Genomic DNA, 61073 nt, shown 5'->3' on the forward strand with positions numbered 1-61073 from the left:
TTGTATTGTTTTTTATATTCATCTTTTGTTATTTGACCTAGTTTCTGAGTTTTTTATGATTCTTTTTTGAGTTTCAGGTTGTTGAAGTTCTCCTAGTTAAGCCAGGGTGGTCTGTTAATATACTTCCTATTTTCCCTACACACTGGGATAGTTTGCTCTTATGCATTTGATAAAGTCTCTTTAAAAAACTGCTAACTCTCCTGAACTTTTTTCCCTGAGACTTGTGTCCCACGGGATCTTACTTACCAATTTGCTGAAGACTGCCTTCTTGAAATCCATTGTCTTTATTCTGCTGTCTTCCCTCCTACCATTCCTTAGAATCATGAACTTATAATTTCATGATCACTTTCACCCAAGCTGCTTTCCACCTTCAAATTCTCAACCAATTCCTCATTTGTCAGAATCAAATCTAGAACAGCCTCTCTCCTAATCGCTTTCTTCACCTTCTGTAGCAAAGCTGCTCCTGACCCCAGGCACTACCCCTGCATAGCCATAGTTTTTCCCTATTCTCTGACAGCTCAGCTCAATTTTCCTTGCCCTCTCAGAGCCCCTCCCCCATCCTCACTACCCCCTGCTATCTAATCTGCTTCCCTGGCTCCTCAGGGAGTCTGATGACAGGAGACAAGGTAGCAGCATCCAAAAATGAGAGTAACTGGTATAACCTGACAGTTCCATCGGTTTTTCCTTAGAGAGACAGAGTAAGTTATAACGAATAAAGAATAATTCTGGATTTACAGTTCAATTTTAAAAACCAGCTTATGTCTGAGCTTGAGATAAAAGTTTGGTGTTTGCAAAGCAGAGGAATTTTACTGCTGCTATAAATGGAAATCTGAACAGTCACTAGGGGGTCTCCAGTACATCAGCCTTTGGTACTGAATTAGGTATGTCCAGCCCCTCATTTCAGTTAGAAAGGGGAAGGACAGCAGGACATTTCGCTGGACATGCACTTGGCTTTCAATGTTCTCTCGTCTAACAGAAGAGGCCAAGCCTATTTGGGCAGGAGGAGGACAAAAGGCTTTGGCCTCAAGTTGGTTTAGCCAAAGCCACCTCCTGATTGAGAAAGAACACAAACCCACATGCTGAAGAGGAGAGAATGGGGAATTAGTTTGTACACAACATTCTCAATTAGGCTAACTCAGAGATCCCCTCATTCCACCCACTCCCTCAGGGTGTGGGCATGAGAAAGTGTAAAAGCAGCTGCCACGCACCTTGCTGGGCATTGTACGCAGTGGCGTTTCTGGTCATACTAGAGGGCAGCCAGCCTGCCAGGCTCGCACGCTGTGTTTTAGTCCCTTTGTGTTTGACATCCTCCCCATTCCAGATCACATCATCCTCCCATTGTAGCTGTGTCACCATGAGGAAGTGCTCATCAGCCAGCAAGTCATCCTTCTCAGCCATCACTCCCAAGTTCTGCAGAGGGAACAATGGCATTAGACCCTAGTTAACTTTGATTTTGCTGCTTAAACTATAGAAGAAAGAGTAGAGATTCCTTACCATCTCCATTGTGAATCTTTCCCCCTCCCACTCACACCTCTTCCACTGGCTGGTCCCCTGCCTTATTCACCACCCCAGCCCTGTTCCCTTACCTTATAATAAATAATAATAATATAGAGAGATATACCTATCTCATAGAACTGGAAGGGACCCTGAAAGGTCATCGAGTCCAGCCCCCTGCATCCACTAGCAGGACCCAGTACTGATTTTGCCCCAGATCCCTCAGTGGCCCCCTCAAGGGCTGAACTCACAACCCTGGGTTTAGCAGGCCAATGCTCAAACCACTGAGCTATCCCTCCCCCACTTCTCCTATTATGCTCCACCACCACCACACAACCACACCCTCACAGCATCCTCCCTTACACATGCTTCCTCTCACCTTCTCCACAGAATGACCTGAAGTCTCTTTTTCTCTCGCATGCTCTTTTAGTTTGAAACCATAGTCAAATCCACTGCCATCCTCAGGGATCCCCAGCATATCATACCAGAGCTGGGCTGGCCCATAACGCCATTCAGACACCTTGGGCTTGGTATCTGTCACTTTGTCTATGTCTCCAGTAGACTGGGAAAACTTGGACTCCACAGGTGCCATCATAGTGATCTGCAGCACAGCAGGAAAAAGGAACCTGTCAGTCACCGCTTTCAGAGCTGGCAACAGGAGCTTTTGCTTTCAAATTCTGTCTCATTCTCAGTGGAGAGGAGCATTTCCCAGAAATCGCAGAAATGCATATTCAAACTTAATAGCTGCATTAGCAAATGCTGGAACTAGCAGTCCAGCGATACAAGGACTCTCCACTGCTACAATAAAATGGTGAAAGAGTCCCCTAATTCCTTATCATACAAGGGCTCTTAACCTTCTAGGGAATGGTCTCTGGAGCCCCTGCTTAATATCCAAGGAGCAGCTTCTGCACAGTGGGAAGGGCAGCCTAACCTCCCCTCACTAGTATTGTCATGGCAGGGTGACTACCTGTTACTAGCTAGAGGACGTCCTAAATCTCAGATGTCCCACCTCATCATCTGAGAGGCACTGCTCAGGAGGAGGAGGAGGAGCAAATTCATATTCCCAGGGAGACTTCTCTTCCATTCCTGCCTCGGTTGCAGTTTCACCCTCCTGGATCTGCACTTCTTGCATTAGCTCCCGATGTTTCTTTTTACGTTTCCTCCGGGCACTACGCCAAACAGAAGGAACATTCTTCCCAGGGCCAAAGAGACGGAGAAAACGCAGCACCTACAACAAGAAGAAAGAAAGACGGTCACAAGGACAAACGACAGGTCCCTGATGACATAGGCACAAGCATTTCATACACATGAGCAGCAAGGATGAGGAAGCACTCCAAGCCCAAGAGACTTTTCCACCAAGGCCAGGCCAGGAGCAAGAAATAACTGGAGAAGTGTAACCACCTAACCATTAGAGGGGCAGAGACACAATAGTATAGAAATATCTGAAGTGTGTAAAAACCAAGGAGAAAGCTGATGTATAATATTACACACAAATAATATTACAAGAATGTTAAAGTTTCAAAGCTGAACACTCAAAAGTTCAGGAATGATAGAATTAATGTTTCAGAGTAGCAGCCGTGTTAGTCTGTATCCGCAAAAAGAACAGGAGTACTTGTGGCACCTTAGAGACTAACAAATTTATTTCAGCATGAGCTTTCGTGAGCTACAGCTCACTTCTTCGGATGCATAGAATGGAACACACAGACAGAAGATATTTATACATACAGAGAACATGAAAAAGGTGGAGGTATGCATACCAACAGGAAGAGTCTAATCAATTGAGATGAGCTATCATCAGCAGGAGAAAAAAACCTTTTGAAGTGATAATTAAGATGACCCATAGAAGGTGTGAGGAGAACTTAACATAGGGAAATAGATTCAATTAGTGTAATGACCCAACCATTCCCAGTTTAAGCCTGAGTTAATTGTATCTAATTTGCATATTAATTCGAGTTCAGCAGTCTCTCTTTGGAGTCTGTTTTTGAAGGTTTTTTTGTGCAAAATTGCCACCTTCAAGTCTGTCACTGAATGGTTAGAGAGGTTGAAGTGTTCTCCCACTGGTTTTTGAATGTTATGATTCCTGATGTCAGATTTGTGTCCATTTATTCTTTTGCGTAGAGACTGTCCGGTTTGGCCAATGTACATGGCAGAGGGGCACTGCTGGCACATGATGGCATATATCACGTTGGTAGATGTGCAGGTGAACGAGCCCCTGATGGCGTGGCTGATGTGATTAGGTCCTATGATGGTGTCACTTGAATAGATATGTGGACAGAGCTGGCATGGGGCTTTGTTGCAAGGATAGGTTCCTGGGTCAGTGTTTATGTTGTATGGTGTGCAGTTGCTGGTGAGTATTTGCTTCAGGTTGGGAGGCTGTCTATAAGCGAGGACTGGCCTGTCTCCCAAGATCTGTGAGAGTGAGGGATCATCTTTAAGGATAGGTTGTAGATCTTTGATGATGCGCTGGAGAGGTTTTATTTGGGGGCTTTAGGTGATGGCTAGTGGCGTTCTGGTATTTTCTTTGTTGGGCCTGTCCTGTAGTAGGTGGCTTCTGGGTACTCTTCTGGCTCTGTCAATCTGTTTTTTTCACTTCAGCAGGTGGGTATTATAGTTTTAAGAATGCTTGATAGAGATCTTGTAGGTCTTTATCTCTGTCTGAGGGATTGGAGCAGATACGGTTGTATCTTAGAGCTTGGCTGTAGACAATGGATCGTGTGGTGTGTCCTGGATGGAAACTGGAGGCATGTAGGTAAGTATAGCGGTCAGTGGGTTTCCGGTATAGGGTGGTGTTTATGTGACCATCGCTTATTAGCACAGTAGTGTCTAGGAAATGGACCGCTTGTGTGGATTGGTCTAGGCTGAGGTTGATGGTGGGATGGAAATTGTTAAAGTCACGGTGGAATTCCTTGAAGGCTTCTTTTCCATGAGTCCAGATGATGAAGATGTCATCAATGTAGCGCAAGTAGAGTAGGGGCGTTAGGGAACGAGAGCTAAGGAAGCATTGTTCTAAGTCAGCCATAAAGATGTTGGCATACTGTGGGGCCATGCGGGTACCCATAGCAGTGCTGCTGACTTCAAGGTATACATTGTCCCCAAATGTGAAATAGTTGTGGGTGAGGACAAAGTCAAAGTTCAGCCACCAGGTTAGCCATGATATTATCGGGGACACTATTCCTGATGGCTTGTAGTCCATCTTTGTGTGGAATGTTGTCTCCTTTCGCTGAAGCATCAGAGATGGCCACAGCTGGAAGTGGGACATTGGACACTGTGGGACGGTGCTCTGAGGTAGCACCGAACATTCTCTCTCTCACCTGTGCTCGTGATATAGAGGGCTTGATATGTACAGGTTAGACTAGATGATCTGATGGTCTCTTCTGACCTTAAATTTTATGACTCTGACATCTTTAAGATAGGGTTAGAATTGTAATTTCAATTTTTTTATATGAAATTTTAGATTTAAACATCTGAAAACATGAAATGTACCAATTTTCAAATGCTATGGCCATGAAATTGACCATAACGGACCGTGAATTTGGTAAGGCCCTACCTATGAGGGAAGATTGAAAACATTGGGTTTGTTTAGTCTGGAAAAGAAAAGACAGAGGGGACATGATAACAGTTTTCACGTACATAGTAGGTTGTTACAAGAAAGAGAAAAACTGTTTTTTAACCTCTGAGGATAGGACAAGAAACGATGATGTTAAATTGCAGCAAGGGTAGTTTAAGTTGGACATTAGGAAAAACTTCTTAACTGTCAGGGTGGTTAAGCACTGGAATAAATTGCCTAGGGAGGTTGTGGAATCTTCATCATTGGAGATTTTTAAGAGCAGGTTAGACAAACACCTGTCAGGGATGGTCTAGACAATACTTAGTCCTGCCATGAGTGCAGGGGATTGAACTAGATGGACTCTCAAGGTCCATTCCAGTCCTACAATTCCATGATTAGCTGACGACAGCAGTATGCTGCTATCTTCTGTAAACCAGACAAGACTAGAGGCAGACAACCCTTGAAAAATGGGTTACATATGGAGGAATAGCAACAGACAACATACCTAAACATACATTTAGCAGGTTCTTTCTGAGAGGCAAGGTGGTTAACTGGTTATGACCTGAGCCTGCCATATCTGAAACATGAGTTCTATTTCTAGCCCTGACAGACATTTCAGTTACTCCTTCAGTAAAATATGGGTGCTTGCTTGCCTCCCAGGGTAAGGATACAAGGCCTTGCTCAGTAATATCGCTTGTGAAATGGACAGAATTATCACCACCATTATTATTAATCATGTTTATTATGGTAGTGCCTAGAGCCCAACCAAGAACAGGGCTTCATTATGCTAGGTCCTGTACAAATATAATAGTAGACGATCTCTGCCCTGAAGAGCTTACAGTCTAAATAGACTAGTCAATAGGAGAGTTGAGATTCATAGTCTTTTGGCTTCCAAGCCAGTTCACTTTTCCCAGGCCACAAATGGTTTTTTGATGGAGCCATACAGCAGAGCCCTGCAGTGTGACTGGAATCCCACAGGACCTACAACACATGCTGCCATAATAGCAGGAGCAGGTAAAACATACCTTGTTGGGGGCAGGAGGGAAGAAGACAGAGACTGTGGTAATTAGGTGGAAAACTTAAATTTAAGTGAGGGATAGAGATTTCATGTCTAACAGACAAAGTATTTTTACATAGTTTAAACAAGATTTGTTCTATTCTTTTAGCAATAAAAATTGTGTCTGAATTCTGTTTGTATATATAAAATATAGTAACCAACTGTGGGTTGGTTGCAGGGCTGGCCTTACTATGAGGCAAACTGAGGCGGCCGCCTCAGGTGCCAGATTGGGGCGGGTAACGGCACTAGGACCCAGAGTATAGAACAGCGGTCGGCAACCTTTCAGAAGTGGTGTGCCAAGTCTTCATTTATTCACTCTAATTTAAGGTTTCGCGTGCCAGCAATACATTTACGGTTTGTAGAAGGTCTCTTTTTATAAGTCTATAATATATAACTAAACTATTTTGTATGTAAAGTAAATAAGGTTTTTAAAACGTTTAAGAAGCTTAATTTAAAATTAAATTAAAATGCAGAGCCCCCCAGACCGGTGGCCAGGACCCGGGCAGTGTGAGTGCCGCTGAAAATCAGCTCTTGTGCCACCTTCAGCACTTGTGCCATAGGTTGCCTACCCCGATGTAGAACATTGTGTCTGGTGCTAGTGCATATGTAGTCTCTCTGCTCTAGATGCATAGAGATGGAGGAGTGCTGTGCTGGAGGAAGGAGAGCACAAGAGACGTAACAGCTCAGTGCTAATGTGGACACGAGGACAAACGGATATAAATTGTCAGTCAGGAAATTTAGGCTTGAAATTAGACGAAGGTTTCTAACTATAAGGGGAGTGCAATACTGGAACAGCCTACCGAGGGAAACAGTGGGGGCGAAGGACCTCCATGACTTTAAGATTAAGCTAGATAAGTTTATGGAGGAGATGGTATGATAGGATACCGGGCTTAGTCAATAGGTTAATTAAGTGCCACACTGGTAAATAGTACATGGGTCAATGATATGATATTCTTAACCTTTTTCCAGAGGGTATGGCTGGAGAGTCTTGCCCGCATGCTCGGGGTTCAGCTGACCGCCATATTTGGGGTCGGGAAGGAATTTTCCTCCAGGGTAGATTGGCTGTGGCCCTGGAGGTTTTTCGCCTTCCTCCGAAGCATGGGGCAGGGGTCGCTTGCTAAAGGAGTGGGGGGATAGGCTTATGTAGCCTGCATCTTGCAGGAGGTCAGACTAGATGATCATATTGTTCCCTTCTGATCTTGAATTCTATGATTAAGAGACGTAACAGGGCAGGCAGGAGAAACGGAGAGAGGGAAGGACAGAAAGCAACAGTAGCTGCAGGGATTGAGAGAGAGGAGGAGGAGCCTCTTATGTACCTCTCTAGCACCCCCAGGAGCCTGGACTGAATAACACCAGCTTCTCAGGGAGCTTCCTGTTTCCTGCTGCTTTCCTGAACCCACTTGAGGAGAACGAGAAGTACCAGGTGCCAGTTAGGCCCTTAAGACGCTGATATCTTCCCACACTCAGGCCCTGCTACCAGCCTGCTTATTTGTCCCCTTCAATTGAGTGTTGAGAGCTGCTATAGTTGGCACAGAACAGCAGTCATGAGTGAAAGAAGAAAATGCCCCTCTGGGGCAGCATTCAGAAAAAGAAAGCAAGCAAAGGACGCTTTTCTAGCTAAACAGGAAGGCACTCTCCTGAAATACATAGACACAAATGTTCACGGTGAGCCTTCCGGCCCCAGTGAGGATGAGAGTGGTGAGGAGATGCCTGATCTTCCAGTTAGTCAGAGTGAAGGTGATCTGGCAGCTACTGCAGCATCCGTATCTCCATCTCAAATGGATGTAACCATGCACATTCCTGAAGAAAAGTGTAGATCAGAGAAGAGTGTGGTGGAGACGCAAGAAACAGCTGCCACTGAGTTTAGTTCCTTAAGAGTAAATGATCCAGGACTGTGGACCCACTTAAGCAGTAGCCTGAGGGATTTCCTTGTACTGCATGGGCCACAGCAAGTGAAAAACTCCATGTTACCTATGACATTCCCCAAAGACAATGAAAATAGAAGTTTCCATCCAACACTTTACTGGCATGAAAAACCCAATGGTGACAAAGTGGAGAGGCCATGGCTTATGTACTCAAAAACCCAGAATGCTGCATACTGTTTTTGTTGCAAACTCTTCGAGTCTAATGTTCCAGCCACATTGGGTTCTACAGGAACAAAGGACTGGAAAAATCTGGCTAGAAATCTGGCATGCCATGAGAAGGCAGCAAATCACCAGACAGCATTCCATAGGTTGAAAGAGCTTGAGACTAGACTAAGGTTAAAGGCCACCATAGATGATCAGCGTCAAGAGAAGATTGCATCAGAGTCTCTTTACTGGCAAAATGTTCTGAAAAGGCTCATTGCCATTGTGAGAGGGCTTGCTACCCAAAAAAAATCTAGCACTGCATGGCACTTCAGATCAGTTGTATGTGCCAAACAATGGAAACTTCCTTAAAATTGTGGAGCCGATGGCTGAGTTTGATGCTGTACTCCAGGAGCATCTAAGAAGAGTCACCACCCAAGAAATGTACATACACCACTACCTTGGAAAAACAATTCAAAATGAGATCATACAGTTACTGGCAACAAAAGTCACACAGAAGATTGTGGCAGATCTGAAGTCAGCAAGATATTACTCTAGAGACTAACAAATTTATAAATAAATTTATTAATAATAAATTTTAGTCTCCAAGGTGCCACAAGTACTCCTGTTCTTTTTGCAGATACAGACTAACACAACTGCTACTCTGAAACAAGATATTACTCTGTTATTCTGGACTGCACACCTGACATCAGCCAAACGAAACAAATGACTTTGATGGTGCATTTTGTAACAGAACCTAGTGAAAATGTCCCTGCAAAGGTGACTGTCAGAGAGCATTTTCTAGAATTTATTGACACTGATGATACTACAGGAGCTGGTATGACAAATGTGCTTCTTAAAAAGCTGGAAGATACGGGAATTGCGATAGCTCACATGAGAGGTCAGGGCTACGATAATGGTGCCAACATGAGAAGGACAGAGGAGTGCAGACACGGATCTGAGAGTTAAACCCTCGACCTTTTTTTGTCCCATGCAATTCTCATTGATTGAACTTGGTGGTCAGTGATGCAGCATCAGCTTCTAGTGACGCTGCTGAATTTTTTAACGTAATTCAAAGCATCTATGTATTTTTCTCTGCATCAACTCATCAATGGCAAATTTTGAAGCAACATCTGGGAACATCCTCTCTGACACTGAAACCACTGAGTGCCACACGATGGGAAAGTCGAGTGGAGGCGATAAAGCCTATCAAATACCAAATTGGGAAGATAGATGATGCCATAGTTGCCATTATGGAGGATAATTCTATGACAGGAACTGTTCGTGAGAGAACAGTGGCAGAGGGAAATGGAATCACCAGAAACATACATAACTTCAAATTTCTGTGTGGCTTAGTGTTGTGGCATGACATACTGTTTGAAATAAATGTTGTAAGCAAGAGACTCCAAGGCGTTGACCTTGATATAACTGGAGCAATGGAACAACTGGACAAAACAAAGTCATACTTACAGTCTTACCGGTCAGATGAGGGATTTCAAAACGTTCTGCAGAGGAACTTCACCCTAAAGCTATTTTCCCACCCATTCAAGAATACAAGAGTCACTGAAGAAGACGACATTTTGATTACGAGGCACGGGATAATCCCATAAGAGACCCCAAACAATTCAAAGTCGAATTATTTAACCAGGTACTAGATTGTGCAATACAGTCAGCTGAAGACCGTTTCATGCAGCTCAAGGAACACAGCAGTATATTTGGGATGTTGTACGATATTCCAAAACTCCTCACTATACCTGAAGAAGACCTACACCAGCAATGCAGGGCACTAGAGACAGTGTTGACACATGATGACATGCGCGATATTGATGCGAGTGATTTAGGTGATGAACTGAAAGCCCTTTCAAGATACATTTCAACAGGATCAACTCCAAAGGCTGTTCTGGAATATATGTGCACAAAGAAGATGACCACCCTCTTTCCAAATGCTTTTGTTGCTCTGTGCATACTTCTAACGCTTCCTGTGACAGTTGCCAGTGGAGAACACAGCTTCTCCAAGCTGAAGTTAATAAAAACACATCTACACTTCACAATGACACAGGAGAGGCTGGTCGGCCTTGCAACCATCTCAATAGAGCACAAGCTGGCCCAGACTGTGGACTTTCAGGAAGCAGTTCAAATCTTTGCAACCAAGAAGGCACAGAAAGCACCACTTTGATTATTCAAACAGATAAAAATGCCAGTGTTTACTATGCGGACAAGAAAAGTTACACTTGCTGTTCAGGCGTTTGAAAGTTAAGTGTTATATAAAATTTTTGAACAAGGTATTTTAAGTTGTTAGTTCTCCTTTATTGGGATAGGTAGCAGTACCACAAGAGGAGAAGAACAGAAAGAAGGCGGAATTGAGACCTTTCAAAGTTTCGGCCCAAGCGAGGGGGCATGGAGGTGTCATTTGAGCTCCCCGCCTCAGGTGCCAAAATTTTGCGGGCTGGCCCTGGTTGGTTGGTTGGTTTTGTTAGGAGCCTGGTGCAATCTGTCTCTCTTGCGAGATCTAAGGTGGAAGCGGGATAAAAATGCAGGAAAGATTGCGGGAGTAGATGGGAGTGGGACTGGATGGGAGCAGTATAAAAAAAAAATAGTCCTGCGCAGGGCTCTACCATACAGGATTTGAAATAAGCCTCTAACAAATTCTACTGTACATGCACGAATAATCATTTTCTGTGATTTATAACTAATCTGGATGGATTTTCACAAGGAAAAAATAAAACATTTAACCTCAGAGTCTATCCCCCTGCCAAATTTCAAGTTCCTGCTGCAAACCCCTAAGGTGCTAGTGCTCTTCAAAATATGGTTGAAAAACTTGGTTAACATTAAAGGAATAATACACCTGCCAATCTTGTTCTCCAAAATAGCTACATCATTTTTATTAAAACTCCAGAAAAATTCAACTTGTGGCAGAGACCAAGAATGGAAAGTTTCAACATGAACTCTAGATGTTTGGCAAAGTTATAAACTGGAAACAGGAGTAGTAAAAGGCAGAGTTAGGCAACTTTAATAACTGTTGTCATTAACAGCTCCACCTATAATAAAGGGGATATAAGTAGGAGTAACTGGAACAAGATTAAAAAAAAAAATAGCATTTCAGTTGCGGAAAGTCTTCCTGACAGTGAGATGTATCAGGCTGGAAAACAGTCTCCTGAGAACAGTGGTGGAATCCCAGTCTCTTGCCACATTTAAAACTAGATTGAACAGTTATTTGTATTGTGTTTGCACCTACTCAGGTCAGGGCCCCACTGTGCTAAGTACCATAGAAACACACAAAGACAGTCCCTGCTCCAAGGCACTTACAAGATATTAGCAAATTTACAATAGGGATCAACCCTACAACAACTCTTGGGAGATGACCTAATTGTTTCATCTAGTTTTTTTTAATCACTATTATTAGTAAACATTTACACTGGAAAAGCATCCAGCAGCCCCACTCGGGATCAAGACGTCCTTGTGCTGGGTGCTGGACAAACACATACAAAGACATGCTCCCTTGCCTTTAGGAATTTACAGTCTAAGAAGCTGTGGACCTACAAACAGTTTGCTACTTAAAATTACCTCCATCTTCATCTCATCCTAGCCATTACTATCAGCTGATTTCTTATAGGAGTCACAGACGCACTAGGTCTTGAGGAGGCATTTTAATCAATCAGTTCAGGGAGAAAGTTCCCTGAGTTAGGGAACAAGGAGCAGAGGCATTTGTGAGAGAAGCTGACAAACAAATGGATGAGGCTGTGACTAACTTCAGTGATTCACCTGTAATCTGGAGAAGGGTACTCTCTCCCCATTCATAAAGTGCTCTGAAATCTGTGCACCAAAGCTCTATATAGAAGGGTAAAACATATATGTCAGAACCTGATTTACACAAAAAATTATTTCTAAGAGACTCCTCCTGAGAGCAGAAGAAGCACTATCCAGCTTCCCATGGAAAGCAGTCACTGATAGCAGCCAGTACACAGACACAGAGAAATCGGAGATGGAGATGACAATCACCTAGCCCCTCTCACTCTACCAAGCACATATTTACTAGGATGGCTTTTTTCCCCCCAGTCTTGAGTGTTCCAAGTGACGGACTTTCCATCATTTCCCCTTGGACATTGTCCCCAATACATACAATACCTTGCCGGGCCGGAATTCCGGGAACAGCTCAGTAACACTCGGCAGCTGTTTGGTGGCATCTCGCTGCATTATTCCTGCAAGAGGCAGCGTCAGTTTCCCTTCCTTGGATTCTGCCTGCCTTGCATCTTGGGGTCCCATCTCTGACTCAGAATCAGAAGAGCTGCTGAAATCTGCCTTCTCAGAGGTAGCAGAGGACGGAGCAATGATGGAGGGCAGAATGATACCATCTCCATCTTCAGATACTACAATAGAGCAAGTACCTTATGAACAAGTTTCCTTTCTTGGTCCCCAGTACAATCCCCATTCCACAAGCATTGTTTCCTGATCTTAAATTATGCTTAATGTAAGTCTCCATGTTTTATAGTTATTGATTCCTGATCCAGTTTAGCCTTTCAGTGCATCCCTAGATCACCCCTGCAACTCACAGTCACCGCTGAGGGAAGGCAAAACAGAGAAGCAGCTGAACTTCACAGGTTGGTTTGATTATGAATATTAACTTTACTGTTGAAAGTGTTATAACATCTTTTACTCTATATTTTATATAAGAGCCAGTTACCCCTAAGCAGCGCTACTTCATTGCATAATTGGTCACGACTCATCTTCAGATCCAGTCTGCAGGATGGATCTTTGACAAGATCCCAAACATGCTACAGTATAAAGCCACTGGATAGAAATGCTTGAATCTTTGATGTCTCTCATCCTGTCATCCCAAAACTCCCAGATTCTTTCCAAAAGTTTCAGACAGAAGCTGAGAGTCCTTACTCACCAGGGGCAGTTGCATCTTTTTCATCGTCTCTCTTTACTGGAGGTGGAGGCGGCGGCGGCATCAGCTTGGAATCAATATCTTCACAGTCAGCATCATAATCATCCTCATCTTCATCTAACCAGTCAAAAGGAGACAATCGCCTTCAGAACATAAGAATGGCCATACTGGATCAGACCAGTGGTCCATTCAGCCCAGTATCCTGTCTCTGGCAGTGGCCAGTGACAGATGTTTCAGAGGGAATGAACAGAACAGGGCAATCATCAAGTAATTCATTCCCTGTCGCTCAGTCCCAGCTTCTGGCATTTGGCATTTAGGGACATCCAGTGCCTGAGGTTGCATCCCTTACCATTTTGGCTTCAGAGTTGTTGATGGACCTATCCTCCATTAACTTATTTATCTTTATTATAAAAAAAAAAATCCATTTCAAGGATACTCAGACACGCCTTCCCCAATACCACAACTAGGGTATCTCAACTCCACCCCAAGCCACAGGAAGGACCCTGTCTCAGCATTAACTTATTACAAATACCTTTCCAGTTTCTCAAATAGATCACCCAAAGCTGCCCCAACTGTGGCTTCCCTACACTCAACCAATTACAAAATCAGGGCTTGAAATGGGGATGAGTAGGGGAGCAGGAAAACTGACAAAACAAGAAAATTCAGGGCAGAAACCCTAGATTACTGCAACATTCCTAATTTCCTGCTCCTGACTGACAGGAGAGGAGATGGAAAGTTCCTTTAGGAGACAGGCAGCAGATTCATCAATTGCACTAGCAATAACACAGGGAAAAAAACTGCAGATGTTTGGAATTCTGTATCCTACAGGCAGGGACCTCCTATACTAGTCCCCATTGGAGAAGCATAAAAGCCAGTCTTACCCCTCCTTATAACCTGTGAAAGTGAAAGTCATGGGAGAACTTGGATGAAGATGCCTCCTCAGCTGCAGAGGCCATTAAACATAATGCTAGGGAAGGGAGATGGGAAGAAACAGAGGAAGGCTATCATAGGTTGAGATAATCCTCCAAGGGAATGCGCCTTAGGCCCCCCCCCTCCCCGACTGACTTCCTCCCAGGAGAAAGGTCTGAGACCAGAAATCATGTAACAGCCTGTGGTCAACCCTGTCCTTAGATCAAACGTCAACCAACAACTCAGTTTACAGGAACACCTGTGAGAAGGAGGTAGGATATTGCAGGAGACCCTGGGTCAGGGAAAACAATCTGGTTTATCTATAGAAATTATGATCAGCTGTTTTGCTTTGGAAAAAATAAACCCAGCCCTAAAGAAAGGGACTGAAATTTCATCATTCTCGTGTACATTATTTGATGTCCGGGCCATTTATTTGCCCCACTGGCTTACTTCGCGAAGCAGACAAAGAACATGGCAGGATAACAATGATTAGAGAAAGATCACTCAACAACAGCAGCAAAAGCCAATCCGCCACACAGACACATACCATTAACTTAATCACTTTGTCTATGTGTACTCCTACCACCCCCAATTACCTTGTCTTCGAATTGGCTGAAGGGTGCCCATTGCCTGCCTGTATCTGCGGCTCTCATCTTCAGCCACCTCATTAATATCAGAGTAATCAACAGCATCCTCTGTGCTCTTAACCCAGCCTGAGGAGGAGGAAAGACTTGTCATAAAACAAAATCATATCCCAGCATGTACTCACCACATCTTACCTCATCCCATGGTAGTCTATCCTGACTTCTTCAGCCGCCTACCCCCTCCTTCCTGCTATAACTTCTTTCCACCCCCATCTATACTCTATTTTACTGGAGGAGCAAATGCAATCCCTACATTAAGGTTACCTAACGTTTTCTATTCTAAAACAGTCTGGTCTTTCTTCCCTTCCCCTGCCCCCCAAGAGCTCCAACACCTTCATGGCTTGCAGCAAGACTTTGAAATTTGGGAGATGGATCATTGGGGTCAGGGAAGTGCCATTTGCCAGCCTCATGAAAATCTATTCAAATTTGGCAGAGTTATAAGTTGAGACAGTCCCTTTGACCCAGAGCTATGTGCACCACCTGGGAACCAGACCATGAGTCCTAAATGATTTTTTTCTACTGATGAACGTTCGTAATTCTGTACTTTCACAACTGTATCAAGCAAAGCACCATATCCCATTTAGGAGTTACAGAAGCTGGGAATATAACTCTACGACTGCCAAGCTGCCTCCCAGAAAAAACTTATATCTTTGTCCTTTGCTATGCTGTCTGTAAAATAGATCTACGCATTTATAAATAACTCACTGTTTCATTGTGTTATGTACACTCCTGCTGGCAGCTAATGTAATTAGTATTGCAGTCAAGGAGTCTACGCTGTAGTCTGAGTGATGATTCACACCCTGCTGATAATGCATGATGGGGTGTTGCTACAGTTGCGAATAAATTTGTTTTCACATTTTTTCAAAAAAAGAGAAAATTAAATTAAGAACTCTTAAAAGAATGTTAGTAAGGTTGCAAAAGTCAAGCTCATGAAAGTTAAGAAATGCCAGAACTAAGGTTGCCCTCAAACCTCGATGTTGCCCTCTTCTGTGTATGCAAGATACAGTCTTTAATTATATGATCACTTTTTCCACAAGATTCCTGACTCATTTATCATGCAGGATGGAGGTATCCTGAACCACTTAAAGGAGGGGAAAGTGATCAGGAACAGTCAGCATGGATTCACCAAGGGCAAGTCATGCCTGACTAACCTAATTGCCTTCTATGACGAGATAACCGGCTCTGTGGATGAGGGGAAAGCAGTGGATGTACTATTTCTGGATTTTAGCAAAGCTTTTGATACAGTCTCCCACAGTATTCTTGCCAGCAAGTTAAAGAAGTCTGGGCTGGATGAATGGACGGTAAGGTGGATAGAAAACTGGCTAGATGGTCGGGCTCAACGGGTAGTGATCAATGGTTCCATGTCTAGATGGCAGCCGGTATCAAGTGGAGTGCCCCAAGGGTCGGTGCTGGGGCCGGTTTTGTTCAATATCTTCATTAACGATCTGGAGGATGGTGTGGACTGCACCCTTAGCAAGTTTGCAGATGACACTAAACTGGGAGAAGTGGTTGATACGCTGGAGGGTAGGGATAGGATACAGAGGGACCTAGACAAATTAGAGGATTGGGCCAAAAGAAATAGGATGAGGTTCAACAAGGACAAGTGCAGAGTCCTGCACTTAGGACGGAAGAATCCCATGCACTGCTACAGACTAGGGACCGAATGGCTGGGTAGCAGTTCTGCAGAAAAGGACCTAGGGGTTACGGTGGACGAAAAGCTGAATATGAGTCAACAGTGTGCCCTTGTTGCCAAGAAGGCTAATGGCATTTTGGGTTGTATAAGTAGGGGCATTTCCAGCAGATCAAGGGATGTGATCATTCCCCTCTACTCAGCACTGGTGAGGCCTCATTTGGAGTACTGTGTCCAGTTTTGGGCCCCACACTACAAGAAGGATGTGAATAAATTGGAGAGAGTCCAGCGGAGGGCAACAAAAATGATTAGGGGGCTGGAGCACATGACTTATGAGGAGAGGCTGAGGGAACTGGGATTGTTTAGTCTGCAGAAGAGAAGAATGAGGGGGGATTTGATAGCTGCTTTCAACTACCTGAAAGGGGGTTCCAAAGAGGATGGATCTAGACTGTTCTCAGTGGTAGAAGATGACAGAACAAGGAGTAATGGTCTCAAGTTGCAGAGGGGGAGGTTTAGGTTGGATATTTGGAAAAACTTTTTCACTAGTAGGGTGGTGAAGCACTGGAATGGGTTACCTAGGGAGGTAGTGGAATCTCCTTCCTTAGAGGTTTTTAAGGTCAGGCTTGACAAAGCCCTGGCTGGGATGATTTAGTTGGGTTTGGTCCTGCTTTGAGCAGGGGGTTGGACTAGATGACCTCCTGAGGTCCCTTCCAACCCTGAGATTCTATGATTCTATGATTCGGGGCACAAATCAGAGCTGTGTAGTGAATTATGCTGTGTCAGTAGGACACCATCTTCACTTGCTCTTGAAGTTGAAAGGGGTATATAGAATAAGGTAGATGACTTTAGGAAGAGAAAGGATGATCTCCACCCAAAATTGTGAAGTACTAACATATTACAGTGATGAGCAATACAGAAAAGCCCATGGTGAATTTCATAATTCTATATTCAGTGCAGCATTTGGATAGCGTGCAATAAATAAGCCCCAGAGCTACGTATTGAATGACAGAAAGCAATACTGAACAACTGCCTCATTCACTGAGCTTTGTTCCATCCTGGGAAAAAAGTGGAACATGTACAGAAAAGAAAAACAAATATCTGATCATGTAATTAAAAGTCATCAAAATGTTCATGTACAAGAGACAAACTTAAGACTGAACAGGCATCCTTAATTCTGGCATTCAAACTTTCAAACACTTGACTTTGCAACCTTCATATTCTTTTAACATAAGTTTTTTGTATTAAACAAAATTAAATCCCACAAACAGTGAGCGTGGAACTTTACAGATAGGTATAAAGGTAGGGATCCCTGGCCCAATAAGTAGACAATCTATAAACAACATAAACATGTATAAGGGCAGCAGAAAGCAACTGGGCAGTGAGATTTACCCAAGTTTACAAAGCTAGGGCAATACATTAACCTTGAACTACAGTAAATTGTGTAATGATAAGATGAGGTTTGTACAAAGATTACTGGCACGGTAGACTCTGGCCCTCATGCTGGAACTATTTCTTTTCTTATTAAAGTTACTGATGCTTTGAGCATCACTCAGTGAGAAAAAGACATTTCAAGCACTTTCAGGACCAGTGCTATTTCTGTCCTTTGTTTATTTATTTGTATTACAGTAGATTGCAGTACATAATGTTGTTTAGACACATTGGTCCCAGGATACTAGAGAGACAAGGTGGGTGAGGTAATATATTTTATTGGACCAACTTCTATTGATGAGAGAGACAAGCTTTCAAGCTTACACAAAGCTCTTCTTCAGGTCTGGGGAACTAACTCAGGTACATCTACACTACAGCACTTAGGTCTCGCACTTATGGTGGAGAGGCTCTAAGCTAGTGCTTCTCAACTGATTACAACGCAGCCCACAATGTGTTACCTGGGCTGCGTGGCAGGGCGGCAGCAGCAGCCCTAACCCTCATTGCACAGGGAGGGCAGCTGCCTGCCCGACTCAGACTGCAGAGCCGAGTGGCTGCCCCGACGCCCGCCATACGGGGTGGGCCGGCAGCCTGGACCCCAACCCTACTGAGGCAGTCCAGATACCCCTGCACTGGGCAGCTGGGAACCCAAGACCCTGGGCACACAGGCAGCCTTTAGCACACAGCTAAGCTGGGCCACAGCTCTGTGCTAAATGGGCCGCATATGGCCGTGGGCTGAGAACCACTACTCTAAGCTGATGGGAGAGAGCTCTCCCATCGGCTTAATAACACCTGCCTCAGCAAGAGGCAGTAGCTATGGGCTAGTCTACACTGGCTATGTTAAAGCACTGCCGCAGCAGCGTTTTAACGTGGCTTGTGTAGTTGCAGAATAGTGCTTGGAGAGAGCTCTAAAAAAAACCCACCTCCATGAGGGGCACAGTTACCAGTGCTGGTACACTGTCTATACTGGCACATTACAGCGCTGAAAATTGTAGTGCTCGGAGGGTGTTTTTTCACACCTCTGAGCGAGAAAGTTGCAGCGCTGTAAAGTGCCAGTGTAGACCATATGCTCTCCCGCTGACATAGCACTATCTACACTGGTGCTTAGATTGGTATAACTTACGTCGCTCCGAGGTGACACCTCTGAGCGAGGTAAGTCATACTTGCTAAACACAAGGTTTGAACAGACTGTTTAGCGTAAGTAGTTAACACATATTTCAAGGTACCATTCAAGGTGAAGTGGCCCATTAATACCCTTCCAGTCCTAGGAAGGAACAGGTGGATAGCAGCTGGGGGAATTGTTAGTGGGTTACAGATTATTGTAATAAGCCATAAATCCAGTATCTGTATTCAGTCCATGATTTTTAGTGTCTAGCAGAGTAGTGAATTTAAGCGCCCTGATTCATCTTTTGAAAGTGTTGTACAGGTTTCCTTTGAGGATGAGGATCGACATGTCAGAACTAGAGTAATAAATTTGTGAAAATCAGTAACCCACTCCCATTGACATAGTAGTGTCTTCACTAAAATGCTACAGCAGCTCTAGCACTGTATGTGAAGACAAGCCCTGAGTTAGTTTCCCAGACCAAAAGAGTTCTGTGTAAACTCGAAAGCTTTTCTCTCACACCAACAGAAGCTGGTGCAATAAAATATGTTACCTCACCCACCTTGTCTCTCCAGTACATTATAGTGGCACCTAGAAACTTAAATCAAGGATCACAGCCCCATTGTGCTATATGCTGTGCAAAACAAGTAATGAAGGCAATAGATAATTCCAAGATGCAACAGGGAAATGGAGAAAAAAACTGAGCAGAAAGACAAGGTTACAATAAATTGGAACTTTAAGTAGCACATATTAGTTAAAAAACATAGAGGCCTCCATGCTGGCTTGGTTTTTTTAAAGACTGAACAAGAGACAATAATGAATCACTAAACAGGCACCTAACTACTCATTTAATCCCATATTTAACCACTTTATGCAAACAACTGATGCAAATGCACAAATGTGCACCACAGTTATCTCCTATAGTACAATTGTTAGGCTTAAGAATTAATACGTTAGTAATGGAAGTAGGACAGTTCAGGCCTCATAGTTACTGCCTCCGCCTTCCTGCAGACTGGCAGATATCAAAAAGTGACCAGTCTCAACGATGCAATTACGGTTTTCACTTCAGTAAGAGGAGACAGAAATGCACCTTAAAGAAACCCGCCTTCGATTTTACAAAACCTGGCTGTGCTGCAGGCTAACCAACCCAGCGCGGGCCGCGTGCTCGGGCTCACCCTCCTCATCCAGCTGGGCTCCGTCGGGCTCAGCAGCCTCCTCCTCGCTGGCGGTGATCTCGGTGATCAGGTTGCCCAGCCCCAAGGCGCCCAACCCGGCTAAATGCTTCTTGGATTCCTGGGAGAGCGGGAAACAGGCGCGGCCGTTAGCGGCCCCGCGGGGGTGATACCAGGGCGACGTTCCCGCCGCCGCCGCCGCGCGAGGGGCCCGGCCAGGGCGGCCAGCCCGAGCCCGCCCGCCTCACCTTGTCCAGGACGCTCTCCCCCTCCAGCTGCCCCGCCTCGTTAATGTTCCCGAAGAGGAACCCGGCCAGGGAGAAGGGCCCGGCGCGGCCCCCCTCCGCCTCCTCCTCGCTCTCCGAGTCCGACATCGCGCCGGCCCGGAACGCGACCCGGAACCGGAACCGGAACCGGAACCGGAACCGGAACGCGAGCGAGCGCCGCCGGGTCACGCCCCGGAACGCACCATCGAGAACGCGCGAGCGGCGAGAGCGTCGCCTCGGAGCGGAAGGGCGGGGCCGGCGCTGCCGGGGACAGATTCCGCCCGGCCAGGGACGGACGCTCTGCGAGCGACCCGCCGGCGGCCGCCCCGGCGCTCTCCCGCGACCAGGGGCGCAGCATCGCTAGCGCTAAGCTACGTGGCCGCCCCTAGTCAGGCAGCTGGAGTTGCGCAGCGTAGGTCGATTTACCACGGGAGTATAGACGTAGCCCTGGTTAGGTCGAGTTTATAATGAATGTGTCTGCACAAGCAACCTCGTTCCGTCGCCCTAAAGGGCTCTTAAACTCGACTTCTGTACTCCTCCCCGGCGACGGGAGTAGCGCTAAAATTGACCTTGGTGGGTCGAATCTGGGGTAGTGCGGACGCAAATCAACGTTATTGGCCTCCGGGAGCTATCCCAGAGTGCGCCAGTGTGACCACGCTGGCCAGTGCTTTCAACTCTGATGCACTCGCCAGGGACACAGGAAAAGCCCTGGGGAACTTTTGAATTTAATTTCCTGTTTGGTCAGCATGGGGAGCTCAGCAGCACAGGTGACCATGCAGTCCCCCCAGAATCACCAACGAGCTCCACCTGGAGCGAACGAGAGACACTGGATCTGATTGCTGTATGGGGAGAAGACTCTATGCAGGCAGAAGCAGCAAAGAATCCTGTGGCATCTTATAGATTAACAGACATTTGATCAGAGTTCTGTGCAGGCAGAACTCTGATCAAAAAGAAGTGCTAATATATATGCCAAAATTGCACAGGGCACAATGGACAGAGGCTACAACAGGGACACACAGCAGTTCCGTGTGAAAATCAAGGAGCTCAGGCAAGCCTACCAAAAGTCACAGGAGGCAAATGGTCACTCCAGGTCAGAGCTCCATACATGCCATTTCTGTGATCAGCTGCATGGCATTCGGGGGGGCCTACCACTACCTCACCACTGTCCGTGGACACCTGCAACAGGGGAGTCTCACGTAACGTGGAGGAGGAGGAGCATGTGCAGCAGGCAAGCAGTGAATCCGTTCTCCCCAGCAGCCAGGACCTTTTCATCACCCTGGCGCCAATACCCTCCCAAGGCTGGATCCCTGACCCTGAAGGTGGAGAAGGCACCTCTGGTGAGTGCACATTTGTAACTGCAGTACAGGGTTTAAAAGCAATAGTGTTAAGAACATAAGAACATAAGAAAGGCCGTACCGGGTCAGACCAAAGGTCCATCTAGCCCAGTATCTGTCTACCGACAGTGGCCAATGCCAGGTGCCCCTGAGGGAGTGAACCTAACAGGCAATGATCAAGTGAGCTCTCTCCTGCCATCCATCTCCATCCTCTGACGAACAGAGGCTAGGGACACCATTCTTACCCATCCTGGCTAATAGCCATTTATGGACTTAGCCACCATGAATTTATCCAGTCCCCTTTTAAACATTGTTATAGTCCTAGCCTTCACAACCTCCTCAGGTAAGGAGTTCCACAAGTTGACTGTGCGCTGCGTGAAGAAGAACTTCCTTTTATTTGTTTTAAACCTGCTGCCTATTAATTTCATTTGGTGACCCCTAGTTCTTGTATTATGGGAATAAGTAAATAACTTTTCCTTATCCACTTTCTCAACATCACTCATGATTTTATATACCTCTATCATGTCCCCCCTTAGTCTTCTCTTTTCCAAACTGAAGAGTCCTAGCCTCTTTAATCTTTCCTCATATGGGACCCTCTCTAAACCCCTAATCATTTTAGTTGCTCTTTTCTGAACCTTTTCTAGTGCTAGAATATCTTTTTTGAAGTGAGGAGACCACATCTGTACACAGTATTCGAGATGTGGGCGTACCATGGATTTATATAAGGGCAATAATATATTCTCAGTCTTATTCTCTATCCCCTTTTTAATGATTCCTAACATCCTGTTTGCTTTTTTGACCGCCTCTGCACACTGCGTGGACATCTTCAGAGAACTATCCACGATAACTCCAAGATCTTTTTCCTGACTCGTTGTAGCTAAATTAGCCCCCATCATGTTGTATGTATAGTTGGGGTTATTTTTTCCAATGTGCATTACTTTACATTTATCCACATTACATTTCATTTGCCATTTTGTTGCCCAATCACTTAGTTTTGTGAGATCTTTTTGAAGTTCTTCACAATCTGCTTTGGTCTTAACTATCTTGAGTAGTTTAGTATCATCTGCAAACTTTGCCACCTCACTGTTTACCCCTTTCTCCAGATCATTTATGAATAAATTTAATAGGATTGGTCCTAGGACTGACCCTTGGGGAACACCACTAGTTACCCCTCTCCATTCTGAGAATTTACCATTAATTCCTACCCTTTGTTCCCTGTCCTTTAACCAGGGCACATGTTTGATTTGCCCTGAAGACTTGGGATGCATTCATGGCCAGTATAGCTACTGGAAAAGTCTGTTAATGTGTCTGGGGATGGAGCGGGAATCCTCCAAGGACATCTCCATTAAGCTCTCCTGGAGGTACTCTGAAAGCCTTTGCAGAAGGTTTCTGGGGAGGGCTCCACAGTAGGACACTTTACCACACCAAGCCGGTAGCTAGTAGTCTGGAATCATTGCAGCACAAAGCATGGCAACAAATGGTCCTGAGTTTTGGTCGCATTCAAGCAACATTCGATCTGTATCTTTCTGTGTTAGCCTCAGGAGAGTATTATTATTCATGGTCACCAGTTGAAATAGGGGAATTTTTGTAAGGGAACAGTAAAAGGACCCCATTCATGCTGGGCTGTTTGTGCTTGGCTAAAAGGGATCATCCCTGAGAATAGCCACATGGCAGGGGGAGGGGTGAAGGGATCATCCCAAATAGCCACGTGGAGAGGTGGGGGGGGAGGTGTGTGCTGCACATCCACCCGAAAACCGCAGCCCCTCCTTTTAAATGGCAAACCCAACCGGCATTGCTTGCTATGGGAAAGGAGGGTGCTGCAGTTTAAAAACATTCCCACATGTTATGAAGGTGTTAGAAGCCAAACCCATGTACCCTTTGGCTTACCATGGCTGCCTGGAAACCTAATTCTGTTGTCCAGCCAAGTGTGATGTGTCACCATACCAGCAGGCGCCCGATATAAAAGGCAAAATGCGACCTTGTACCTAAAGCACGTGTTGTCTGCTGTGAATTGCTTGATTCACTGTGAAAGAGTCTTCCTTTTGTTCTCAGAAATGTATCATCTTAAATTTTACTCTCCCTTATTATCACCCCCGCAGGTGCAAATGTTTCTATGCTCCCCCTATCATCTCCATCCCTGAGGTTATCACAGATTAGAAGGCGGAAAAAAACGCACTCGCGATTACATGTTTTCTGAGCTCATGCAGTCCTCCCGCACTGATAGGGCACAGCTGAACGCATGAAGGCATTCAGTGGCAGAGTCCAGGAAAGCATTAAGTGAGCGTGATGAGAAGAGGCAGGATGCAATGCTGAGGCTAATGGGGGAGCAAACGGACATGCTCAGGCATCTGATGGAGCTACAGGAAAGCCAACAAGAGCACAGACCGCCGCTGCATCCACTGTACAGCCGCCTGTCCTCCTCCCCAAGTTCCATATCCTCCTCACCCAGACACCCAAGAATGCGGGGAGTGGGGAGGAAGAGACTCCAGGCACCCAGCCACTGCACTCCAGAGGATGGCCCAAGCAACAGAAGGCTGTTGTTCAAACAGTTTTGATTTGTAGTGTGGCTACAATAAGCAATATGGCCTTGTCCTTCCCTTCTCCCCCACACGAGCTACCTTAGTTATCTCCCTTTTTTTTTTAATTAATAAAGAAAGAATGGTTTCAAAACAATAGTGACTTTATTTCTTTGCCAGCTGTGATCGAAGCAGGGAGGGTGGTTGGCTTACAGGGAATTAAAATCAACAAAGGGGGCAGGTTTGCATCATGATGAAACACACACAACTGTCACACTGTAGCCTGGCCAGTGATTAAACTGATTTTCAAAGCCTCTCTGATACGCAGCTCGCCTACCTGTGCTCTTCTAATCGCCCTGGTGTCTGTCTGTTCAAAATTGGCAGCCAGGTGATTTGCCTCAGCCTCCCACCCCGCCATAAACGTCTCCCCCTTACTCTCACAGATATTATGGAGCACACAGCAAGCAGTAATAACAATGGGAATAGTGGTTGCGCTGATGTCTAACCTAGTCAGCAAACAGTGCCAGCAAGCTTTTAAACATCCAAAGGCACATTCTACCACCATTCTGCACTTTCTCAGCCTGTAGTTGAACTGCTCCTTACTACTGTCTAGGCTGCCTGTGTATGGCTTCATGAGCCATGGGAGCAAGGGATAGGCTGGCATTTCAACATCCCCAACAGTAATTTTCTGGTCTGGGAAGTAAGTCCCTTCTTGCAGCTGCTCAAACAGCCCCGAGTTCCTAAAGATGCAAGTGTCATGCACCTTTCCCGGCCATCCCACACTGATGTCAGTGAAACGTCCCTTGTGATCCACCAGTGCTTGAAGCACCGTTGAGAAGTACCCCTTGCGGTTTATGTACTGGTTGGCAAGGTGGTCTGGTGCCAAGATAAGGCTATGCGTTCCATCTATTGCCCCACCACAGTTAGGGAAACCCATTGCAGCAAAGCCATCCACTATGACCTGCACATTTCCCAGAATCACTACCCTTGATAGCAAGAACATCAGTGATTGCATTGGCTACTTGAATCACAGCAGTCCCCACAGTAGATTTGCCCACTCCAAATTGATTCCCTACTGACTGGTAGCAGTCAGGCATTGCAAGCTTCCACAGGGCTATCGCCACTCGTTTCTCAACTGTCAGGGCAGCTCTCATCTTGGTATTCCTGCACTTCAGGGTGGGGGAAAGCAACTCACAGAGTTCCAGGAAAGCTTCGCAGCCACTGAGAATCATCCCATACCTGCAACACTGTGCGGTCCCACCAGTCTGTGCTTGTTTGCAGGGTCCAGAATCGGCGTTCCACTGTATCAACCAGCCCCACTGCTGACATGATGTCCCAATTGCCACATCCTGTGCTATCAGGAACGTCTGTGTCCATGTCCTCCTCACAATCATCCTCTTGCTACCGTCTCTTAGCCAGGTTCTGCACATACTGCAGTATAATGTGCAAGGTGTTTACAATGCTTGCAACAGCAGTGGTGAGCTGAGCAGGCTCCATGTTTGCCGTGCTATGGCAGCTGCATGGGTAACTGTCACGGAGTATGGGGGAGGCGGGGCCCTGCACCCCTCTTCCTGGGATTCACAGTGACTCGCAGCCAGCCAGTAAAATGGAAGGTTTATTGGACAGTAGGAACACAGTCTACAGCAGAGCTTGTAGGCACAACCAGGACCCCTCAATCAAGTCCTTCTGGGGGTTCAGGGCACTTAGATCCCAGCTTGGGGTTCCCTGCGCTGCACCACCCAGCCCAAAACTGAAACCAAAAATCCCTGCAGCAGCTCCCTCCCCCAGCCCCTCTCTCTCCGCTCTTTGTTCAGCCTCCCAGGCAGGTGTGAATTCTCCCAACCCCCATTCTGGCTCAGGTTACAGTGCAGGTAGATTTCTTCTCATCACAAATTTAACTCCCCTGACCCTGCTCCCTGCTCTGTCACATCTCTCCCCGCTTCGAGACTGAACTGAGCGGGGTCACTCTGACCAGTGACCCGGGGAAGTTCGGGGCCCCCTCTCCGGGACAATGCATCTGCTATCAGGTTGGTGCTTCCCTTCACATGGACCACGTCCATATCATAATCCTGCAGGAGCAGGCTCCACCTCAGGAGCTTGGTGTTGACTCCTTTCATCTGGTGCAGCCAGGTCAGGGGAGAGTGGTCAGGGTACACGGTGAAGTGTCACCCAAAGAGATATGGCTCTAATTTCTTGAGGGCCCACACCATGGCCAGACATTCCTTCTCGATGGCCACGTAGTTCTGCTCCCGGGGTAGCAATTTCTTGCTCAGGTACACGATGGGGTGTCTCTCCCCCTTTTCATCCTCCTGCATTAACACCGCACCCCAGTCCCGTGTCTGAGGCGTCGGTGAACACTATAAAGGGCTTGTTAAAGCCTGGGCTTGCCAGAACTGGGCCACTGACCAGAGCCTCCTTCAGCGCCCGGAGAGCCTCCTGGCACTGCTCGGTCCAGACCAACTTGTCTGGCTTCCTCTTCCTGCACAGGAAGGGCAGTGGCTGGGGGTGGCTATGGCGATAAAGTGGGGCACAAACCGCCATCCCAATAAAGGCTTGTACCTGCTTTTTGATTTGGGGAGCGGGCCAGTCTCTGATCACCTCCACCTTGGCTGGTTCCGGCTTTAGGCAGCCGCTCCCCACCCGATGGCCCAGGTAAGATACTTCAGCCATCCCCACCTTGCACTTCTCAGCCTTTACGGTTAACCCAGCCACCCGGAGTCGGTCCAGCACTTGTTTAACCTGGGACACGTGGTCCTCCCAGGTCTCCCCCCATTAACACCTCCGTGGGCAAATGCAGGTGTACCCCCACGTCCTTGGGGCCCTCCTTAGCCCCCCCCCACTTCAGGTGTACCCTTGCCACGGGCACCTTGAATGGGGTCCCACCCACACCCATCAGGGTCAGGTAGGTGTCGGGCACCATCCGATCTGAGACCACCACCTTGGGCCGGGCTAGCGTCACCTCTGCGCCTGTGTCCCAGTACCCACTGACCTTCCTCCCGTCTACCTAATTATCTTGCGACACAAGCTACAACAGTGCTATGTGAACAACTGTTCTCACTTTAAGGTGACACTGTAATTAAGAAGTGGGCAACATTATCTTCCATAAATGTAAACGAATTTGTTTGTCTTAGCGAGTGGCTGAACAAGAAGTAGGACTGAGTGGACTTTTAGGCTTTAAAGTTTTACATTGTTTTGTTTTTGAGTGCAGTTATGTAACAAAAAAAATCTAAATTTGTAAGTTGCACTTTCATGATAAAGAGATTGCACTACAGTACTAGTATGAGGTAAATTGAAAAATACTATTTCTTTTGTTTATTTTTACAGTGCAAATATTAGTAATAAAAAATAATATTAAGTGAGCACTGTACACTTTGTAGTGTTGTAATTTCAATCAATATATTTGAAAATGTAGAAAAGAATCCAAAATTATTTAATAGATTTCAATTGGTAGGCTATTGTTTAACAGTGTGATTAATAACAATTTTTTAATTGTGATTTTTTTTAGTTAATCATGAGTTAACTGCGATTAATCCACAGCCCTAATTGCAATATAGCAGTGCTGTGCGTTCGCAATATCAAGCATTCAAAGTTAGAAAATGCAGAGGGTTGCTTATACAACCTTAATTCGGCACCCTTACATGTATGCATTGTGATAGTGTTTAATTATATATTATTTCACAGGACTCCTGCCTCATTTAGTGCACACCTAGTGAGCAGTAGTCAACATTTTGTTTTATCCTCATTGTTCAAGATGTAGCACACACACACCCCTCACCATATTTCATGCTCTGAAGTAGTTAGTTTCCTTCTGAGCTTTTCTGTGGCATTTATACTACTAGTAGCTGGTTCTTTCACCACCTCTTAAAAGTATTTTACAAAGGAGATCAGCATCTGCATGCTTCATAATCAGAAACTGACTACACTACCATTTTTGTCAGTCAAGGATGTGGGGGGAAAAAAAAATCCCTGACCAATGTAAGTTTCTGGTATGGACAGTGCTGTCGGCAGGAAATGCTTTCCTGTCCATGTAGCTAACCCCGCTCATTGGAGGTGGTTTAATTATGTCAGAAGGACAGCTCTTTCCTGCTGGCAAAGATCAGCTACACAGAGGACATTTATAGCAGCACAGCTGTAGCAGAACATCTGTCCAGCTATAAGGTCCATAGTGTAGTGTGAAAGATCCAGGCCAGTTGGGAACAGCAGAATAGAAGGGAGATATACTGGCCACTGGATAATCAGTTTTCTGTTCCCTGAGTGACCAAAGCAGGGGCTGCTCCAGGCTAATGAGAACACCCGACTCCAATTAACCTGCTAAGAGTCAAGCGAGGCAGTTAAGCACCTGACTCTAATTAAGGCCCCTCCAATGCTATAAAAGGGCTCACTCCAGTCAGGCCAGAGGAGAGGATGTGTGTGCATGCAACTGGGAGCAAGAGGCGTGCAAGAAGCTGAGAGTGAGTAGGCAAACTGCTGGAGGACTGAGAAGTACAAGCGTTATCAGACATCAGAAGGAAGGTCTGGTGGTGAGGACAAAGGTGTTGGGAGGCGGCCATGGGGAAGTAGCCCAGGGAGTTGTAGCTGTCACGCAACTGTACCAGGAGGCACTCTAGACAGCTGCACTCCACAGGGCCCTGGGCTGGAACCCAGAGTAGAGGGTGGGCCCGGGTTCCCCCCAAACCTCCCAACTCTTGATCAAACACAGGAGGAATTGACCTGGACTATGGCTTCTACCAGAGGAGAAGGGCCGTTTCCTGACCCAATGGGTGAATCTGTGAGGCGAGCAAATCTGCCAATAAGCACAGGACCCACCAAGGTAGAGGAGGAACTTTGTCACAGTAGACACAGCCTCGTTAACTTATCTTCATCTGTGGAGTGGAAGGATAGTATTATCCCCATTTTACAGATTGGAAACTAAAGCATAGCAGATATCCTGTATTAGGAACCTAAAATTATCATGAACATCATAACTAGCACCCAATTTTGCACAGTACTTTAGCAAAGCTACCAGTGACTTCAGTTATAGCTGTAAGTTCAGCATTTCTGCAAATCAGAGCTCAAAGTATCCTCTCATAGCATTCAGGAAGTAATTAGTGACCCCCTGTGAAAAGTTTGGTTTAAATGATTTGCCTAACATTAGGAACTCTACATTATAGCAGAGGCAGGAATATAAATCAGTTTTCCAAGCTGGTATTCAACTGCCTTAACTAGAAGGCCATCCATTCTCTTCCTGTGATCCCCTATCCCAGTACTACAAATAATATATATCTTCCATCTTCTGTAACAGATGAAGCAGCATCCTACAGGCAACATCCTCCTTTGATACATAATCCCAATTCATCCCCACAGTAGGTCGAGCTCGTGCACTGAATGGATTAGGGGTCATGTGGGAAAAAAAATGTGATTATGTAACTCAAGACTATCAGTGCAGATGCACAAGGTGGCCAAATTAAAGTTTTCACCATCCCCATTTCCCTCACCAGCTTCCAGTCTTTGCACACACATTTGGGCTCTCTATTGCCCAATCAGTCCCAGCCTCCCGTTTCCTCTCCTGCCATGGCCCAGTCACTCTCAAGTTTCCTCCTACTCCCCCAACTCCTTATCTCAACCTAGTCTTTCCCCCCATCCCCGCCTCCCCTTCCTCTTCTAGTTTGGCTTGGTGACAGGAGGTGCAGGTGTTTCCTGTATTCTCACTGCTCTCAATTCCAGTGTCCACCCCTTTCAAAAGCAGTTGTAAGACTTTCCCTGTAAAGGCTGCTCCTCTTCAAGACTGCAGGCATGGGCTGACGTGCAATCTGATCACAATTAGCAGCTGTGAAGGGATACAGCATGTCCAGCAAGGGCAGAACCTTCAGAGATTTTAGCTGCAAAAAATAAATTCTGTACTGAGGATGTGCGAACTGCAATTTTTCAAAGGCTTATAACTTGGCCAAACAAGTAGATTTTCACAGGAATGGCAAAAGGCACATCCCTGACACAAAGTTCACCCCTTGCCAAATTTCAAATCTCTGGTCCAAAGCATGGGGACACTGGTCATCAGAATATTTTAACATAAGCAAAACCACCTTCCCCGCCACCCTTCCCCCACCTCATTCTCAAAACAGCTGAACAGTTTGGGCTGAAATTTTCCAAAAAAATTCAACCTGGGGCAGACACCTGGCATACAAAATTTCACACAAAATAGTTACAGTTTGGCAAGACTATAATCAACTGAAAAAGTCTTAATGCGAAGTGTCAGCCCATATAGGTCGTGCTACCAGCCCCACTTATAATAGTTACTAACATGTAGAAAGATGGTTTTAATGGGAATTATCTTGCATCTTTATAGTAAAAAGAGACATCAGATTCACACAGTTTACAATTACTAAAACTGGACTGAACAATTAAACTTCTTAATTTGTTCAAAATTTGCTTTGCTGTATTTCAAGTCTCCAGATTTCCACAGAAGAGATTAAGAACAATTGTAATATGAAAATGGAATGAGTGAATAAAAACAGCAAGAGATCAAGAAAGCTTTATTACAATTTAATTCTGCATAATTTAAAAATCATTTTAAATCGTTAGTTGCAATACAAATTCCTTTTAAGTATAAAATCAAGTTGCCAGTGTATGTTTCAGTACCACACTTCAATCAGATCATCTTAGGCTCCTCTCATGCAAAGGAGTCCTCCTCACCCTCCCACTTTAACTGGCTCAGAGAACTCCTTTGCTTAGAGAGAGGTCCATTTGCTTGTTCAGATTTACCCAGGTAGCACCAAGAATTCTACAGGTCACAAATTTGGCACTCAAAAGCAGAGCATTGGTTTAAATTCCATATAAATAGCTACCGTTGTGTACTGAACAGAGCATTTGAGTGCTAAAAGTATACATCTAAAAAAGACTGCCTCAGAGCATCCTTTGGACAGAGCACTCCTGAACTGTTCAAATCAATTGGGGGTGGGGTAGGGGGGAAATGTGAACTCTCTCAAAGACAAAAAATGTAAATGATTAGTCTGCTACAAGGATATAAAAACTGAATAGCACAGGAGAGACTGAATTGTCATATGTCAGCTGCATTCCCAGCCACTCAAATATAAAACTTTTATATGGCTGGTTTCAACTGCTCATCTCAATTCTGGAATGTTCTGATCTTATTTGGAAATAGACAAATCCAACCATATGATCAGGGAACTAAGTCAAGTCTCCACTTGTGTGACAATGAACAAAATTGAGGCAAAAAAAAGGAACCAGAACTCTGCACTAGAGTTACAATAAAATAGGTTAAGAATTATAGAAATTTGCAACATCTCAAGCTTAGAGTGACCATTTACAGATTTTGTTAACACATTATCTATCAATGATTGTAATAATGAAAAAAGTTCAAGATATCTGCACACTCCTGAAATTCATTCCTGCAGAGATCAGGCCCTGGAGTAAGGATACCTACTCCTCTTGGCAGAAAATACACAGGAATATCAGATGTTGAAATCAGTCTGTTAATGAGGTACTATGAAGACAGTCAAGAGCTCTCCAAGTTGTTCTAGTCCATGGCACTTTGTGAAGAACAAAAACGAAAATGGTATGTAGAAGGAAACATCTCCAGGCTTCTACAAACATCATGGCATATGGTTATTTGGTCATTCCCAGTAAACTACATTGTTTCATTAGCTAGTCAGACTGATGGCTTGGGTCAACTGTTGCTTGTAATTTAGCCTTTTAGAGTGGTATTTGCTAAATTAATATGCCATCAGTTATAATGGAATTGTAGTTAATGTAAGTTATCAGTACATCAGGCAGAGAGAAAGGCACATCCTCTTCTTTGAGGGGAATTAGGGCAGAGATAGGAACATATCCACCTCATACTTCAATACCACCTAACACAAGGCTAATTTAATATTTCTCTGAATCCTAATAGCCTTACAGTTGCCAACTTGCCGGCATCTTGCCGCAATGAGAAGAGAGAGCTCATTCCATATAGTGCAGGCATAACACACATTTTTGTATAGGTGAGATATCTGTACGAAACTGAGATCTGAACCACTAACACAGGCTGCTCCCAAATACAGTCAGTGGCACCCAAGCAAGGAATGGGATTATTAATTTCAGTACACAAAACCCAGTCCCAGCATCCTTGCATTAATACAAAATATCTTATACAACACATCAATTTCAGATCTGCAAGTTGCAGGGGCTAGTCTTTAATGGAGGTTTCATACTGCTGCTTTTTTGCTCATCCTAGGTGTTGAGAGTATACATAGACTTCTGAAGATAAAAGCCAGTGACTATTCACAAAGGGGTAGGAACAGTTACTGAAGTGTTTAAATAGAGCTTCAGCTAAAGTACTTTATTATAATGTGTGACCAGCTAGTGTGGAGAGCAGAATTATTTTTAAAATGCTCTAGCCCAGGTAACCGTATCTACCATAGCTGGCCAACCATTAAAAAACAGTTTAACTGGAACCATAGTTAAACATGGTTCGTGGCTTCATGTAATAGGACATACACAATTCCAAGACATGATCTGCCATGAACTCTCATGCAATGATGCAGGGGCTAATTATGGTAGGGGGAGAGAGAACTAATTCCTCAAGAGCAACAGCCTCTTTCCAACTCTCTGGAATTCTCCTAAAAGGTAGGGGGATGTGCATGTCATACTAGGAAATCCGCTTTGAGAATGTCATCCCAATTACCTCAAGCAGTATGAAGAGAGAACAGTAACTCCACTGTCAGAATTTAAAATACCTTTTTAGAGGGGGAAGAGAATCTCTAATGCAGTTAAGACAACTATGGCAGACCTGCATTTTGTTACCATCTCACCTCTCTGTTCCTAAATAACCAGAGAATCATTTATTTGAGTTACTGTTATCCAGAATTCCACATATCAGGAGGTGCCAACTTCTGATCTTAATATTAATGAAACCATTTCAGGAGTTCCTTATGTCTGAACCACTGGACTAACGAGTGGTTTTCATTAACTTTCATACTTTATAGTAAAAAATGTGATTACTTGTAAGTCTCTCAATACTGAAAGCATTTTCAAATTTACACAAATGGTTTTCAAATTTCATGTTGTCAAATTAAGGCAATAATTAGAAAGCCAGACTCTTTTCTGGTAGACCAAGTTGATGAGTCAGTAAGGGCCAGAAGCAGCAGGAACTACATTTAAAGCAAAATTATCAATATCTCTCTCTTTCAGCAAGGCCAATAACTGAAGTTTGTCTAGCAAAGGAAAAGTTTGGCTCTGAAGAAGTCCCCTCCTCCTTCATTGAAAAGAATGGAAGCCAACTGAACTCTGGAGATGTTGGAGACTCTGGAACTTTAGAAGATGGATAGATATCTGATCACTCTCTCACTAGTCTGGAATGAACTGGTTTGTCTCAGTTTCCCTGAAGCAGTTACCAAACTGCAAGAATATACTTTGCATGAACCATTTCTGTTTAGAGCTGTTAGTGCAAGATGCAAATCTTCGATTAAAAAAAAGGAGCCCACCAAGATCCCTGTCAGTCTTTATTTCACTTCAAATATCCATCATCTTCGGCAACTACAACAGGACACACTTTTTTGTGTTTTTCTTTGTCACTGGGTATAAAACTGCACGCACAGCTTCAGCAAACACCTCTCGAACCCCCTCCTGGTTCAGAGCTGAGCATTCCAAATATTTTACTGCTCCAATCTGTTTGGCCAGTGAAGTTCCCTGTTGTGGGGTAGTGGGAGCCAAGCTTTGCTCCTTCAGCTTTTTAACTGTTTCCACATCACTTCGTAAGTCCCTTTTGGTGCCAACTAAAAGGATTGGAACATTAGGACAGTGGTGAGAGACTTCAGGGTGCCATTTGTGCCGAACATTTGCATAAGAGGAGGGACTTCCAATGGAAAAACAGATGACAAATACATTGGTTTGAGGGTATGAGAGGGTACGCAGACGGTCATATTCCTCCTGGCCTGCAGTGTCCCAGAGATTTAGACTAACTGTCCGGCCATCCACAGTCATCTGGGCACTATAGTTGTCAAACACAGTGGGTATGTACTCCTCTGGAAAGGCATTGGTGGTGTAGCTGATGAGAAGACAGGTCTTTCCCACTGCACCGTCTCCAACAACTACGCACTTTATTGTCTGCATTCTTTACCCAGAAATGGAGAATCCTGCCAAAAACAAGAGACAAAAGTCAGAAAGAGCTGACTCATTTATAGGAATTTTAAAACACCAAGCGCAGAAGGTTTCTCTAATACCATGCCTACAACATTTCTAATAACTCATTTTTGGTAGTAGACACAGCATGCTCGATGCTAAACACACACAGGAAAGGCAGTCACCACTAGGAAAGTTTACACTCTAGAACAGTGGTTCTCAGACTTATTTGATCATGCCCCGCTTCTTTGTGTCTGTAGTAGTTTATGTCCATCTTTCCCCCCCAGTAGATATCAATTAAAAAAAAACATGCAACTCTCACTAACTATTACAAACAGTACGGCATTGATTCATACAGAGCCAACGATCCATTGTAATAAGGACAAAAGCAAAATTGCAATGCTTAAAATTAAATGGGCACACTGCATTGTAGCAAACAGATTAATGTACAGATGGCAATGACTTGTATAATGCTGTTCAAGCTTAACAGAAAACCATCAAAATGAACAGCACCATCCAGAGTCAAATGCACAGTGCCATCTGAAGATCTGATATGTCTGGAGGAATCAGCTTTGCTAGTTATTTGTTGCTGTGGGTAAAATGTGCGCAGTAAGGGTCCTCCCCTCGCCCCAAAGCGTCTCTCACATCCCCCAAAATGTATTCCATACCTCTCCCCAGTTTGAGACCCTCTGCTTTAGAAAGAATCAGTAGAAGCAGGGGAGAGGAAAAGAGGTACAACATACAAATTGAGTGGTCACGTGGCAATTGGACACATCCTGATTATTTATCTAAATAAAAATAAGTTAGCTGAATACCTACAATCTAGCCTTAACCAGCCAGATAATTTCTTGTAGGTAATCTAGACATGAGTCTTTAGGCGAGATCTGACTGCAGAGAAAGGGATTTGGGGTCTTGTGCCCCACAGCAAGATGTTCTCTGTCACTTGTGGTATCCCACGGCTCAGCCCCCTACAGGCTATCCTTGTTCTCTACTGCCTATAACAGTAGTAACACAGAGAAGGCTATAGGAGTTCAACTGAATAGGATTCAATGCAGATGAGGCAAATGCGCTAGTAAGATGTATGAACTCTGCCTATAAAACAAGTAATTCACTCAGCACCAGTTACATCGTACTGTAGAGTATTCAGACCACACCAATAAAAGGTTTAGAAAATAGAACCTAGGAGGAAAACTTGATACATCTGTTCTTTGAACTACAATCAGACTGCTACCATGTGACTCTGAATACGCGAAGAACTGTTCTAAACAGGCCAAAACCAGATTATTCTCACCAATCATTGACAGAATAGGCAGGAACTAACGTGCTGCAGCAAAGAAAGCTCATATTAAGTACTAGGAAAACCCTAATACACTAAGAAGAGTTCAGCAGTAAAATAAGCTTCCAAAAGCAGGTTGTAGAATCACTACTGGAGATATCAGAGACTAAGGTCTTGTCTACACTCCAGAGTTGTGTCAATGGAAGTTAAGCCAACAATCAAAGACCGCTCTAATTACATCACTTTTGCACATTCACATAACGCTCCTTCTATTAGCAGAGCGCATCCACAATTGGTGCTCTAGCATCAACAGAGTAATGCACTATGGGTAGCTATCCCACTGTACTACTCGCCACCCTCTGCAGCTAGGAGTTGTGGGAAGGCGGAGCGGATCACAGTGCATCATGGATACCGGCTCAACGTCCCATGATGCAGCTTTTTCTGTCCCATCACTCTATGGGCTTCCGAGTGCCATTTTTCAACAGCCTGTTTACAGTGCGCCCATCATCTCTGTCTGAAAGGATGGATCCTGCACTGCTCTCTACTGTTGTGGTCACTGTTATGAATACGTCATGGCTGGTCATGCAGTATATCATTAGCAGCTCCCAATCTAAATAGGGATCTGAGGTGCCTGACCTGCTGTGTGCAATGGAGAGCAACACCACCAGATTACTTTTGGCATTCACTGAGCTGCTGCACATGGTGAACCATCGCTTTTGGGCTTGGGAAACAAGCACTGCGTGGTGGGATTGCATCGTTAGGCAGGTCTCGGATGACAAGCAGTGGATGCAGAACTTTCAGATGCGGAAAGCCACCTTCCTGGAACTGTGCGTGGAGCTTGGTCCAGCACTGCAGTGCAAAGACACCAAAACGAGAGCTGCCCCCTCTGTGGAGAAACATGTGGCGATCACTCTGTGGAAACTAGCAACTACAGACTGTTACCGGTCAGTCATGAATCAGTTTGGTGTCCAGAGTTGGGACTGCGTTATCGCAAGTGTGCATGGCATTCTGCTACAAAGGACTGTGACTCTTGGAAATGTGTGTGAAATAGTGGCTGGCTTTGCGGCAACGGGATTTCCAAACTGCAGCAGGACAATAGATGGCACGCATATCCCAATTTTGGTCCCGGACTATCTTGCAAAGGAGTACGTTAATAGAAAGCGGTACTTCTCTATGGTATTGCAGGCACTTGTGAATCACTGTGGGCGTGTCACTGTCATCAATGTGGGGTGGTCCAGGAAGGTGCATGACCCACGCATCTTCAGGAACATTGGCCTGTACAGAAAGCTGCAAGCAGAGACTTTCTTTCCAGACAAGATTCCAATGGGGGATGTTGAAATGCCCATAGTGATCCTGGGAGACTCAGCGTGCCCTCTACTCCCATGGCTCATGAAGCCTTATATAGGAAACCTGGACAGCAGCAAGGAGCACTTCAACAATAGGCTGAGCAGGTGCATAATGATCATAGAATGTGCCTTCGGCAGATTAAAAGCACACTGGCACTGCCTTTATGGCAGATTAGACCTAAATGAGGAAAATATTCCCATGGTCATAGCAGCCTGCTGTACGCTGCATAATATTTGTGAGGCTAAGGGTGAAAAGTTTCCCTGGGGGTGGAGCATGGATGCGGATCACCTGGTGGCTGATTTTGAGCAGCCAGATACCAGGGCTATTAGAGGGGCACAACAGAAGGTTATTTGAATCCTGGAACCTTTTAGGCACCATTTTGACAATGAGCACCAGCAATGTGTCTTTCTATACAGCACTCTGCCATGCTTTGTTAACTTGCCGCCTTGCATGAAAATTTTGATGATTCCTGATCGTGATTTGTAGTCAGCAAATGATCAACTTGCAACTGTGTATTAATTCCAGCAGCAACCACTGTGTGTAGGAGACAAATAAAGATTGATTATTTTTCAGAGAGTATGTTTTTATTAAATACCAATTAAAAACACACCAAAAACACTCGGTGGAAAGGGAGATAACAGTGAAGGGCAGTGTCCTGATGTAGGCTCTCACAGCTGTGTATAACTCCAGCTATCATTTTGGAAACTGTCTGAAGGGGTGGAGTCAACAGGGTACTGAGATGGACTGGGAAGATGGAAGAAATGTCAGAGGAGTTTGGGGAGGGCATGACAAGCAGCTCTATATCAGCTGAAGGGGGGGGGAGAGAGGGGAGAGAAGAGCATGCATGTGTTCTGCCTGCAGTGGGATTACAGACTTCAACATCTCCATTTGCTCCTCCATCACTTTTATCATCTGCTCCTGGCCCATTAAAATTCACTCCTGGCTCTCCTTCCTGTCCTGCCTATTTTATAATTTTCACTTATATTCTCCCTCCACACCCTGTGTTCTTGTTTCTCAGCATTTGAGGATTGAAGCACCTCTCAAATCATGTCCTCCTTACTCCTCCTCGGCTTCCTTACCTGGCAGAGGCACTCTGCCAGTATGTAGTGGGTTCCCCTGAAGGCCACATCTGCACAAGCACAAGAAACAACAAATAGAACCATGATTGTTAGTGCACTCACAGCTTCAAATCATTATAGTAAAATGCACCTTTTAAAATATGAAATCAGTTTCTCACTGTCCCTTGGCAGGAACACAGCTCGGCCAACGCCCTAAACATGGTGAGTTTGGTCGGGGAAGGCAGGGCGCTCAAGATGGGGCAAAGGATCACTGCAAGCAACTAGGAACAAAACTGTAAATTTTGCCACCAATTTTCCACAGGCAGGGATCATTGAAGTCAATACCTCACTCCAGCAGGTAAGCAAGGATGCATCTCCTGCATGCGTGTGGCTAGGATCCCTATGCAGCTCACCTCTGTGCTGCTTTGGTCCCCGCACAAGTGATTGCCAATTGGCACAGGAAAGTTTCCTACAATGGGGGAAAGAACAAAACAGCTCTGCCAAGGAACCTTCAGCAGAGGATTGGTGAGAAAAGTTACCCAGAAAAGTTTCCTAGAGATTTCACTAGAGGAGTCCCATGAAATCTCGGTTTGCATTAACACACTGTCATACCTCACTGCATAGCTGCACAGGGGAATGTGAACCACATGCAAACACAGCTAGTCTTGTACATTTCTATCCCTTCACCCACTTCTAGCATATAACAAAGCAAAGGATGGCTCTACCTCATATAACTGAGCAGCATCAACTCAAAAAGATCACTCACCAGAGCTTCCCTCTCCTGCATCATGCACATCAGGGACGGATTGCTGGGACTGGCTCGAACCTGCCTGGGTCAAGAAGAGGTCCTGGCTCGCCACGGTACCGGATGACCCCATTTGCCTGTCCCACCTCGTCCTCCAACTCAACCTCCTTGTCCACAACTTCATCCTCAGGCTTGAGTCCGCTGTCTCCAGCCGCTGCCCCATCCCCCCGCCCCCAGTATCCACAGGGATCTTGGTGGTGAAGGTGGGGTCACCACCGAGGATGGTGTCTAGCTCCTTATAGAAATGGCAGGTCTCCAATGCAGCATCAGAGCAATGTTTGATTCCCTTGCCTTCTGGTACACCTGCCTCAGCTCCTTTATCTTCACATGGCACTGATGCATGCCCTGTTCATAGCCCTTATCCAACATGCCACGAGAAATCTGACTGTGGGTATCAAAGTTCCTATGGCTGAAGCTGAGCTGGGACTTCACAGCCTCCTCTCCCCACAGAGCCAGCAGATCCAACAACTCAGGTGTGCTCCAAGCAGGAGAGTGTTTGCTGCATAGAGCTGCCATGATCAGCTGGAAAGATGCAATGTGAGCTCTCCATGCCAAGCAAACAGGAAGTGGAATTACAACAATTCCTGGACCTTTAAAGGAGGAGGTGCAGATGCCTGTGTACCTGGGTGCAGGGCAGTTGAGTTCAAACTGCTGACCAGAGCAGCCAGGATGGGCATTGTGGGACACCTCCTGGAAGCAATTTACAGCAACATAACCAAGTCCAGTGTCTACACTGACACTTTGACTATATAACTTTGCCACAAAAAGCTCAACACCTCTCACTGAGGTGGTTTTATTTTATCGGCAAAGCTGGATAGTTTTGTCGGTGAAAGGAGAATTATACTGTGTACATCTCCATTGTTTTGTTGACAAAAGATGACTTTTGTCGACAAAACTCTGTAGTGTAGACAAGGCCTAAGACTTTACGCTCACACCCCTTAAGAAACATTATGATATGCTGACTTAAAGCAGGGGGCTTAGCTAGATGGCCAAGCAGAGAATTCCTCAAATCCAACCTATTCTATCTCTCGCCATCATATGATTACCATCATTTTCAATCTGGACTTTACAGACCTGAAGCTCCTGCTGTTCATCTTCAGGCACAAAAGTTGGCTGTACATTTTCATGCTGGAGTTTCTATTGCTAAGTCTAAACAGGAATGAACCTGCTGCATGTATCTGCCTCCCCACCCAAATACCTTTGAAGCACTACTTATAGTCCTTGACTCCCAAACTGCAGACAATCAGTTGCTTCCAGTCAAGACAGAAAGTGAGTGACTACATTGCTATTACAAAAAATGAAAAGATACCACAAAACATAGTTCTGAAACCATGTTATTAAAATTATTAAAACATGTATAAAAGTTGCAAAGTTCTTTTCCTCCAACTCCATTCTTGACAACCCCCGCCCCATTTCTAAAAGTCATCAATAATCTCTTACTAACCAAATTTCAGGGTCTCTCCTCTGCCCTTATCCTTACCCTTGACATTATCAATCATATCTGCATTGACATCTTATCTACACTAGGCTTCCACAATACTGTCTTCTGGTTTTCCTCCCATGATCAGTATACTTTAATATTCTGTATTAGCTGGATACAAGTTACTTAACTTTTGGTACACAATAGATCTGAACAGACGCTCAAATAACTTTTCAGTCAGGTTAGTGCTTGGCAAACTGGAGGATCCCAAAATTCTTTGCAAACTGTACACATATTCACAACTAACACACAGCCACCTCTGCAGAACATGGTAGAAATTCTGCTCCAGAAATCACCTAGCAGGTTTGGCGAGGAAACAAAAAGTAGGTTTTGAGCATTTTTGTTTATTTGTTTTAATATCAAACGGAAAGAGGAAATTTAGGTAGACATAAGTCATGTAAATTGGAATCTAGCCAAGATTCTGGGCTAAAACACCCCAATTCTTGCAACAACAACTATTAAAAAGGTGGATCTTGCTGCAACATGTACATCTAACTGTTCAAACATGCCAGCCAGAATCAGTGTCAGGACTAGAGTTTAAGATCATAAAAATATTTTAAAAGTTGAATTACTAAAAAGTGGCAAACATCAGTGATCAGCTACCTAGAGTCATAATTGAAAGTAGAGTTATGTACATTATATTGGGGTGGTGGCACTTCTATTATTAAGATTGCACCAGAATTTCCATTTCAATAGGTATGAAAAAGGCCTATACAAAGAATGTAACTGATCCTCTAACTCAAAACAAAGAGGTTTTTTTGTAGTTTGCGCACTGCTTGAATTGTCTATGGCAGTTTGTGGTGATAAACTAAAAGGTAATTACGACTGTTTAAAGAGTGTCATGTGACTTTTTTTCTAGTATGACTTTTTTATAATCCCTTTTTAAAAACAGAGGGGTAGCCGTGTTAGTCTGGATCTGTAAAAGCGGCAAAGAGTTCTGTGGCACCTTATAGACTAACGTATTGGAGCATGAGCTTTCGTGGGTGCATCCGAAGAAGTGGGTATTCACCCACGAAAGCTCATGCTCCAATACGTTTGTTAGTCTATAAGGTGCCACAGAACTCTTTGCCGTTTTTAAAAACGGACTAGAGCAATCTTAACCATAACATAGTTTTTGTGATTATACTAAAGTATATAGTAATTTTCTGTAGGGACAAAGTATATTCATTTTAACTAGTTCATAAAACTTTGAATGTCCAATTGAGGTACTCTTCCTGTTCTAAACAAAAACAAAACCCAGGCAAGAGATGAAGAGATCCTGGTTTAAAAAACCTGCTGGTCCCGGTCAATTACAGTGATCTATTCAATTATCCCCCAGTCTTTATATGGGAAGTAGAATCCTGGCTATATTTTTTCTCTGGATAAAGTTATTTGTACTTTATTAAAATAGGCTTTTATTAGCGGGACATAAGTTACCTTAAATTTTGGTACATAAAAATCTACACAGGTAACTCAAACATGTATGTGTATCATGAATCCCACTGTGATGACTGCATTGTTATGTAATGCATAGCAGAATCAAACGCCAAGGAAGTTCACTATGTTATATTTAAAAAAAAAAACACTGAAGTTAACTTAGCCTTTCATACAAATCTCTAAATTCTATTTTTTAACCAGTTTCAGAGGAGTAGCTGTGTTAGTCTGTATCAGCAAAAACAATGAGGAGTCCTTGTGGCACCTTAGAGACTAACAAATTTATTTAGGCAGAAGCTTTCGTGGGCTATAACCCACTTCATCAGATGCATGGAGTGAAAAATATAGTAGGCAGGTATAAATATACAGCACATGAAAAGATGGGAGTTGCCTTAGCAATTGGGAGACAGGCCAGACCTCGCTTACAGACAGCTCCCCAACCTGAAGCAAATATTCACCAGCAACTACACACCACACAACAGAAACACTAACCCAGGAACCAATCCCTGCAACAAACCCTGTTGCCAACTCTGTCCGCATAGCTGTTCAAGGGACACCATCATAGGACCTAACTACATCAGCCACACCATCAGAGGCTCGTTCACCTGCACATCTACCAATGTGATATATGCCATCATGTGCCAGCAATGCCCCTCTGCCATGTACATTGGCCAAACCGGACAGTCTCTACGTAAAAGAATAAATGGACACAAATCAGACATCAAGAACTGTAATATTCAAAAGCCAGTAGATGACTTCAATCTCCCTGTACACTCAACAACAGACTTAAAGGCAGCCATTCTTCAACAAAAAAACTTCAAAAACAGACTTCAATGAGAAACTGCAGAGCTAGAATTAATTTGCAAACTTGACATCATCAAATTAGGCCTGAATAAAGACTGGTCACTACAAAAAGTAATTTTCCCTATGTTGATACTCACACCTTCTTGTCAACTGTTGGGAATGGGCCATCCACCCTGACTGAATTGGTTCATTGCATACACAGCCCAAGGATAGACCCCAAAATGTACTTTATTAAAATACAGTCCTCAAGATGGTAACCAATTTACCCCACAAGTTTTTGTGGCATGTGTAACATGTTGCAGCCACTTGTAACATACTGTATTCCTGGGGAGATTCTGTCGGATTGTGCCCCCGCAGATTTCCTGCTTTTCCCTGCAGAAAATGGCAGGGAAGCAAAGGGAAGCCATGCGAGCGGGGGGCTGGGGATACGACCATGGGTGCAGTTTTTGGAGGGGGACTGCCCTCCAAACAGAGGTGAGGCGGGGGGCACACAGGGTTACATGAGCAGCTGAATGCAGCCTCCTGGGTCCTAGTGCCAGTTGTGCTCCACTTCTGTGTGCTGGGAGCCTTCCTATTTTCTGTGGAACAGTGAGTGCCCATGGTGGGATTGGGTAAGAGGGGGTGGGGGAAATGAGGGAAGGAGGATGAGAGGGTGGAGGGGAGGAGAATGGAGAAGAAAAGGAGATAGGGGAATCACGGTGGGAAGCAGGAGACTGGCATGTGGCGTCCCCTTGGCAGCATTTGGGGCTCCCCCATTAAGCAGGTCCATCAAACCCTCACACTGACAAGCCCTACCCCCCTACACATGGACCCCTCTGACAAGGCCCACACACACCCAGGCCCCCACCCCAGTGAGCCCCACTCCCCCAGCACCCGGACCCCCTACTGAGCTGCCACACCCACACACCCCACCCCGCCAAACCCCATCTCCCACACCCAGACTCCCTCGCTGAGCCCAACCACCATGACCTGGAGCCCCTGGAGCCCCTGCACCCAGAACCCCCCAATGCATCCAGATCTCCCACTGAGCTGCCCGCACCCAGATTACCCCACAGAGAAACTTCTCGCCCCACATCTGGATCCCTCCACACTTGGATCCTGCTGGGCTGAGCCTACCCAGCCACACCTGGTGTGCCTGGCACAGAGAGGCAGGGCCCCATGGCATTTCTGGGGCAGGCCCAGCCCTTACACTGTGTCGGGGTCACGTGCGGCACACGAGCTGATTTTCCGTGGCACTCACACTGCCCAGGTCCTGGCCACTGGTCCAGCGGGCTCTGCATTTTAATTTAATTTTAAATGAAGCTTTTTAAACATTTTAAAAACCTTATTTACTTTACATACAACAATAGTTTAGTTATATATTATAGACTTATAGAAAGAGACCTTCTAAAAAGGTTAAAATGTATTACTGGCACGCAAAACCTTAAATTAGAGTGAATAAATGAAGACTCGGCACACCACTTCTGAAAGGTTGCAGACCCCTGCTCTAGTAAGTGAAACAATGAATTCAAACTAATATGGCTCTTTTGGGTAATGCTGATCACTAGTTTGGCTCCTGAACCACTAAGGTCTGAGTATCACTGATTTAAATATACAATCATTTCCTTGTGGAGGTTTTGCAGGACTCCAACAAAACCCTCCAAACACTCAAAACCTTCACACATCAGGGACCCAGAATCCAACTTGTCAAGGGAAGTGACTTCTGCCTGGGTGAGTAATTTCATTTCTCTTATTTATTATTTCTTAACCACAAGTGTGCATGGTGCTGTACATGATAGAAGTATGAAGACACTTCATAGTCCAGAAAATCTTACAGTCAGAAAGAGATGACAAGAGGGACAGAGGGACCCAAATGAGGGGATTCATCTTAGATATTTATTTGCTTTGGTGGCCCTGAAAATGAATCTTTCGGAGGGATTTAAGTGAGAAGGGAAGAGAACAGGATGGAAAGGAAGGTATGTGCATATGCGGCAGCATGGAAGATGTGGAGACAAGAATATGAGAAATCTATCAAGAGGAGACACGTAGGCCTTGTCTAGACTTGCACCATTGCGCCACTGTAGTGAAGACACTACCTATGCCACCTTTTTGAGAGATGGTAGCTATGTCAACAGGAGAAGCCCTCTCATTGACATAGCACTGTCTATACCGGGAGTTTGGTCAGTATAACTGCATCACACAGGGGTGTGGATTTTCTGACATAAGTTTGCAATATAGCCTAGATCTAAGACTAGCACCACTGGTATGGCAAAAGAGGTATGAGTTATGAAGTGAAATCCAAGATGCAGGCTAGGACAGTTGTGCCTGGCTTTCAAGGCAAGTATGGGAAGTCTAAACTGAATATAGTGAGTGATGGGAGCTAATAGAGAGATTCAGTGAGGGCAATCTGCATGGATCTACAAGGTAGAATGGTCATTTTGGTGGCAATGTTTTGGATGTAAGGTAGTGTACATCTGGAAGGACAGAGGAAGGAATTGGTTAAAATCAAGGTGGGAGATAATTAGAGCAAAAGTTTTAGCAGTCAGGATACAGAGAAAAGTCAATTTGCAAAACATCGAAGAAGCAGCAGGATATGACTACTTCTCGAGTAGCTAGTCCTGGGACCCACAAGGGGAGAGGCAATTATTGATTTTGTCCAAAGTGATATACAGGATCTGGTCCAAGAGATGACTATAGCTGAGGTGCTTGATAATAATGACCGTAATGTAATTAAATTTAACATCCTTGTGGGGGGGAATACCAAAGAAACAGACCATAGTAGTATTTAACTTAAAAAATGGGAACTGCACAAAAATGCTGGTTAAACAGAAGTTAAAAAGAACAGTCAAAGGTGAAATGCCTGCAAGCTGCATGGAAACTATTTCAAAACACCATAATAGAGGCTCGTACTAAATGTATATCCCAAATTTAAAAAAAAAAAAAAAAAAAAAAAAAGGGAAGAGGATCAAAAAATGCCACCATGGCTAAATAGCAGAATAAAAGAGGCAGTTAGAAGCAAAAAGGCATACTTTAAAAACTGAAAGTCAAATCCTACTGAGGAAAATAGAAATGAGGATATACTCTGACAAGTCAAGTGTAAAAGTATAAATTAGGCAGGCCAAAAGAGAATGTGTAGAGCAATTAACAAAAGACACAAAAATTAACTGCAAAATTTTTATTAAGTACATCAGAAGCAGGAAGCCTGCCAAACAATCAGTGGGGTCACGAGACTATCAAGGTGCTACAGGAGTACTCCAGGAAGACAAGGCCATTGCAGAGCAGCTAAATTAATTCTTTACATCAGATCACATGAGGGAGACTCCCACACCCAAGCCATTCTTTTTAGGTGAAACATGTGAGGAACTGTCCCAGATTGTTCCAAAAATCTCCTGTAGTGATGCCTCAAACTGAAATTCAACAGTACTAAGGCACCAGGACCAAATGGTATTCACACAAGAGTTCTGAAGGAACTCAAATATGAAACTGCAGAATTAAACTGTAGTACATAACCTACTGCTTAAATCAGCCTCTCTACCAGATGACTGGAGGATAGCTAATATAACACCAATTTTTTTTAAAGAGGCACCAGAGGCAATCCTGGCAGTTACAGGCTGATAACTGTAACTTCAGTACCAGACAAATTGGTTGCAGCTATTGTAAAGAACAGAATTATCAGACACAGATGAACACAATATGTTGGGGAAGAATCAACACGGTTTTTATTTAGGAAAATCACACCTCACCAATCTATCAGGATTCTTTGAGGGAGTCAACCAGAATGTGGGCAAAGGTGATCCAGTGCAGATAGTGTACTTGGACTTTCAGAAAGCCTTTACAAGGTCCCTCATCAGTCTCTTAAGCAAAGTAAGCAGTCAGGGGATAGGAGGGAAGGTCTTCCCATGGATCAGTAACTAGTTAAAAGGAAAGACCCAAAGGTAGGACTAAACCGTCAGTTTTCAGGGTTCCCCAACAACCTGTAATGGGACCTGTGCTGTTCAACATATTCATAAATGACCTAGAAAAGGGAATAAACAGTGAGGTGGCAAAGTTTGCCAAGATAGTTAAGTCTAAAGCTGACTGTGAAGAGTTATAAAGGCATCTCATTAAATGGGATGAATGGGCAACAAAATGGCAGATGAAATTCAATGTTGCTTGGTGCAAAGTAACACATATTAGAAAAAATAATCCCAACTGTACATACAAATGAAGGGGTCTAAATTAGCTGTTACCACTCAAGAAAGATCTTGGAAGCTTCATGGATAGTTCTCTAAAAACATCTGCTCAATGTGAAGCAATAGTCAAAATGAGTTGATGTTAGGAACCATTAGGAAATAGATAGAAAATAAGAAAGAAAATATCATAATGCCACTATATAAATCCATGGTATGCCCACACCTTATATACTGTATGCATTGGAAAAAATCGGAAAAGATACAGAAAAGGGCAACAAAAATGATTAAAGGTATGGAACAGCTTCCATATGAGGAAAGAGTAAAAAAAAAGACTGGGACTGTTCATCTTAGAAAGAGATGACTATTGAGGAATATGATAGAGGGCTATAAAATCATGAATGGTCTGAAGAAAGTAAGTGTTATTTGCCCTTTCACATAACACAAGAACTGTGTCACCCAATAGAATTGGTAGGCAGCATGTTTAAAACAAATATAAGCAAGTACTTCTTCACACAATGCACAGTGAACCTGTGGAACTTGCTGCCAAGGAATGTTGTGAAGGTCAAAACTGTAACTGGGTTCAAAAAATAATTAGATAAGTTCATGGAGGACAGGTTGATTAATCAATATTAGCCAAGATAGTTAGGTATCCAACCCCATGCTCTGAGTGTCCCTAAACCTCTGACGGCTAGAAGCTGGGACTGGATGACAGGGTATAGATCACTCAATTGCCCTGTTTTGTTCATTCCCTCTGAAGCATCTGGCACTGGCCACTATCAGAAGACGGAATACTGGGCTAGATGGATTATTGGTCTGACCCAACATGGCCATTCTTATGACAAGCTGGTGCAGCACATGGAGAGGCAACAGTTGTTTCTACCTTCTGGTCCATCTGGACATTTAGGAGGACAAAAGTTATGTTCAACTAGGATCAGGTTCCTTCTCTTCAGTGGTTACTACAGACACAAGCTTTTAATACGTTCAGAAATTCCAAGGCCAGAAGGGACCGTTGTGATCATCTAGTCTGACCTCTTATATAACAGACCATAGAACTTCCCAAAAATAATTCTGAGAGCATACCTTTTAGAAAAACATTCAATCTTGATTTAAAAATGGTCAATGATGGCGAATCCACCATGACTCTTAGTAAGCTGTTCCAATGGTTAGTTACTCTCACCATTAAAAATTTACACCTTATTTCTACTCTGATTTTGTCTAGTTTCAACTTCCATCCATTAGATCATGTCATACCTTTGTCTGCTAGATTAAAGACCCCATTATTAAATATTTGTTCCCCTATAGACTGTAATCAAGTCATCCCATAACATCCTTTGTTAAGCTAAGCAGACTCAAAGAGCTCAATCACTACAATGCATGTTTTCTAATCCCTTAATCATTATTGTGGTGGCTCTTTGAACCCTCTCCAGTTTATAAACATCCTTCTTGAATTGTGGACACCAGAAAGGAGGACACAGGGTTCCACCAGCAGTTGTACAAGTGCCCAAATATAGAGGTAAAATAACCTTTCTACTCCTACTCAAGATTCCTCTATTTCTGCACATGTGACAAAAGTGCTGGGAAACAGCAACTGATTCACCATTCTGCTTACTACAACCACAAGTAGTTGTCCTGGAGTAGCCCTCGTTAAAAAAGGCTATGCCTAACTGGTGGATTGGGATGGGCTGAGAGCCCAAAAGGCAGAAAAGGCATAGGAAGAAGTGCCCAGAGAGAAAGAAGCAGGTTTTTCAGAGTCAGAACCAGGAGATCTCCCTCCCAGGGAAAATACCTTCTGTCTCCCCCATCCTTGGCTGAAAGAGCTAATGATTGTAGGATATTGTAAATTCAAAGCAGTATGACTTTGTACAAGTGGTGAGGAGAATACGGTGAAATAAACCACAAAGTGTTTGATCAGAATAAGGTCTCTGAGCAGGACCTTGCCCTGTGATAGCACCCCAGGATTGTGTTAGCTCTTTTGGGCACAGTGTCACACAGGGAGCTCAAGTTCAGCTGATTATTCCCCCTCCATCCCCAAATCTTTATCAGGGCACTGCTTCCCATGACACCATAATAGAGGCTCATTTAATGGAACATTTAGCCATATTAAAACATTGTTTGCTTGTGCACACTTTACCAAGCAATCCAGATGGCTCTGAATCTCAGTAACCTGTCCTCTTCATTATTTACCACTCCCCCTATTTTTCTGTCATCTGCAAACTTTATTAGTCATGATTTTGTGTTTTCTTCTAAGTTGTTGATAAAAGTGTTAAATAGTTTATGTCCAAGAAACAATCTGTGGCACTCCACCTGAAACACACCCATTCAGTGATGATTCCCCATTTACAATTCAGTATCAGCTCTACAACTTGGTGCTTCCTTTGGAACATGTGAAATTTCACTCTGTTTGTTGTGGCATTGTCTTGAGCAGGGGTCTCAAACTCAAATGACCACGAGGGCCACATGAGGACTAGTACATTGGCCTGAGGGCCACATTACTGACACCTCCCCGCCGCCGCCCTTGGCCCCGCCCCCATTCCACCCCTTCCATGAAGCCCTGCCCCACCTCTTCCCTGCAGGAGGGGTGCGGCAGGGGGCTAAGGGCAGTGGGTTGGGGTGTGGGGTGCAGGAGGGGTATGGGGTTCAGCAGGGGGCTCAGGGCAGGGGGTTGGGGTGCAGGAGGGGAGTGGCAGGGGGTCAGGGCAGGGGGTTCGACTGCAGGAGGGGTTCGGGGGGTGGGCTCTGGCCCGACATGCACCGGGGGCAGGGCAGACTCCCTGCCTGCCTGCCCTGCCCCACCCCTGCGCTGCTCCAGGAAGTGGCTGGAACATAGGGGAGCAGGGGCACGGGGTGTGTGTGTTGCTGTTGCTTCAGGCACCGCCCCCAGCATCTCCCATTGGCTAGGAATGGGGAACCGCGGCCAATGGGAGCTGCTGGAGGCGGTGCTTGAAGCAACATCAACACACACCCCTGCACCCTCCTCCCGCAGGTTCCGTCCGCTTCCCGGAGTGGCGCGGGGGCAGGGCAGGCAGGCAGGGAGCCTGGGTAAACGCTGGAGAAGGGCGGGGGGGCAAGGACCTCGCGGGCCACAGAAAATAACCTCATGCGGCCCGCGTGTTTGAGACCCCTGGTCTTAAGGGTGCTCCCATTCTGACCTAATTACACATTTTATGGAATCATTAATATGGAGAATCTGCTCTTTCTTGCTACTGTATGGGAATTTTCTGGTGTCTCCCTCCACACCCACCCACGAAGGCTGTTACAGGTCACCTGACAGAGTAATTTCACCCCAATGTTGAAATGGGGGGGGAAGGGGGGAGACAGACACCTCTTGGGGACCTTCTTCTGACTCCACTAAAGACAAGAGTTCACCTCTCAGGAAAAATGAACTTGAGTGCTTCCAGCGCTTTCTAGAGTTCCCTCATACTTTTTATACTTCCTGGATTTTAGAAAGTCTGTCAGAGGAAAAATAGGAAAATGTGGAAAATTTAAAGAGAAAAGGGAGAGAAAAGGTTGCGACTTCTTGTTCACTTTCTGATGGGCCTTTTTACTTGCCCCTTTTGTATGCAGTTAATGGTGGAAAGTGTCTCTTGGGCCACCCTGACAAGAATTATGGCTGTTCTGCGTCATCTTTCAGGTGAAGAGCAACTCCCACTTTCTTCATCATAGCTAACACTTTAGAAGCAAGGGTCTCATATTTGTCAGGGGTTCCCAAGGCACTGGACATGATTACCAAGGACAGGGAGAATCTTTAACTTACCCAATTACTGTGCTCTGGGTTATCTTACTATCACAGTGTGGAGATTGACCTTATTTGTTCTTGTTCTTTTTGGCTCTTTTCTTTAGTAGCTAGAGTTGCTACTGCTCCTGTGCTCTGCCCTTGCAACAATGCTCTTGTTGCCAACCTTTTTAAAAGAGTGGGGTTGGCTTTGAACAGAAATAACATGCATTTAAAACTGTTTGAGGGCCTTGTTTGGCAAAATTTGGCAGTCCTCATTAAAGTCCCTTCAAACAGTTTGAGCAGGGCCCCAGGCAGCCTTGGATACCTGTGAGCAGAAGAGGAGGGCTTAGTACCCACCACTGAGTACAATGATAGTTATCCTACAAAACCATCATTTTGATTAGCTCCCCTCTGTGTTCTCCAAGCACAGGAAGAGCACTATCAGCTGTAGGAAGGAAGGAGAAGCAATGGGTAAAAAAGTAGAGACCAAAAGGGTTTCTCTGACCGGATGCACTGTATTCACATCCTACATACCACTGTAATAATCTTTGTACAAAATATACCTTGTGAGGTATCATTTGAGAACTAATAACTTGGTGGTCACTAATATCGTGAAATATGAGTAGCAACGTTATATGCAAAGTTATGGATTTCCATTGTATGATGTTGGTAGCATATGTTCACACAGCCCCTTTACAAGCATTGAGGGGCAAGAATAATCTTGTAACTAAAGCAGAGAACTAGGAATCAGGACTCCTGAGTTCCATCTCCAGTTCTGCCACAGATTTCCTGGGTGACCTCACACAAGTCACATAACTTCTCTGTACATCTATTCCCCATCTGTAAAATGGAGTTTAGTCTTCACTGCCTCGCAGTGGTGCTGCCAGGCTCAATTCATTCACTTTTTAAAGCAGTGAAATCCTCAGACAGAAAGCTCTAGAAAAGGGACACAATATTAATTATAGGTGGAACATATATAATTAACGTTTCCCCAAGCATTTCCATTTTATATGCGCATATATAAGTTTAAAAGTTTAAAATTGTGTCACAATTATTTAGGTTAACATTTGCTGTCACTCCAAAGGCAGTTTTAAAGAAAAGTTTGAATAGAAACTGTTCAGTTGTTGAAGGGGTGGGCGTTCAGGGAAAATACAGATTTTCTGCTAGAAAAAAAGTTTGACCTTTCTGAACATCACTAACACTTCAGCAGGAGGTAGAAGAAACCTGAAGTTTAACACAGGGACATAACTGTTCAGTCACAAAGGTACTTTTCAGACGTCTGCTCAAAATCTATTTTGATATGGCCAAGATACAAGGATTTTAAAAATACATACTTCACACATGCAGAGAGTTTTGTTAAAAGAATAAAACTAATTCTGTCCATGTTTCATTAGCAATGAGTATTGTGCTTGTAGAAGGGTGGAATACTGTCAAGGCTGCTAAGCTGTTACAGCTGCTCAGTGCTTCTGTCCTTGGAGCTCCAGTATTTTCATCACTAACAAAGAGCACAGACCGCTAATTCAGTAGAACTCCATGTCACTCACAGAGAAAGGCAACAGGCATGGTTCGGTGACAAAGACACTCGGCCAGGTTTATTGCCCTCATGGCACAGTCATAACAACTTGCACAACTACATTAACACGAGTGCCCCGTGGCAAGGAGTGGCTCAGTCAGCAGCAGCAATCCTCTGCTGTCCCTTCAGCCATACCATAAACCTTTGACAGATACCCCAACATTTAGACAAAACTGAAATAAACAATTTTCGTACCACCTTATGTGTTTCATGACATCTGTTTGTTACCTCCCATTATCCCTGATATCTCAGACCAAAGATCCCTATTCAGTGTTCTGTCAAACTATCTTATCTTGTACTAGATTGGGGTGTAGCTATACTAGCCTTCTAAAATGTAATTACATAAATATCTAGTGCCTTGTACACTAATAACTGCCAAGTTCATGTACTGAACAGTAAATTTGTAAGCATCTATTTTAACACATGGCCTGACCTTGGTTCATAGCTTCTGGTTCAGGCCTTGCACCAGGCTCAGTGCTCCAAGCTCTTTGCTACAATACTTATATAAACTGAATGGAGGGTATTCCTGGAGAGACAGTCTCAGTATTCCATTAGATTTGTGCATCTATATAGATAAGATTCCAGGAATGTCACTGTGGGTCACACTGAAGCCTATTATGTCTGTAGAGTCAGCATGAAGCAATGGAATCAGCTACAAGTATGTTCAGAATATCATCAGGATGAATTATTACTGAGTTTCACCATCTGTGACCATCCAGTTTTTAAGTTCTCAGTCATTTTCACTTTACAAATTACACCTGTGTGGTGTACAGCTACAGTAAGACATGTATTTATGACAGACCAAGAGTCATAAGACCACTGTTACCTCTGATATCACAACCAATCACCGCCCTTACTCTACAGCTGATTTGCATAAAAAAATTTCACTGGATATATGAGGGCAATTGCACAGATGGCTTGATCATTTGGCCCAGCTGCCATCAACAGCTCTCCAAGCACAACCTCCCCCAGATACAAAACACCACCACAACCCACCAACAATTAGTATGCACAATAAACCCTCATGGCAAGGCACACCCTTCATTCACCATCATCATCAAAAATCAATAAAAATTTATCAGCACAATAGATACCCTCACTCAGACTTACCAAAAATACATAAACCTAAGTGACAACACACAAATTTTTTGAGTTCTCAGTCATTTTTACTTTATGACTTATACCCTGTACTTGTGAAACAACCCAGCTTTTCAGCTACTGGTACATAAGTTTTATTTCATTTTTTAAAAAGTATGGGTGTTTAAAGTATGGTCTGAATGGGTTGAAGTAGCCAGGGCTCCAAAAGAATTCTGGTTTAATTGTATTGTGTGCCCAGATTGTACAGGAAAGTGCATTTAACTTGTGTCTAGCAAATAATTGCATGTTATGTCATTGTTTTAGAGCGTCTTAATAAAAAAAAAAAAAAAGCACAAGCTTGGGATATTCCATCCCAAAAACTACCTCAAAGGAACATTAATATTGCAAAATAAAGCACTCCAAAGGCTAGAAATGCCAAATTTATGTTGTCTGCGCAACTTAATACTGCCCTCCTATGCCCTTACGATGCAACTTTTAATTATATGAACATTTAATTTCCTCTGCATGACCCAGTGTGCATATTGGACATTGAAAGAGCGAGGCCCCAGACAATTGCCGTCTTCATAACAGATTTTTGTTAGTGGCACAAGAAAGAGCTTGTGGAATTCATGCTTTACAGGCTCAGCTTAGCCTGGGACAGATAGTATGTTGTTAAAGTGACCGGACTCCACCTCATTCAGTACAAGGGTTGCACGGCAAGCAGTGCATTAAGCATATGGCCCACACACTGAACAATGAGGATAATATAAATATTAAAAAGCTGCCTTATTCATGAAGCATATCTAATCTCTTCACTGAATGCAGCAGCCTTTTGGGAAAAGTACTAGGTGATCATGTACTCTGAGTCCATCATAATGCATATGCACCAGGGGCAGAGTTGAAGTTGTTCAGGCACCTTAACTTTGGCTTTCTAGACCAGAGGTGGGCAAACTACAGCCCGTGGGACCCTCCTGCCCGGCCCCTGAGCTCCTGGCCCAGGAAGCTAGCTCCCAGCCCCTCCCCTGCTGACCCCCCTCCCCCGCAGCCTCGGCTCACTGCGCCACTGGCGCAATGCTCTGGCAGGCAGCAGAGCTGCAGAGCCGCGGCCTGATCCAGTGCTCTGTGCTGCGCGGTGGTGTGGCTGGCTCCAGCCGGGCGGCACGGCTGCCTGTCCTGGTGTTCTGGGAAGCGCAGCTGTAGTGCCGCCAGCCACTGGTGCTCCAGGCAGCACAGTAAGGGAGCAGGGAGGGTTGGATAGAGGGCAGAGGAGTTTGGGGTGGTGGTCAGGGGGCAGGGGTGTGGATAGGGGTCGGGGCGTCAGAGGGCAGGGAACGGGGGGTTGAATGGGGGCAGGGGTTCGGGGGGGCAATCAGCAAGGAGAGATGGGGCTGGATGGGGTGGCAGGGGGAAGTCAGGGGTGGGGAGTCCGGGGACGGTCAGGGGACAGGGAGCAGTGGGGGAGATGGGGGGCAGGAGTCCCAGGGGGGCCATCAGGGGGCGAGAAGCAGGGGGGTCGGATAGAGGGCAGGGGCCTGGCCACCATATGATTTTGGAAAACCGATGTGGCCCTCAAGCCAAAAAGTTTGCCCACCCCTGTTCTAGACCATTAGAGATTCCATTTGCAATCTAATAGTCTTTTAATATAGCAGAGGTGGGAAGGTGTTAATGGAATGGTTTACACTTTCTGTACATCTTCCAATGGGGGGGGGGGGGGAAAGAGAGATCAGGCCAAAACCAAAGGGTTTACCAATATAAATTATATGTCATTCATTGTTACCAATATCTTCAATTCCCCAGTTACAGATATTTAAGTGCAGAAAGCACGACTTGGAAAAATAGCAGACATGGAGATGGGAGACATTCTGTGAAGATCTGGAAACGTCAAAATAATCCAAAAGAGTGCCCCATAAATAGCAAAGTCTAATTTCTTTTCTCCATTTATTTTTACATTTTCAATAACCTTAATTATCTTCTCCACCTACACAGCTTGTCTTATTTGATTACTCATGAGTGACCTAAGAATTTGTCACTGATAAGCTGGAGAGTCTATACCATGAATTTCTGCAGAAACTAACCTTTCATTAATAAAGGTTCTAACCTCTACAATTCTGAAGATAACCTTCCAAATGTGAACAGATGCAGAGTTGTCTTTTTCTTTCTTCTGAAGTTTCAGCACCTCTGATACCGCTGAGAGCTTTCCTGATACATTGGGCATATTTTATTCACTCACAAAACCTTTCATTAAGATGGAGTGTTAAGTGATGCTGCTGTACAACATGCCTTCCGTTCCCAGAACATGGGACTTCAAATCCCCAAAATCACACATTAAAAAACCAGGAAACATTCAGATGAGGTCTCCCCACATACCCTTGAGAAATGTTATTACAAGAAAATCAAATCAAGCTTATGAAGGTCAGGAAATACAGAGTTAATGTGATATTTCATGAATACCGCCCCCCATTAGGATACCTGCACATTCATTTGGAAGTATAAATTATTAGCCTAAACTGCAGAAATACAGCCATAGTAAATCCCCCTAATATATGACTCTCTTTTGGGCAGCCCTTTTGGTATGTTTCTCGAGCTGCCCAATGGCATGCCTGCCATGAAGACACACTGGCTTCATTTTTAACAAGTCCCAGATATTTCCATCTTTTCTGGATTACTTTAGAGATAAGGGGTTGTGAATTCTGACAAATCTTGGTATTTTATTCCACTTAGAGTATTTTCCTAAGGTATTTGCTCTCCAAGGCACTTAGATAACTGACTGTACCTTAGATGGATTTCCAGTTTTGACCTCCATATGTTAGTTGGAAATAATATTTGAGTTGAAGATTCATAGTTTGGTTTTAAAAGTGTAGATTTTCGATAACTAAATCTTGTTAAGAGGATAAATGCAGCTGTTGCTTGCCAATTTGTGACATTATTTCCATCTGGACATCCCCACTGGCTTGCATGCTACTACCAAGATATGTGAATTTACTCACTTCTTGTACTCCTTTGCCTTCTAAAGAAATATTTGAGTTACGAGTTGCTGGATTCTCATAAGATTTGTTTTTTTTCCCATAAGTATTAATCCCGTCTTGTTAGCAATGCTTCACTTAACCCTCACTAAACCATGGAGACCACTTTAATGTATGCAACCAGACTGCTGACAACCCCAAGGTAAGACACACTTGTTCACCTCTACAGACAGACAAAATTCAGCACTGAAACGAAGTATACATGCACCTCTTTTCATATCACAGCAAAAGCTCTGCCAAGATGCTCCAACTAATTCTTAGATCATTCAATACAGCTATACCTAACAGTGAATGTAGCAGTAGAGCATGAAGATGAATGCTGGAATTCAAATCTGTGAAACAACCCAAACAATGGCATGTTCTCAATCCTTCCTCATATCTACCTATAGTAGATTCATCGATTTTAGGATCAGAGAATAAACTTCCCACACAATCTTCCCCGTGGTACAGTGATATGGTGATTATAGTTAGTTATGCAATGTAAGTTGGCTCCAGGACAGGACTGCAGCAAAGGGTGGTAACAGGCTCCAGCAGTAATTGAAGCATGGTCAATACTGTCCATTAATTAAAGCACAAATGCTGGTCAGTGGGCCCACGTGCTCTCAGACAGCACCTCCCCAGAGTAGAGGATGACGGTGAAAGTGGGATACTCTCCCCCTGTCCTACAAGAAAGGACAAAAATTGGCTTATCAGTGCTCCCTGCCAATCCACCTCGGAGTTAAAAAAAGGTTTGTCAGGCCCCTTTGAGCCAAAACAGGATACTAAAACTTGTGTGTGTATTGCAGGGAGAGGGAGAGCTCAAAAGAGTGCCACTGAACTAGGTGCTTATACATCATCCATCACTGTAGTAGCTGAGCACCTCAAAAACAATTAATTTATCCTCACAGAAGTGTTGTAAGGAAGAGGTGGGGAAGTTTTATCATTTTAAAATGGGGAAGCTGGCATTCCACTTTAAATCAATCACACTGTGCATATTAATTTTAAAGAAGCTACAGAATTCAGTCCTTAATAGAGATCATGCTGCAACCCTAACTATTGTGCAGTTATTGCTGCCCATTAATATAGGCTGTTCCTGTCCCCAGATGGGGCCTCACACTTCCTCTTGGCTAATACATTTAGGATATCCAATAATTTATTCATGGATTGGTTTGTGACATTATTGCTCGTCCCTCTCCATGAGGCATTAAGTTTGGGATATGACTTAACAGAATTAGGGGTATCTGTTCTGCTATTAGAACAGGAGTACTTGTGGCACCTTAGAGACTAACAAATTTGCTATTGCTACAGTAAGTAGCTTAGAGGGAGAATGACAAAGCCCTGGGGAGAAAATGACAGCTTGCCAGCGCCACCAACTGTAAATATTTCCCCTGCATCAGGACTTGAAAATTTAACTTGCTAGTGACAAACTGAAGCTTTCTATTTTAACTATAGGAGGCCCAAGCCATTGTTTTCTACAAAATATAAAATTTTATTAAGAAAAAGAGATAGGTTTTGTGGTTATAAAGATCACGTGTCTTATATTCAGGTTTCGTTGCCTTCCTGAGTCTTCTGACAGACAGCACTAGCGCCACAACTGCAGCCCACCACTTTACCAAGCAGTGGTATGACATACTCTGCATAATTCTGATCAGTTTCAGAGTGCTATTCAAAACTCTGTGGAGCACAGTAAGACTCTGGCTGCTTGCTGGGAAAGCTATGGACATCGCAGGCACAAGGGATACTCCCTTAGAGAAGCCAAAGTGCAAATGGGGCAGCAGAGACTGCAAATCAAAAGTCTTCTCATGCCACTCTCAGCTGCCAAGACCTCAGAAATGGGTAGCTCTATGATGCCTCTACCCAAGCAACTCCCAGGAGATGTAGACTAATAGAATCCCCACCACACACAATAAGAGGAGCGTCTTACAGGAGGCATTTGGAGGACTTTTTCTTACAAAAAAATCAAAGAAGTTCCACAGGGAAGGGCAGTGGGGAAAGACAAATGCCTGTGAACAGGGCTTTGGAGCTGTGCTCCGGCTCCGCTCCAGGCAAAAACCTGCAGCTCCACTGCTCCAGAGCTGCTCCGCACTCCAGCTCCGGGCTCTGCTCCAAAGCCCTGCCTGAGAAGAAATGTCTTATATGAAGATAAACTAGATGAGGGAGAGATCCTTAGCGGAGAGGAACTGAGCACAAAGCAGGAAAGACAAAAGCGGACCCAATAGAGATGGGCAGTTCTTTAAGGTGGGCAGTTCCTTGAAAGTGAGGAAGAGAAACACTAAATTGACAAGGAAGTTAACTCAAGCATTTGGAGATGGGCATGTATGAAAACCCCTAAACACACTAAACCGGGGGTGCACACAACGCCTCCTGCTTCAGGAGGGAAGGCAAGAATCGCGGAGGGTGTTCTAGACAGCAGGGGAGCGACGCGATCCTTGCAAAGCCGCTTCACCCGGTCCCCTCACGGACAGCGGCACAGAGCAGCCCCGGGCCCGACGGGAATAATCGCAGCGAGCCTGCCCCGGGCCCGCCCTAAGGCGACCCTGGGGGGGCGGGCTGCGCCTGGGGCGAGGCCACTAGCCTGGTGCTCAGGCCAGCCGACCTCGAGCCCCTGCTCGCCCACAGCCGCCGTGTCGCTGGGCCTCGGCCCGGCCCGGCCCTGCGCTCAGGCGCGCGTGAGGGGCCCAAGATGGAGGCAGCGCACCAGCTCCCTACCGGGGCCCCGCGCGGCCTCCCAGCGCGCCACACGGGCGAGGCGCCGAGACACTGGCCCCCGGCGGGCTCCGGGACACGCGGCCAGAGCGCCCCCAGGGAGCTGGCCCCGCGCTCACCTCGGGTCGGCCGGCGGAGACCGCACTCGCCGCAGGCTCCTCTCGCGCTCGGGCCCTCGACGGCAACGACCGGTACGAGTCGAGTAACCTCCAGGGACCCTCCCTGGACCCGCCCTGCGCGTGCGCGTCCCTCGGCACCCCCCACACTGCGCATGCGCGCCTATGAGCGCGGTGTCCTCTGGGAGATGTAGTACCTCAGGGCGAGCTAGCTCCTTCCTCGGGCGATACCGGGGTCCCCATGACTCCGCCCGAACCGTCCTGGGGGCCGCACGTCGGGACACGCTACCCATCCCCAGGCCCCGCCCCTACTCTCCCAGGCCCACTCACCGGGCGCGTGCTGGGCTGGGGTGTGGGAGGACTCACGTGGGCAGGGAGCACCCCCAGGAGGGTGTGGGTGCCCGGGGTCGGGCCTGCCTTGGGCAGTGCCAGCCTGTGGGTTCCCGCCCTGTGCGCTCGGCGCTGCATGCAGGGGACATGTGATCAGAGCGGCCAGGGTGGGTCTGAGCTATGGTCCCTCGAGCCCAGTGGCCTGTCTTGCACCAGTGACCAGTGCCGCGTGCCTCAGCAGGTGTGACCATACCAGGGCAGTTAGTGCCTGACCCAGCCCTTTCCTTACCCTTCCTTGTGCTTTCTCCAATTCAAATACATCTTTTTGAGCTGGGGCAACCAGCACTGCCCTTCGTATTCCAAGTGTGGGTGTACTATAGAGCTATACAGAAGTATTATGATATTTTCAGTCTTATCTATCCCTTCCTGATGGTGCCTGCATTGGTAGCTTTTTTGGCTGTTGCTACACATTGAGCAGATGTTTTCAGAGAACTATCCTCAATGACTCCAAGATCTTTTTTTCTTTAGTGGTGACAGCTAATTTAGACCCCATCATTTTTTTGCACCTATAAACATTGATTTTCATCTGCCATTTTGTTGCTCAGTCACCCAATTCAGTGAGATCCCTTTGTAACTCTTCGCAGTCAGCTTTAGACTTAACTCTCTTGGACCCAGAATCCAACGTGTTAACATAAGTGACTTGTATCTGGGTGGAGAACTTCACCTATTTATTATTTCTTAACCACAAATGTGCTCTGTGTTGTGCATAATGCAAGTATAAAGACACTCCATGCTCCAGAAAGCTTAGTCAAAAAGAGAAGGCAAGAGGCACTGTGGAACCCACAGGGAGTGGTTCAGTACTTAGCTAGCTCCCAGTGACCACATATTTTTTACAAATGCCAGAAGTAATTTGAGCCCAAACTTTAATGTTTTGTCTTTACAAAATTCTTTATCATTTTTTTTAAGAAAACATAATTCTGTGTTAAACTACTACAAGAAATTAAACAATGCGGAAGATGTTTAAACTCAAACCTAGGTGTGAGGGATGGGTGAGGGAGCATAGCGAGATGAGGAAACAAAATGAACAGCATTTAACATAAAAGCATAAGTCCCATCTCATAGGCTTTTGGAATTGACAGGCTGGTTCAGCTCCAAGGTCCATCTAGTCCACTGTCCTGTTGCCTATGGCCTGTGTTATACAGGTCAGATTAGATCAGTGGTTCTCAACCCGTGACCCAAACAGCACACAGCTGCAGTCCATGTGACATCCTCAGAGCCATACAGGTAGTGTATATATTGCATGAATGCATCTCACAGTGGTAAATAGGTTGAGAATCACTGGCCTAGATCCGGTGACCAGACAGCAAGTGTGAAAAATTGGGATGGGGGTGGGGCGTAATAGGAGCCTATATACGAAAAAGACCCAAAAATCGTGACTGACCCTATAAAATCAGGACATCTGGTCACTCTAGGCCTAGATGATCACCGTAGTCCCCTCTGCCTTGGGAATTTATGAATAGTGAGAGGACACGATTAAAGCCAAACAGAAGGAAAAGGGCTAGAGTATTTAAAAAACAAAAACAAAAAGAAGCAGCGGAAGAGAAGATAGTAGCACATGCAGTTACCCGAGGGCCACTGAACATGAGACAGAATAACCATCTCAGCAAGCTCAGAGGTTCAGGCAGGCTGTCTTGCCCTCTGGGGAAGGTTTATAGTTAAATCATGTTGAACTGTTCTCTATTCACCTATTTTAGTAGAAATGGTGGTAATTTGGGAAGGGTGCTCTTGGAGTTCAGAGGGGAGATGTGCCAGGAGGAACTTGGAGTTCATTCACTCAGCAGCAGGACTGGTTAGCTTTGTCACTCCGGGTTACTATTAATAAAGCTCTTAGCTCTGTAGCTTTATTGTGCTCCTGGCTGCTCCACGCCAGGTGAAAGAGTCAATTTCTCAGGCACCTTGTTTGACTCTGCTTTGCTCTGGCCCCATTGTACTGAGGGGCCTTGTGGTGGGCAGGGCTGCGGTCTGTGAGATTGAGCAATGTGCTAATCACTAAAGCCTTGAAGAAAAGGATC

The 61073-nt window shown here is 44.9% G+C and overlaps 2 protein-coding genes across 7 annotated transcripts in view; both read right to left on the bottom strand.

The window, feature by feature from the left end:
* The window catches only part of TAF1 (TATA-box binding protein associated factor 1), a 113405-nt gene extending 93087 nt beyond the window's left edge, over window positions 1–20318 (bottom strand). Inside the window, exons 1-8 of the mRNA XM_045030454.1 lie at window positions 20183–20318; window positions 19938–20055; window positions 14558–14674; window positions 13056–13169; window positions 12290–12531; window positions 2504–2722; window positions 1874–2095; window positions 1209–1410 (exon numbers count right to left, since the gene is read on the bottom strand). Coding sequence (XP_044886389.1) covers window positions 1209–1410; window positions 1874–2095; window positions 2504–2722; window positions 12290–12531; window positions 13056–13169; window positions 14558–14674; window positions 19938–20055; window positions 20183–20308 — 1360 coding nt within the window. The 5' untranslated portion in view covers window positions 20309–20318. The remainder of the gene's footprint in view (window positions 1–1208; window positions 1411–1873; window positions 2096–2503; window positions 2723–12289; window positions 12532–13055; window positions 13170–14557; window positions 14675–19937; window positions 20056–20182) is intronic.
* Window positions 20319–30542: 10224 nt separating this feature from the next.
* Window positions 30543–58925, bottom strand: LOC123377673 (rho-related GTP-binding protein RhoG-like). 6 transcript variants are annotated; one of them, XM_045030849.1, is made up of 3 exons: window positions 58675–58760; window positions 37851–37900; window positions 30543–34162 (listed from the first exon to the last, which is right to left on the bottom strand). In XM_045030849.1, exon 3 carries the CDS (start codon window positions 34137–34139, stop codon window positions 33564–33566), a length of 576 nt encoding a protein of 191 aa, XP_044886784.1. In that variant the 5' UTR covers window positions 34140–34162; window positions 37851–37900; window positions 58675–58760; the 3' UTR covers window positions 30543–33563. The 6 variants fall into 6 exon arrangements, with proteins under 6 accessions (XP_044886784.1, XP_044886787.1, XP_044886783.1 ...); XM_045030852.1 differs by lacking the exons at window positions 37851–37900; window positions 58675–58760 and adding an exon at window positions 58869–58925; XM_045030848.1 differs by lacking the exon at window positions 37851–37900 and having other exon boundaries at window positions 58675–58789.
* Window positions 58926–61073: the final 2148 nt, after the last annotated feature.

Source organism: Mauremys mutica, chromosome 9 (genome assembly GCF_020497125.1).
Source record: "Mauremys mutica isolate MM-2020 ecotype Southern chromosome 9, ASM2049712v1, whole genome shotgun sequence".
NCBI lineage: Eukaryota > Metazoa > Chordata > Testudines > Geoemydidae > Mauremys > Mauremys mutica.

Coding starts and splice junctions, on each gene's coding strand:
- LOC123377673 (XM_045030852.1), bottom strand. CDS start 34,139: ATGCAGACAATAAAGTGCGTAGTTGTTGGAGACGGTGCAGTGGGAAAG.